Source organism: Balaenoptera musculus, chromosome 11 (genome assembly GCF_009873245.2).
Source record: "Balaenoptera musculus isolate JJ_BM4_2016_0621 chromosome 11, mBalMus1.pri.v3, whole genome shotgun sequence".
In the NCBI taxonomy this organism is placed as follows: Eukaryota; Metazoa; Chordata; class Mammalia; order Artiodactyla; family Balaenopteridae; genus Balaenoptera; species Balaenoptera musculus.
This window is the reverse complement of record NC_045795.1, coordinates 85,144,626-85,216,714: the sequence shown is the minus strand read 5'-3', so window position 1 is coordinate 85,216,714 and position 72,089 is coordinate 85,144,626. Positions and strand designations below refer to the sequence as shown.

At 42.3% G+C, this 72,089-nt stretch overlaps 2 protein-coding genes across 3 annotated transcripts; one reads left to right on the top strand and one right to left on the bottom strand.

Annotated features, from left to right (window-relative positions):
* Window positions 1-44,641: 44,641 nt before the first annotated feature.
* PROK2 (prokineticin 2) lies at window positions 44,642-59,406 on the top strand. 2 transcript variants are annotated; one of them, XM_036869470.1, is made up of 4 exons: window positions 44,642-44,737; window positions 48,205-48,330; window positions 56,310-56,372; window positions 57,881-59,406. In XM_036869470.1, the coding sequence occupies exons 1-4, from the start codon at window positions 44,642-44,644 to the stop codon at window positions 57,983-57,985; spliced, it is 390 nt and encodes a 129-aa protein (XP_036725365.1). In that variant the 3' UTR covers window positions 57,986-59,406. The 2 variants fall into 2 exon arrangements, with proteins under 2 accessions (XP_036725365.1, XP_036725366.1); XM_036869471.1 differs by lacking the exon at window positions 56,310-56,372.
* Window positions 59,407-67,372: 7,966 nt separating this feature from the next.
* GPR27 (G protein-coupled receptor 27) lies at window positions 67,373-70,989 on the bottom strand. Its single transcript, XM_036869009.1, has one exon. It carries the CDS (start codon window positions 70,855-70,857, stop codon window positions 69,718-69,720), a length of 1,140 nt encoding a protein of 379 aa, XP_036724904.1. The 5' UTR covers window positions 70,858-70,989; the 3' UTR covers window positions 67,373-69,717.
* Between the last annotated feature and the right edge of the window lie 1,100 nt (window positions 70,990-72,089).

Sequence of the window (72,089 nt, the reverse complement as noted above, 5' to 3'; positions counted from 1 at the left end):
ACGTCTAGGGAAATTACATAATTTATATAATGGGCCATCACTCTCGCAGGGATCCAATGCTGACTTTGGATGACAGATGGTGTGAAGAGTCTTGGATTGTTTAGACTTGTTTTCTGATGAGATTTACCGTTAAACTGGGATCGGTTGTGTAATAATTGTGTTTAAAACTTACTTGTTCTTCATATGACATCAGTGAATCCTGTCTTGCAATTCGTGAAGAATGCCAGCAGAGACTTGTTTTGTTTATTTAGGGGGGTTAATTTAATTATTTTTATTATAAAAATAACCTCAGAGAAATTAAAACAATACTGAAATATGTAGAGGAAAACACCAAAGTCCCTTGTGCTTTCTGGCCTTTATGCAATGCTGAGAAAGAAGTATCCTAAATCAGTGTTGTAAAAAAATGTGTCCTTGTATATTTCCTTCTAATAGTGTTTTGTTCTATTTTTGTATTTACATCTTTAATCTGAGCGGAAGATAGTTTTGAGTGTGCTGCGAGGTAGGGATTTGACTTTTCCAACGAAGGAGTAACCAGTTTTCAATCAAATATTGACTATTCCATTATAAGCAGACGTGCTTTAGGGGCATATCTCATTGTGTCATACAGATAATTAAAAAGTTTAACCTCAAGGGTGGAGATTGAATCAAATCTGTAATTTTTACTGCTTCATCAAGGACATTCATAAGCCCAACTGACATGTTTGTAACTGAAAGTGCATGAGGGTGGTGAATACAGTGACTTCTCCTGCAGTTCAGCATTGCCGCCTGGTTTTGTATCAGGATATCAGAAGTTACACTCACCATTGTCTGTATCATTGGTGTAAATGTCAGCACAAGAAATATGGGGAAAAGACAAGTAGTGTTTTAGTATTATTATGAAGATAATTTTGAGTTTGCAGACCTTCCTGAAACGGTCTCAGGGACCACTGCAATAGCTTATACGTTCCATGAGAATAACAATTCTGTCCATCTTGCTTGTCATTGCATCCCCTGGACCTAGCACATGGTAACACCTTGATGAATATTTATTAAGTGAGTACTTGTTAACCACCTGTATCAATTAGCTTTTTTTGCAATAATTCTGTGTGGTGGATAAGCACAAAATCTCAGTGACGTTATAACAGTAAGCATTTTCTACTCATACATCTGTGGTTTGGCTAGGGTTCTTCTGATCTCAGCTGGGCTCATCTGGGCAAAGCTGCTTCTCACTGCAGGTCTGTGTGTCAGCTGGCGTGGCCGTGTTCCACCTGTCTCTGACCCTCCTTGGGCTAGTGGGCTAGTCAGGGCCGAGTGCAGAGCATTTGTGTGGCAGAGATGCAAGAGAGGAACCAAAAATACCCAAGACCCCTCAAACCTATTATTTAGACTCATATATTTTTGCCAAAACAAGTCACTTGGCCAAGCCCCAAGTCAAGGGACAAGGAGGTGTTATTGTCCACAGTGAGGTCGTGGCAAAAATGTGGATGCTGAGGGATAGGGATAAAGAACTGAGGCCAGACTCCTCTTGGGGGCACCCGTTCATCCCAGTTTGCTGGGATTTTCCCAGTTTTAGCACCGGAAGTCCCACATCGCAGGAACCCTTCAGTCCCTGGCACACTGGAACACAGCTGTCACCCTAACTATTCCCTGGTACACTTTGAGCTGTAATCAGGTTGAGAATTGTATGGTATGGGAGTTGTTCCCATTAAAAAAATTTTTCTCCTTTCTCAAGCACTATAATTTTAGGTGTAAATAAGTATTCAATAGAAAGCTTTTGGTTATAATTGGGGGGGTTCGTGGTAGCAAAAATAAATCTTTCACAATTATTTTAACCCTCCTGGAAAGAAGATATACTCCATGTGTATGTAATCATCAGGTCACACATTAATATAACGATTTTTCCAGAACACATTTTTAATCTACCTACTAAGAAAATTCAATTTTAAATATATACGTAGTTTATCATTTATATGCGATAAACGATGGTAGCAATCTCTTATATTTTGCAAATATCTTTTAACATTTTCTTCAATTCAGTTCATTTTTATATCCTTAATCATAAAACTATAAAAACAAGATGATATTGTTACTGGCACCATGTAATTATGTAACAACTCATTGGGCAAGAAAGAGCACATTTAAAGGAGTGATGTAAGCAAAGGATATATGGGGGGTATTAACGACCTTGGGTATGGAAACTGAGAGGCTGAAACAAATTTATGGGGTTACATTGCATCTTTAGCAGTTAAAAGGCAAGAGGGAAATAATAAATCAGCTGAATTGTTGCAAGAAAATTGAATATTGTGTAGAGAGGTTAACAGAACTACACAGAAATTGAGAGACGTATATGCCTGTTGCTAGAAATGGTAATGAGAATATCGGAAATGAATAGTCCTGCATCGTCCTTGAAATATCATTACCTGTTGTTCAAAAAGCCCTTTCCCATTTGTATTTTTCCTTAATGAAATACATTTGTTTGCATCCTTGTTCGGGGAAATTGTCTGAAATATGTCAGAAATGTTCTCTAATTCCAGTTGAAAATAACAAGTTTCCAGGAGCTCAAAGAGAGACTTTTAAAAATCACTGGTGCTTAAAAATATGCCCTGTTTAAAATGTAGTATTGGAAACCAATGAATCCACTCTTGCTCTCAAAGGAAGATGAATATTTATTAAAAAGATTAACTATCACTACAAAAGGCATCAACGGAAATGTATCAAGAATGAAATAACAGTTAAATATACATTGTATTTTGAGAGTATTTTCATTCAGTTTCATTCTTAGCACAAGCGATTAAATATTTAATGCAGGAGAATAAAGACTTATAACTCCAGCGCCACCAAGATCTCTGTGTAATGAAGTGAAGTCAGCTGGCAATGTCCCGTTTTGAGGGGCAACTTGAAGACATCCACTGAAAATATGTGGATCGTTATAGTATTTACCATCATCATAGCCCTAGAAAGTTGACATAACTATCCTCATTTTACAGATAAAGAAAAGGGTTCAGTGTGGTTAGTGATTAGTTAATCACACAGCTGGTAAGTGTCAACATGGGCATTGTTACCATAATCTCCTGGTTCCAAACCCAGTGTTTTTGCATCTGTATCTCAGTGGGCTCTAAAGGGGGCCAAAAATATACGTCTCTTATAGGCTTCTTCTAGTGCCCTTCTGTTATATATTGATATATCTCTTGTTTCTGTCTGCTCAGTATTCTTCTGATGAGAAACTCCTCTCTTTTCCGTGTCATTGTGGTAAGGCTGGCAACTGTAGTGCCGCACCCACAGACAGACACACTCCCATTACTCTGTTCTACCTCAAGAAGGATTATACTATCACTGTGTCGGGCCACTCGTAATGCTTGTTATTATTCCAGGTGGCATCATTTCCATGAATTTTCCAAATTGGGATAAGACAAGTTACTTTCTCTCTCTCTCTCTCTCAACAATTCAGCTGTCATTTTCCAACCAGCCCCCACTCCCAACTTCCCAACACTGCCCCTTAAAAAGAGCCTCTTTGCATACAAAGAATCAGTCTAACACACAAAGAGAAACAAAGATGAGAGGAGAATGGAAAAAGAGAAACTCCAGAAGGTTCTGTACAAGCCCCGGATCCAGCCATGCTGTACCTTCAGTTGACATGAGTCAAGAAATCTCTTTGATTAAATTTGTTTGAGTTGGGTTTCTACCATTTTCAACTGAAAGTCTCTTGAATACTGTAACTCCCCCTTCTGTGGTCCCATGGCCCTCAGACTTTGTCTTTATTGTATGATGTGTGTTCATACGTGCGTTGTTCTTCCCCATGAAACTGAGAAGTTTTCCAGGATGGAGACCATGCTTATTTGTTTTGTATTCCCAGCCCCTAGCCTCGTGCCTGAACAAAGTGCTTATTCATGATTAGATTCCAGTCAAACAAATCCACAGGAAGCAGATAAACACCCCAATCTGAATATAGCCAATGACATCTTCAGGCACAGAGGAGTCCTGAAAAAATGTTCAACCCCACTAGTGTCCAAGAAATGCAACTTAAAACCACAGAAATGTCACAGCCATTAAGATGGGTAAAATGTGTAATTCAGACAATGACAGGTATTGGTGAAGATGTGGGGAAATACAATCACAGGCTCTTTGTGTTGAGTGAAATCTGGTGTAACCATTTGGAGAACAATTGGGCAAAACCTAGTAAAATTTAAAGTATGCCTATGGTTCGATTCTATATTCCACTCTCAAGGAACCCTCATGCATGCAAGGAAATGTGTGCAAGGGTCCTCACTGCGGCCTTGTCGGAAAAATGGGAAGTCACGTAATATTCCACCATCAGAGGGATGAGAAGTAAGTTGTAGCTGTTCCTAGAATGGGATTTTCCAGAGCTGTTAAAATGCATGAAATAGATCTCCATCTATCAACCTGGATCCACCTCAGTAACATGATGATGAGGCATGGAAAGCCAAACTGCAAGAGGATTTATGGAAAATGATACCATTTACTCAGATTTTTAAAAACCCCAGAGTTCCTGCCATTCCCTCTAATTTTCTTTTTGTTTAAAATGTTCCGTAATAAAGTTTTAGAAGATACTTTATATTGCTTACTGTCACACAGGATGTAGTAAAAGATTTTTAAAAACCCAAAAAACAAATCAGAGTATCTGCTTCATTGTACCTCTGAGGAAGGAGGGAGAAGAGTGTAAAAGAAACTTCTATTGAATCTGTAATTTTTATTTCTTTGGGAAAAAATTCATCTGAAGCAAATATAGCAAAACATTAAGAGTTATTACATGGAGGAGGTAGGTAGATATTTTCCTGTATGTTAGAAAAAAATGTTTTTAAAGAATGAAGATTAGAAAAATCAAACATTAAAATGCAAAAAAATTATTTTAATTAGTAATCAGTGTTCAATCAATTCAGTGGTTTTTGAGGGATTCTTCACCCCAGCGCCCTTTAGCTGCTCCTGGGGAGGAAATGTCTTTCTGTCTGCAAGCATAATGGTCATGGGAGAGAGAGAGGAAGATATAAAACTCGTCTGACCATTTATGATGAACTGAAACCTTAGTTGTAGTGTAGCAATTGAATACAACAGAAAAGGGCATCTGAATTTCTGCTCTGCAGGTTGTGCGAAAGCCACAAGAGCTTTATTTTTATTTATTTTTTTAACCTTCACCAGTACACCTACAAAATCCCATTCACTAGAGCCAGGATTCCATATATACCAGCTGCCTCCTGGGAGACTGGTCATCAGCTGACCTGTTTGGCCTGAGAATCTGAAAGCAGCAGGTTAGTGGGGTTTTACAAAGAAAGGCCTTTCTGAGGGCAGGATACTACTTACATATTCCGTGTTAGGGAAGGGAATTCGGTATCTATAAGTACCGACCTTGATGGTCAAAACGCTTCCCGCTTTGCGAGCAATGGATTCAGTGACAATCAGGTCTATAACCTGGTGGTCTCCACCTGGGCCAGGCACAGCCAACGTCCCTGACAACGTGCATTTGCTGCCGGAGCCTGGGATCAGGCCCCGCCCCGGAGGAGGGAACAGTCTCCCATCTGTGGAAGGTCAGGATGTCAGGAGCCTCAGCACACAGTCCAGAGTCAGAGCAAGGCAAGCAGAGTGGATGCTCTCGGAATAATTGGGGGCTGATCATGCCCCTCCCCCGTCAGGCAGGGGTAGTGAGGGGTACCACCTTTGGGGTGCTTGTCTGTGCCTCTCACCCACCCATATAGCAGGGCAGGGTACGGAGAAGCCCATGATAGCTCAATAGAAAGACTGTGACCCTTTCAGCCGACAGAGGTTGCTCAGAAGAGTGTTACTAAGTGCTTTGGGGTAGCTTCCTTTCCTTTTCTGCCAAGGGAAGAGAAGAGAAAGGGAATCTTATGTCCACACAGGGAGAAGCAGCCAATCAGTGGAATGGCGTGGCCACAGCGGGCTGGGTGAATTGGCAGCAGAAAATCACCGTGTTGGCTCCTGGGTTGACAATGACAATAGTCCAGCAAGAGGGGCCTTGAGATCCTTGGAGTGACACGATCTGAGGCCTGGCTTTGGAAAATCAGCAAGAGAAGCAAAGAACCCAGCGCAGAGAGTGTGAGGGTGAGGGCCAGAGGGGTGGCAATGCCAACCAGAGTTCATGGAAGGAGATACTCTGAATCCAGCCGGAGTGTGAATGCAGGAGACGACTTGACCCTCCGTCTACACTAATTAACTGGCCACTTTTACTTGAGGCTACTGCCATTGGTCACCAAGAACCCCAACTTCCTGTGTCTGGTTCATCATTAAATTAACAGAAGCAAGGGAGGAGTGGACCTTGATTTGTAATTACCTGGACATCTTGCTGCTTTAATTTTTGTTTCACATAAGAAAAAAAGGAATCCCAGGGTTCCTGCTCCATCTTGGATAACCAGGATGAGGTCTTTCAGGTCCAATTCTTCAGAGCAAAGCCTCCTCCAAGCAAACAAACTTTTAACTCACTAACAATGACTGCCTCCTGAGGTTTAGTATCAACTTCTTGTGTCTTTACCCTGTCCCATCAAAAACCACTTTCCAAGAAAAGATGTTGGGGAGAAGAAAAGGAGAAGAGGGAAGAAAGCTCATCCAGTCACATCTTTACAGCACGCAGACAGAGGCAGCTATACTAGACAGCAAAGTGGTGACTGCCCATGGCTCTCATGAGCAAAGTGTCACTAGAATAGGGACTTTCAAATGTCTGTGATAGCGACCACAGTGAGAAAAACATTCAACACTGAGATCAGTACACATGCACGTGTGCACGTACACACACCTATATTTATGAAACGATAATTACAATTATTACTCTAAATCTGATGTTTTCCATTCTATTCTATTTAATTTTAAAAATGCCAATCTTGATCTCTAACTTTACTTCATAACCCAGTGGATCACAGACCACAGTTTAAAAACCTTTGGTCTAGACCCAAGTCCTTGAACTAGAATGTCATGTGCACTTTTGCAGCCGCTCAGATAAGAGTGAAATAGTCACTGTCTGTCGACAGTTTCCTGCTTCATAAATACAAGTGTGGTTTGAGGAACGAATATGATATAAATATGAATGTATTTCTAAGACCTTTTATTTCCAGGAGAGAGATGTTACACTGCACATTATGAGATATTTTCATAGAATAATTAAAAATAATTATGCTACCAGGTAAAACGTTAAATGTATGGCATATCCCTTCAACATATGAGCAGTTTCCAAAGCCTGCACTCTTGTAAACATGTTACTGGATGCCTTTCACTCCATAGTAAGTGAATTTACTGAATGCGTGATTCCTCTCTCTCTGTCTCATAGACACACACACACACACACACACACACACGCACACCCACATGCACACATCTTGTCTACCCCAGCTCTCAGAACTCAGGCACTACATTGCAATAGTACTTGCTATGATACTTTGTAAATTAAATGCCAACCCCTGTAACAGTGAATTACCTACTGAAAAAGTGGTGATACCTACTGACAAAAATGCTCTAGAGTTGGGGAGCTTTTGACAAGTTTACAAATTTCATATCAGATCGTGCAGACAAAACCCGGTGCCTTTGAAAGGCTGCAGCCTGGCTTGAGGGGGGCTTTCTCTCAAGGGTCCTCCTGATTCCAGAACCACCACATCATTTGCATATGCTGGCTCAGCCCATCCTTATATGGATGTCTGAAGGAAGGAGGACAGACGTTGTGATTCTCAACGTGCAATTGTGGAAACTGGGCCGCAAAGGAGTTAGTCAATCTGGGTGAAACATCCTGTTTTCCATTTCCAGTTGCAGGAAGGAATCTAGCCTCGGTGCTGTGTGTGCAGTGACACTGATTGCATCATGGTTTGGACTGGAAATAAGGTGGGGTCAATCTGGAGGGAAATGGTTGAACAAATATTCGTGCCTATACTATCTATACTATAAAATATTATGCAACTATTTTAAATCTGAACGGTGGCTTAGGTGTAAAGTTACTCACAAAAAAAGTTGAAGAAAAATTTGTTTAATATAATCCCATTTTTTAATTTAAAAAGAAAGGAGTACAGTGTATTGGGGTAAAATTACTTGCAGGTGTTCACAGGAGGCTGGTGAAAAATAAAGACAGATATATACGAAATGGTGAATATTAGTTATTTGAAGAGGGATGGGCTGTAGGGATGGTCAAGGAGATGTAGGGGTGAATAATTGTTTTGTTGTATAATTTCATTTCTTTCAAAGAGCACTACTTTTAGAATTTGAAAAATCTGACAAAGAATATTTAAAACAATGAAAGAAAATTATCTTTCATCTAGTTCTATTTTAGGTAAAGTGACCTTCCCAAGGTCACCTAGGTTGAAAGGGGCAGCCTGAGGACTAGAGCGCATGTTTTTTAATCCAGTGCTGTACCCTCAATGCTCCAGCTATCTCTCGGAAATCAAGTGTGTGTAAAATTTAATCAAGTGTGTGTAAAACTTTATCCCCTTAAAACTAGTGTTGGGGGACTTCCCTGGTGGCACAGTGGTTAAGAATCCGTCTGCCAATGCAGGGGGACATGGGTTCGAGCCCTGGTCTGTGAGGATCCCACACGCTGCGGAGCAGCTAAGCCGTGCGCCGCAGCAACTGAGCCCATATGCCACAACTACTGAATCCCGTGGGCCTAGAGCCCGTGCTCCACAACAAGAGAAGCCACCACGATGAGAAGCCCATGCACTGCAGCGAAGAGTAGCTCCCACTCGCCGCAACTAGAGAAAGCCTGCATGCAGCTATGAAGACCCAACGCAGCCAATAAATAAATAAATTAAATAAATAAATTAAACAAACAAACAAACAAACAAAAACTAGTGTTGGGTGAATACACAGAGTAAAGCACAGAATAATGCCCTATAAGAAAACACGGCCCAAATTGTTGTTGTTACCACACAGTGTTTAATGCAATGTAAGCATGCGAGTCAGGTATCACAGTAGCTCTTGAAGAAATGTAATGCTGACAGTATTTGGCAATAAAATAATAATCACTGTGTGTATCTCTGATGAAATGAGATTTAATCCATTTGAGCTCCTAATTGTCTGCCACACTACATTAAAGATGGATACAAACATTGTCTCCACTGCTCAGAAATATGAAATTCAAAGCAATATGCGCAATGTCTTGGAATCAGCTAGCTTAATGAAGCAGCAAATTAGACCTTTCTATCTCTTTATTTAACATCCAGTTCCATGAATTTATCAGAGTTCATTACAGAGGTGCAAAATTTAAAGAAATGCCGCGAAATTCATTTATGATTAGAACTAATGACTTTGAAAAAGGCTTCTCATATTTTTAGAGAGCCATTATTTATTATTGAATTTATATGGCTTTGGGTAATAAATGTTCAGTGTTCTCACTTCTGTTATTTATAGTTTGGATTTTATAATACAGCCACACACACAAAAATCTCATATAAAGAAATCAACTTTTTCCCCCAAACACAGCAGTGACATTCAGAAGAGCAATGGCAAAGCCTTCTTGTTGACCTATAGGTGGTTTTCATTTCTGCGGGGAGGGATTGCCCCTAGGGTACATTTGGCAATGTCTGGAGACATTTTTGGTTGTCACAACTCGGGGAAGGTGCTACTTGCATCTAGTGGATAGAGACCAGGGATGCTGCTAAACATCCCATAATGTACAGACAGCCCCCACAGCAAAGACTTACCCAGACCCAAATGTCAGTAGTGCCAAGACTGAGAAATCCTAACCTATATCAGTGTGCTTCATTAAATAATGCCCCATTTAATCCAATGTTTTCTTTCTTTCTTTCTTTCTTTCTTTATTTATTTATTTTTGGCCGTGTTGGGTCTTCGTTGCTGCGCGCAGGCTTTCTCTGGTTGCGGCGAGCGGGGGTTACTCTTCGTTGTGGTGCGTGGGCTTCTCATTGCAGTGGCTTCTCTTGTTGCAGAGCATGGGCTCTAGGCGTGTGGGCTTCAGTAGTTGTGGCTCACAGGCTCAGTAGTTGCAGCACGCAGGCTCTAGAGCACAGACTCAGTAGTTGTGGCGCACGGGCTTAGTTGCTCCACGGCATGTGGGATCTTCCCGGACCAGGGCTCGAACCATGTCCCCTGCATTGGCAGGCGGATTCTTAACCACTGCGCCACCAGGGAAGTCCCTAATCCAATGTTTTCTTAAAAGAGATCACTTTCCATCTTGTCCCATAGATTGAGAGCAAGACCAATGGAAAGCATGAATCTGGCTCACATGATTTGTTCCCTGATAGTTATATTAATAATGACTTTAGCATCTGTAATAAAGATGATAGAGTTGAAGGCTAAAGTGGGACCCTTGAATGTAGATTAAGGAAATTAATTTGCACAAGCATTTATATTATTTTCAAGCAGATATCTTTTCCATTTTAAACCAAAAGCATCTGATTATCTAATAGGTTTTCAAGCGGTTAGCAGTTTGGTTCAAAGTGTTTAAAAGAAATCTGCTTGGGATTCCGATTTAGATAAGAAGAGTCTATTTCCAGAGTAAAAAACGATGGCAAACAGCAGGAAGATCTAAGGGTCTGATTCACTGTAACATGCATTTGCCTAGGACATTATTTATGGTCAGGTTCAAGGTAGAAATTCCACACTTTTGATAGAGATAGTTTTGATTTCAATATTGCTGAATTTCTTTTTTAATATTAGACTTACCTCTTGTTTTAATCTGTCTCTCGTATGCATGCATGGGGAAATCTGGTTAATTGAATGTAACTTGGTACTTTTATAATCCCTATGATAACAATCATCAAAGTTTTTATGGGTCTTATTTATTTAAAGGAAAATCTAATCAATTGTGAAGTGACCCAAAGAAGAAGAATGAAACTGAAATTCTTCTCATCCAAAGAAAATGACAATTAAATACCAAAAAACCCAAGAAGATTAGAATCTCAATTTGCTAAACTTCTTGAGAACTAGGGTGTTCTGAAGGAAACGTTTAATATCTAACATATTCACTCTACTTAATGAGATCGAAGAATAAGTGAACATATAATTGAAGCATTCATAATTTAAGGATTGTGTAATGCAGTATTTCTTATGGTGAGAGGACTGGTTTAGTGGTTATGTATTTATTGTCATTTATTTTTAGGAAAACAAATGTTACTAGCATACCAAATGCATGATTTCACTAATATTACTGCTCTCAAAAATAATGAAGTAGTTCTAGGTGTTAGGCCCAACTAGATTTAAAGACAAATATTGAGACTTCCCTGATGGCACAGTGGTTAAGAATCTGCCCGCCAATGCAGGGGACACGGGTTCGAGCCCTGGTCCAGGAAGATCCCACATGCCACGGAACAGCGAAGCCCACGAGCCACAACTACTGAAGTCCGGGCACCTAGAGCGCGTGTTCCACAACAAGAGAAGACACGACAATGAGAAGCCCGCGCATCACAACGAAGAGTAGCCCCAGCTCGCCGCATCTAGAGAAAGCCCGCATGCAGCAACAAAGACCCAATGCAGCCAAAAAATAAATAAATTTATTTTTTAAAAAAAGACAAATATTAAGTAAATAACAGTATAGATGGTACTCAGATGTGGTAAAAATTGTGATGGGTATGCACGTGAATGTAATCCTGGGGCAGTATTTCAAAGTCATCATTCTGAACATTTATTGTATCGCATTTTGGGTGAACAGAGAAATAAGGGTGGAGGCATAATGACCTCAGCATACGTCATTACATTGGCTTTTACAATTAACACTTAATGTTGATTGGGCCCTTGTGATCAAGCCCCGTAACATTTATATAGTGCTTACTACATGCCACGACGTTACTTACTTGTTTGTTTGTTTGTTTTAATTCATTTAATCCACGTAACAATTCCATCAATTCAGTTACAGCTAGTACATGGTAGAACTGAGATTTGCACCCAAGTGCCTGCCTCTAAAATCTGTACTCTTAACATATATGCAATACTGCGTCTCTCGTGACCAAAACAAGTGCCACACGCTGTGTCAAGGGCTTTCACGTATTATCTCATTTAATCCTCACTGTTTTCTTCTGCCGAGCCCCATTATCTTATTGGATACATGAGGCTGGTGGGGAGAGCCGACTCTTTTCTTACTAAGTTGTGCAGATGGATAAATTTCCAATTACCTGAGATTCTTAAGTCAGTGAAAACCAAAGTGGGGAGGATACAAGACAAGCCACTGAGATGTGAGAAGGAAAAAAAAAGGTAGAATTTAGTTAACATTTATTTCTTATATCACTCGTTTAAAGTTCATTCTTTGTGATGGTTATAATGTCTTTATCCATCAATGCAATAGCGTGCAGCGTAATTTATAAATAGGTATACATATATTAGGAATGCTTGAGCAAAAATTTTATACTGATGAGTAAATATTTTTCAGTAATTCCAGATTTTCTCCCTACCTGGGCCATTCCCTTGGCATACACAAGTCCACTTGGAAACTTACACGGTCTCCTTAAAGCCTATATGTATGTATGAGTTCACTTACTCTGCACATTTAAATTCATTTACTCAGCACATTGTCACTAATTGCTGGGGATTATCTCAGGCATGAAAGAATATGTCATTTTAAGCTTTCATCCACAAGACAAAACCAAGCAAAATAGCTAATCAATTCAGAGAAAATATCCCATTGCCTAAAGGAATCCAAGAGGGTAGATGAATGAGCCATTTGGGTATCTGTTGAACAAACATTCATATAGACTTGTGCTAGATGTGGTGGGTGCCACACCCATGTGGCTCTGTTCTCATGTGTCTGATAGTCCAGCCCAGCCATTAAGAGCTCAAATTCCTGGCTCTTTGACCTTGGGCAGGTTACACAGCCTCTCTCTGTTCAGGCATTCTCATTTGTACAATGGATATAATAACAGTACCCACCTCAAAGGATTGTGGTGAAGGAGTAACTAAATTAATATACTTCAAATACTTACCAAAGTGGCATCCACAAGGCACCATATTCTCATTACTGTGTGTGGTGGCTCATTTTATGTGTCAACTTGGCTAAGCCCTGGTGCCCAGATTATTTGGTCCAACATTATTCTAGATGTGAAGGTATTTTTGATGAGATTAACATTTAAATCAATAGACCTTGAGTAAAGCAGATTATTCACAATGTGGATGAGTCTCACCCAATCATTTAAAAGCCTCAGTAGAGAAAGACTGACCTCCCCCAGGGAGGAGGAATTCTGCCAGCAGATTGCCTTTGGTCTCTAACTGCAGCTCTTCCCTGGATCTCCAGCCTGCTGTTCTACCCTACCGATTTTGGATTTGCCAGCTTCCGCCATCATGTAAGCCAATTCCTTAAAATCAATCGCACAATCAACATACATACACGATATATACATACATATACATACAACATATACATACATTCCGTTGGCTCTGTTTCTCTGGAGACCCTGGCTAATACACCATGGGATAATGGTAGCTACCATTTATTAAGCCCTTCCTACATATTATTCAGCACTTCAAATATGATCTCACTTAATTCTTCATAAAAGCCGTATGACCCCCATTTTACAAACGAGAAAACAGCCTAAGAGAGGGAAGTGTCTTGCCCAAGGTCATCCCAGTGAATCTGTGACAGAGGCAGAATTCATTGCCCTTCCCAACTCCTCTCCTCAAGTAAATGCCATCAGAGTTTAATTTAGGATTAAAAGGTTAGGACAGCTGGTTCTGGGTGGAGTGATTTGTCCTCAGCCTGCCCACAAGGCTGGGTGACAGGAATAATTACATGGCTGTTTTACAATACTTTTCAAGCTATTGAGAGATACTAAATGCCCAATAATAAATGCAAAATGATTTTTGCCCGTCACTAATTGTAATTCTTGCCAGAATTGAACTGCGGAACTACTTTAGCGAAGGCATTCACGATACCATAGAAGCCAACTAGACCTCAGAGAACGTGGAGACCATCAAATCCCCGTATTACGAGGGCTGCCTAGCAGAGGGGAGGAATGTTAGCATCTTAAGTGAAATTACACAAGGTTTTAAGAAGACCAACTGTGGTTTTCGAGGGGAAGAAATACCTTTTTTGAGTTAGACGAGGGATTGGGTATTTGATAATGAACTTTCAACACCTCCCCTCCACATCAGTGGAGCACATTATGGATTTAGCAAATCCAATCAGGCCTCTCCAGTAAGTAAGTCTGATTATTGAACGAAGCTTATCAGAGGGTTCACCAAGGGCATTTAAACCAGTGCTAGTACCATCAGGCAAAACCAAATTAGCTAGCATTCACAAACAATTTCCTTTTATGTGCAAAGCTGTTTCTAAAAAGAAACTTCAGAGTTCAAAAGAGCTGTGAGGGAATATTTTTACAATCTGTTCCACTGGGTAACAGATTGAATTTAGCCTCAGCTGGTGATTTTGGTCTCCTTAATTATTGGCAATAACAACACTTTAAATTGATATGGTGCTTTTAGCTTTGCAAAAGATGGTCAGGTTCATTTATCAGCTGATCTACTTTGTTGTCCTGTGCTATAATTTTCAACTGATAGTCCAAGACTGCAGGCTAACACATTATAAAAAAGGCCATGCTAAGAAGTGTTGTTAGTGTCTCTTTTTTTCTAAGCATAATTTAGGTGATGATGACATGATCTAAAGAAAATGTTGGAGGACTTCTCTGGTGATTCAGCATTTAAGACTCCATGCTCCCAATGTAGGGGACCTGGGTTCAATCCCTGGTCAGGGAACTAGATCCCACATGTCACAACTAAAAGATCCCACATGCCACAACTGAGACACAGCATAGCCAAATAAATAAATAAATAGATAGATATTAAAAAAAAAAGAAAATGTTGGTATCTGGTACAACTTATCTAGTCCCCAGTGACATAAAATATGAAAGTAAATGAATATAGTATACTTGATAATGTAATAAAAATTTTTTAAAAATTTCACAGCACTTTCTAAGTATAAAAATGAAAACCAAAGCCAACTAGGAATGACTGAGGTACTTTCTTTGCTGTACATTTCTCTCTGAGTCTAAAGAATTGAGAATTTACTGTACTCTACCGCTTCCCTAAAATACTAGAACAGGATTAAGAGCAAGGGTCTTAAAATTGGCTTTTGAAAGGTTCAGGCTGTGCCTGGGTATAGAAGCATCTTTGGTTTATAAAAAATATTCATATACTCACCATAATAAGAAAGTGATAGTTAGGTCTGCAAACCCTTCAACTATAAAACTTGCTAAATGGTGTTTAAAACCGCAGGAGAGCCTTGGTCTATATATCTTGTATTACTGGTTTGTTTTTTTTTTTAATTTTTTTTATTATTATTATTTTTAAATTTTTTACTTTATTTTATTTATTTATTTATGGCTGTGTTGGGTCTTCATTTCTGTGCGAGGGCTTTGTCTAATTGCGGCAAGTGGGGGCCACTCTTCATCGCGGTGCACGGGCCTCTCACTATCGCGGCCTCTCTTGTTGCAGGAGCACAGGCTCCAGACACACAGGCTCAGTAATTGTGGCTCACGGGCCCAGTTGCTCCGCGGCATGTGGGATCTTCCCAGACCAGGGCTCGAACCCATGTCCCCTGCATTGGCAGGCAGGTTCTCAACCACTGCGCCACCAGGGAAGCCCTTGTATTACTGTTTTGAATTGTATGAGATAAGATTATATGGTATAGTTCTAAATTATGTGACAAAAGAAGGCAAAATTTCTTAAAATATATGAGGCTCTGAACTTATATTTAGATATTTCACTATATAAAAAGACAAGTTTGCAAAATGAAATTAGTAGAGATATGCTTATGCAATTTTTAAAGGTAAATCAAGGAACTAAGGTATGTGATGTGGATTTCCTATCAGGAATAAGACATGAAGATAAATTAGTCCTTGAAAGGAACCTGTATACATAAAATATGTACTGGATTATATCCTTCCATGTTTGAAAAGAAAAAGGCATTATCAAATAACTATAAATGACATATGGCTACGTCAGAATCAATTTTTATAGTACAAAATTTTATACCAAAATTGCAAAAACTTCTGTCTATAATTACTGGTTTTGTGTAGTCCACTTAGCAAGAGAAAGAATCTCTGAGAAAGGGGTATAGATCAAGCAGAAGGTTGGCTACTGAGTTATCTGTGGTCACATAGATAATATTGGATTTGTCAGGAGAGTTTATATTTTCTAAGAACATTTCCATTATGTAGGAGTCATTGACCCTAAGATACTTACTCTTTCATAATAGTAAACATGTCTTCATGAGTAGATTTTATTATTTATTTTAACATATCAGCTTCCCCTCTGTGTGAGTGAATTACAGTTTCCTGCCCCATTGAAGCCAAGCGTGGTCCTGTGGCTTGCCTTAGCCAATAAAATGCTGGTGAAAATGATGGCTGTTACTTCTGAGCAGAATCTCTGAGTCATCATGTACTTTCCCCATTGCTCTTTTCTTTCTGCCATCATAGAAGCTGCATTTTAGAAAGGTCTTCCTGTAGCTTAGGTTACAGAGTGACGAGCCAGAACCAGATGTGATCATCTCTGCCATCTGAAGGGACTGTTTATCCATTAATATTTAATGTAGTTATCCACATGATTTCATTTAGTTATAGCATCTTATTATTTTTTTTCTGTTTTCCCCTCTGCCTTCTGTTCCTCTTTTTCTCTTTCCTGCCTTCTTTCTGGTTATGTTGTGGAAGCTCTTGATTCTCTCATATTCTTACAAAGAGTGTTGATGATTTTGTTTTAGCAGGCAGTGAACTTGGACAGACTCAGACTCTGAACTCTGTGTTGCCTGTGAAGGACAGAAGCTCAGATTTCAATTTTCTTCTCTTAGCTGTCCTCCAAGCTATTTTGAGTGTGCCCCATGCATACGTTGTTCAGAGCTCAGAGACTTGGCCAAAGTTTATGCAGAGAATTTGAGGCTCCTTTGCTCTGGCTCTCTCTTTTCTGGGATTCCCTCCTCACTCTCCAGCGCCAGAACCTTTGGTTCTTCAGGCCAGAAAGACAGCAGATTTTCTAGTGAAGCTACATTTAGGCCACCTGTGCTGTGACTGCAGCCTGTTGTCAGATGAAGCCATAAAAAGGGGAAACTCGTGCTCTGATGGTGCCTCTTCCAAATTTTGACTCCTTTCGAAATCTGCCTGCTTTGCTCACTCTCCACGTAGTTGCTTTTTTATGTATCTTGTTCAGGCTTCAGCCTTGTTATCTGTGGGAAGAGCAGTCAATTAGGAACCTACTCTGCCGTCCTGGAGATAGAATTCTCTAAAGCCTGTTCTGAGATAGGTATATAATGAGAATTAGAATTAAGCTTTTCTGATTGAAAGCTATTGAGATTTGAGGGTATATTTGTTTCTTCAACGTAAGTTACCCTAAACAGACTAATTAGCCAGCTAGGGCAATCTGGAATATTACCAGCCATTTCACACTTGTAAAATCTATTCAAGGACAAATGAATTTCCCCAAATCATTCTGACTTTATGAGTTCTGCTTTTTACTTATCCTGTAAAGATATTTTAAGTGGAACTCTTTCCTTCTTAATTTCCTCTGTAGTCATGAAGAATAACGTCCATAATATTTGAAAGACATTCTGTATCCCACTTCTCTGCACTCCATCCTTATCACTGTAATCACAGGGTTTGGAAACCAGGATTCAGTATCTAACTTGAATGCATATCTACCATATCGAGTCACTCACTGGTAGAATTGGGCCTGGTAAAATTATGAAATATTTCATTTAAAATTATTGTATAATTAATTGATTTCTGCTAAAACATCTAACATAAAGAAAGCTGTAGAAAGCAGAGATACAAGCAAATTAGGCAAAGGAAAGTGCTTTTCTTGGGATTGCCATTTCAATGTTTATCTCCCCTAAAAATGATTCAGTAGAAAGTAGGTCTTTCTTCCTACAATGAAGCCAAACGTGTCTTTGGCATAGATGTTGTATATTATATATGATAGTACCTTCAGTAAAAATGCAAGCTTCTGTTATACAAGCTTCAAAGTTAGACATACTTCTCTCTCTTACTTGATTAAAACCATGAAGAAAAAATATATGTACCCATACATACACACAAACACACACATATATTTATTTATTTTTTTCCCTAAGCTGATTACTTTGCAGTGTAGGATCTAATTGGTAATAAAATTTCTTCATAAAAGTCTATAGGAGAGCTGTAGATTAGAAAAGTCTTTTTGAAATGCGTCACAGTCTCTGAGCATTGTCGATTTCCATTTAAATTACAAGTCTGGGAGGCTGACCACAGGAGATGTCTTATAGTCATCCTTACAACTTGCTTCGTATTTGAACCCTCATCTATAATTATTTCGTAACTAGTCTGAACTCATGTCCCTGCAGCTCAATGTACTATTTCTATTTTATTATTTTTCCTTTACGTATTTTCATCAGATTCTTTCAACCCTTTATTCAACCAATATTTTTTGAATGGCAACTTTGTGCCAAGCTCTGAAAATGCAGGAACGAACAGGACAAAGTTTCAGCTTTCATGGTGCGTCCATTCTGGAGGGGAGACAGATGACAAATAAGCACACAAATTACATCATTTCAAGTTTGCAAAAGATCCTGTAAAGAAACGTAAAGCAGAATAAAACCCACTGGAACTCTCCTTTGCCCTATAATTTCTTTATCTTTGCATCATCACTAATCACAGTGACTTTCTGAATTGTAAGTAACCCCTGCACAAGAGATTGGTGGTTTACCCACAGGTTGCTTCTACACACCCCAAACCCAACCAGCTCCATGGACATGGCTCTCCACAGGTACACCGAAAACCTTGTTTTTAAATCCATTGAACACTTCATGCTCATTTTCTGAGTTGACTGCTCTGCAGCCTGTGACACTGTTCCCCCTTTCCTTAGAAAGCCCTCCTGCCCTGGGGGCGTCTCTGATCATGCTTTCTCAGCTTTCTTGGGAGACTCCTGTTGTCTGGCCATCCAGTCATTATACACTGGCACCACATTTAGATTCTCCCATGGGGCAGGCACTGTGTTTTCCCCTATGAAAGTGCTTGTCACGCAGCATGGTGATTGCTGTTTGACTATCTTTCCCACTAGACAGGAAGTTATTCACTATTGTATCTCCAGCACCGGGCACATAGCTGACACATAAGGGTCCAATAAATATTTGATGAATGATTGAGTAAATGAATATATGTTTTCAAAAGGGGATGATTTTATGAAACAGTGTACACCAGCAATAAAATTGTGCTAGTGTTCAAATATTTCCTAAGAAAGATTTAGTATATATATATATTTTTTAAAACAACTGAAGCATGTTCCATTCTGGTTTTTTTCTCTTCATTGTGAACCTTCATAGCAGTAAATACTATATACTTTAATGGTTAGGTTTTATGGCTAGGCATAATTTTGGCTCCAGAGCCAGACTGCCTGTGTTTAAATCCCAGCTCTCCCATTGACCTGTTTTGGAGTGTTGTGTGTGTGTGTAACTTTGACATGTACCTGGACATCGGTTTCCTCATCTGAAAAATGAGGTTAATAATACTCTCTACCTCATAAGATTGTTAAGAAGAATAAATAAGTAGAATAATTCAAGATATTGGTACAAGGTTTGACACACAGTGGTGAGTAATCGTTGTCACTGTTACCATTATTATTTGAAGAAGGCACTTTTAGTATCACCTCCTAAATAATTTTGTACTCCATTAGGTAGGATGTTTCTGGCTTCAGGGTAGCAAGAAGTCCATCCTAAATGACTTAAACAATAAGGAAATATATTATCTGACATTAGAGGAAAGGGTGGAACCATCAGTAGTTCAAAGATACCGGGACGGATGGCGTGTGATTGGCTCAAATGGCTCAGGATTCACTCTCAGAGCCTAGTCTTGGGTTACATTCCCCTAAGTCAGGGGACACGTAGGATGGTGAATACTTGACCAGAATGTGGCTTCTGTTAGGAAGTAACATAAGAGGGAATAGAGGCTAATTGGACAACCATCTATGTTTACCACATGTACTACTGCTGTCAGAAAATATGGAGATGCCCTATTAATCAAGAGGATTAATTCTAACATGTTGCATTGTGCTTAGAAATTAAGTTTCCAGATGTAAAAAACAACAACAACAAAAAAAACAAGTGAAAGTATATATATATATTCGTAACTATTATTTATTGAGAGATTATTTTGCACCAGACACTATGTTAAGTTCTTTACATTCACGGTTTCTTTCAACCTTCACCAACACCCTCACTCATTTAATCAGCAAATACTGAGCACTAGCTGTAATCGAGGCACTGTCTAGTCACTGGGAATATAGTAATGGTCAAAAAAAGACCAAGACCTGGCCTTCAAATGCCCCACAGTCTATAAACAGGAAAGTGCAACCAAAAAGGATTGAGTGAATTGCCCTGGATCACAGAGCTTGAATGTGGCAGAGCTGGGATTTGAATGTAGGGAGTTCTACGCCAAAGCCAAGAATGGCTTGTGGCAGGAAAATATTTACTTGGCCCCAAGGGGAAATCGTATAAACGTGAGGTAAGAGGTTAACTGAAATTCAGACGCAGCACTTAGCCCGTGCTGGGCTCCCTTCTTCAAGCCTGTGCTTCTGAGGGAGGGCTTTCTATGGCTTCAAGGAGATTTGGTGGAGGAGGTAGGCACCATGACCTGAAGCAGCATCACCACGGACGAGTACCCAGAACGACGAAGGGCAGACAGCAGGCCAGGGGTGGGCCCACCCACACCAGGGCTTATGTACGTGAGCAGACCCCATGAGCCCTGAGGCCCTGAGAGCTCTGCACGGGAAATGAAGGCACCCCGTAGGGGCTCATCCTTCTTCCCTGACCCCCAGCTCTCACGTGTAGTAACTTCAGTCAACCTTCCCTGGAGCTTTGCTCTGTCATAACCGGTGCAGCCAGCCTGCTTACAAAAGAGAGAGTTTTGTGGCATCTTGGTAGGGTGAGACTTCCGGACTTCTGAGTGGGAACTTAAACTAATGGAAGAATGATACACATTTTAAAAACTTGGTCTTTCTCATAGCATATTGATCCATGCCCTCAAATTTAAGTGAGAATTGTGATAACCAACTTTGGTCATTATTTTCAATTTGTTTCACGCCACAGAATCAAACCTCCACAGAGATGAGATGCTAATTGTTACTGACTCATATGAACTTGACTGAATTCAAATGTGTCTTTTCTCTAGGACTGGTGGCTTGATCAAGTTTAATGCTGTATTTTTTTTTAATTAATTAATTACTTTATTTATTTATTTATTTTTGGCTGTGTTGGGTCTTCATTTCTGTGCGAGGGCTCTCTCTAGTTGCGGCAAGCGGGGGCCACTCTTCATCGCGGTGCGCGGGCCTCTCACTATCGCGGCCTCTCTTGTTGGGAGCACAGGCTCCAGACACGCAGGCTCAGTAGTCGTGGCTCACGGGCCCAGTTGCTCCGCAGCACGTGGGATCTTCCCAGACCAGGGCTCGAACCCGTGTCCCCTGCATTGGCAGGCAGATTCTCAACCACTGCGCCACCACGGAAGCCCAATGCTGTATTTTTTAAACCAGTCCTGCAGAGGTTGTCAAGTACCCACTGTATGTCAGGCACTGTTCTAGGTGCCAGGTGAATAAAAGTAACATGGTTTGTTCCCCAGAAGGGGACTCTGAGACCAAAAGCCTTGTGGAAATGACTTCCTAAGGCAGTGTTCCCAGGAGAGAGGGGTGAGGAAGGGAGGGGTGTGTGGGGCTAGAGCAATGAAAGGAAGGAGGCAAGCCAGGTGGTGCCATCAGGCAAAGCCCCGCCTCAACCTGCCCCTGCAGGGTGCTCTGGAGTATAAAGGACACCTCTGAGTTTTTCCTGACTCAAGGTAAGGGAGCTGGGCTTCCATAGTCCTGCGTTAGCAGGTCATTGGCTCCAGGTCACCCCACGGGGAAGGAGACATCCCGGCACTCCTGGCTCCGTGCACAGGTAGAAGAACTCCCTTCCAGGAGCCTGAGAGCAGCTCCACCATTCACAGCAAAGGGAGGAGAGCACAGAAACGGTACAAGTGATGCCAGGGTGGGTGGGCAGAGCCTCAGCAAGGCGGCTACCTTCTCCTTACAAAGTGTATCATCTAGTGGGGGGCTGAGACAGACCGAGAGCAGGAAACCAGATAAAAATTGTTGTCAAACATGATAAGTGCTGCATAGGAAATGAACAGAGTGCTCTATTAGAGACTAACGGATGAGTACCTAGTTGGGCTGGTTACCCGAGGCGGACATTCTCAGCCTGTCGGCACTCTTTACCCTCGGCTCCCCCGCCTCTCCCCGGGCTGTTGGTGGAGCAGACATCCTGCCACCATGCGGGGACATGCATGAGGACCACGGTGCTAAGGGTAACTGAGCGGAAGGGGGGAGGAAGCCCCCGTCTCTGATGGCATCATGGGTCCAGCCCACCAGCCCTGGACAGCCATCTCCACATTCTTTTAAGTGAGGAGAACAAGACCCCCATTGGTGAAGCCAGAGGAAGTTGGATTTTTCTGTTATATGCAGCTGAATTTAGTCCTAAGCAGCTTTCAACCCTTGGCGGAGAGTTGACCTCAGAGAGGTGAAGTGCAATTTCACAGGAAGGAAGAAACAGAGAATAAGTACAAAAGGGGGTCAAAAGTCTTCTCAAACAGGTACAGGGTTCCTATGACACTTGGACACGGCGCCAACAAAATAAGTAAAAAAACTGGGTGTATTATCTTTGCGGAAGTCTTTACCTGCAGTAATGGGTTCATTTAAATCAGGGTTTGTCAACCTCGGCATTATTCACATTTGGGGCTGGATCATTCTTTGCTGCGGGGGCTGTCTTGTGTGTTGTAGGACTTTTTTTTATATGTATATAAATTTATTTATTTATTTTTGGCTGCGTTGGGTCTTCGTTGCTGCGTGCGGGCTTTCTCTAGCTGCAGCGAGCGGGGGCTACTCTTCGTTGCGGTGCGTGGGCTTCTCATGGCGGTGGCTTCTCTTGTTGCGGAGCACGGGCTCTAGGCGCATGGGCTTCAGTAGTTGTGGCACGCGGGCTCAGTAGTTGTGGCTTGCGGGCTCTAGAGCGCAGGCTCAGTAGTTGTGGCGCACGGGCTTAGTTGCTTCAGGGCATGTGGAATCTTCCAGGACCAGGGCTCGAACCCATGTCCCCTGCATTGGCAGGTGCATTCTCAACCACTGTGCCACCAGGGAAGTCCTGTTGTAAGACGTTTACCAGCATCCCTGACCTCTACCAACTAGAGGCCAGGTGCACCCCCTCCCCCCAGTTCTGACAACAAAAATATCTCCAGACATTGCTAATATATCCTGCGGGGCAAAATCGCCCCCGGTTGCAAAGCACTGGTGATGTGACCTTTTTCATTCAAAAAGCCATTTTTAAATCTATAAGTTTTATCTTAATTATCTACCAAGTTTATAATTAATGATAAATTATATCCAAACTACAAGAGAGTGGTGAAGAAAATAATCTTCTTTTGGTCCTGTAGACCGACCTTCTTTTAAGTAAACATTGAAAACAAAATCTGCAATTACATATACACATGCACACACACACACATATACACACATACATATGTACATACATATCAATATATACATACATATACATACATATGTAATCTATACAGATATACACACATATATATACACACATGTATATATACACACGTATATGTATACATATATATGTACAAATCACAGAAGAAACTCGCTCTAAGTGTACTTTAGGTAAGTCATTTCTCACTGTATATCTCAGTTTCCACATCTACAAATGGAGAAACTTATGTAAGATAAGTCATGTAAGATATCTTATGTAGTGAGCTTGTGCAAGATAGCTCAGAAGTATTTTTCTCTTTTAAAATTAGAATTATTCCATGATTCACTGAAAAAATTTCTGAGTTACCCTGGACCTTAACCAGTAATTCAGTTTACAAAAGTGGGATTTGCTTGCAAATTTTAGGTAAATAGGTCTATAGAATGAAGCATACTGTTTTTCTTTCCAAAAGTCTTGTTGAGGAATATAATTATTCTAAGGTAGAAGAATCGTCGTTGATGTGTGTATTTTAAAATTCTGCAAAGTGATTGTGCCATCATTGATTCAAGGTCAGGCTGGACATCGTTATCTTCTGGAAGCATTCATGATCAGGTTCTTTGCATTCTTTTACAACTGGCCACAGTCAAAGGGAATATGTCAAGAAAAGGTCAGAAAATGCTGAGGTGAATCCATTTGCAGAGAAGAAAGAAATGGAGGGGGCTACTTCCATGGCTTCTAAGAGAAACAAAGAGAAAAATGTGAAAAATGAAAACTAGTTTGCAGTGGGCAAACAAAATGAACTAGTCTATAAATATTTCATAATTTTAGCCCCATAAAGTCTCATTGTTTGGTGGTTATCTTTATTATGAGTAATCATGGGTTGCTTTGTGTTTGTTTCTAGCTTTTTCTGCTGATCTCTGTACCATCCGTCTCTGAAATAGCACCCACCAATTTCTTTTTCACTTACCTCATTCTGGTATAGAGAGAATATATGTAGTCATCAAGTAGGAAGTTAGAGACATTCTATCCAATTTAAACGTATAAAGTACATTTTTAGAGTCAAAGAGTATGGTCTATAAAAATGAAAAGCCAAAGATAAAGACTTTGGTAATGTCTTCCTTTAGAAATAGAATACTTTTGGAGATAGCGTCTGTTTTCCCAAGAGGTCGAGAAGGTTCTCATAGGAGCAGTTACGTTGCTTCCTGTGTCTTGGGAAGGTGCGTATAGCTCATCAGTAGCTGAGATGTGTACAAAGTATTCCTCTTGGCTCAGAAGTGGGGCACCCATATCTTGCCTTTACCTGTGCATATCCATCCTCTCTTCCTTTGTTACCATCACCTTTATCTTCCTTAGGAGAACCACCTGTTTCTCACCTTAAGTTCAAGTGGTCTGGTGGGACTACCCTCACACGTGTACCATCATCACCCCACCACCCCCATATCACAAGCCTGTGCAACAATGCAGTCCGTCCCTGTGGCTATAGTGATGGGTTCAGAGCTGAACACCTAACCCAGAATGGTCCACCGAGACTCAATCCTGGGATCTCTGTTGGAATTATTGGAGAGGAAGGTTTAGCCCCTGCTTTCAGTAAATGAGAAACAGAGACGGTGTCAGCCTGGAGCTGCAGGGGCCACCTCGTTCAAGAGAGCCCGACAGAGGAGACCAACTCAACCCAAAACATGATGAAGACCAGCCTGGACCCACCCCTGGTCCTTCCACTTGCTAGAGTACATAAAATCTTTCTCTTTGCTTAAGCCAGCATGAATGGGGTTTCATTAGTACTTGCAACTTAAAGCTTCCTGAGGAATTCAGAAGTCAAGTTCTGTAGAACCTGGAACTGAATAAGGACTGAGAGATGCTTGTGAAATGAAGTGGAAGAAGAGCCCGTGTTTGTTTAGGGATCTGTACATCACTGGCAGAACTACAAAACACAAGCTAGGAAGTGGTTAACAAAAAAATCAGGGTGTGCATTTGGGGAGGGACACACAGGGGCTTCAGAAGCACATGCGGTGTTCAAATGCTGAAGCTGAATGATGGCCACACAGACCCTTGGTTTATTAGTATTTTTTAATGTACATATATATTTTATACTTTTATGTTTAGATTCTATGTTTCCATTTTTCTGAAGTTAAGAAACTTGCACAAAGCCACAGGGCTTACAAGTGGGGTAATATTACTCCTTAGCTCGCAGGGTTAGGAGGATTAAATGAGACAAAGCAAGTAAGGCTTTAGAATCACGCATGACACATGAGAAGCGCTCGAGATGTTAGATGTTGGTCTAATAATAACTGTTTGGGGATGTTGGGAGGATTATAGAAGGTAGTACATACTAAACACTTAGCACAATCTCTGGCATCTAGTAAGTGCTTATTTTAATATTTGCTATTATCACTTTTATCAGAGCTGGTTCATATGTTTTCCTGACAGACACATCTTCCATAGAAGTGGGTCATCCATGGTATTTGTGGGCTGTGTATTTTTCTTCTGCCATCAGGCTCTCGTAGCTTAAGACATTTTGCTCAAAAAGGATATGGGTAGAGATATTGGTACATTTTTTGAATTCTTGTCCAGCCTTATGTTTCAAACATCTTCACAGCAGTGTAGAAAAATTGTAGTTTGTGTCTGTATCATACGAAGCAGTAGTCACGAGCCACGTGTGGCTATTTAAATTTAAGTTAAATTGAAAATTTCATTCCTCATTTGCACCATCCACATTTCAAGTGCTCTGTAAGCATATGTGACTAGTCATACTGTCCTGGACTGCATGGATATGGGATATTTCCATCATTGGGGAAAGCTCTATTGGACCGCCCTGTGCTGTATCGGGAGTGATTAAAACCAGAACTGGAAAAGCCCCAAACCCTCCATTTGCAGAACTGGGAGGGGAGGCATTTTGGGGGGAAGGCTTCCTGGCTGTGTCCCAAAAGAGGTCACAAGTTGACCTCACCTTGATTCAGTGATGATCGTCCAAGGTCTCCCTGAACCTTGCAGACTCAGAGCCTGACCTATCCGCACCTCCAGAGAGGGAGCAGGGCACTTGTGATAACCAGGTCTCCTTGGTGTGGGTCATGAAGTCAGAATGCCAATCTGTTGATGTAGGATGTAAACCCTCACTGCCCAAGGACCAGCGCTCAGGCCCTCTGGCTCCCAGAGTCTCTCCTCCCCTGTTCAAGCAGAGGGCTGCAGGGATCCAGAGTGAGAGCAAGGGCAGTGGCTTGTGTGGTCTGAATGTGCTATTTGCCAAGGTTAAGGGAGACCTGCCTGTCACTGGAGACAGACAGGCACATTCTCAGGCCGGGCACCCTCAGGAATGATGATGGTCAGCATTGCTGAACTGTACTCTGGGGCTGTTCCCTTTCTTTTTTCCTTCCTTCCTTCCTTCCTTCCTCCCTCCCTCCCTTCCTTCCTTCCTTCCTTCCTTCCTTCCTTCCTTCCTTCCTTCCTTCCTTCCTTCCTTCCTTCCTTCCTTCCTCCCTCCCTCCCTCCCTTCCTTTTCTTCTTTCTTTCTTTTTTCTTTTAACACCTTGTTTTGAAGTAATTTTAGAATCACAAGACATTGCAAAAATAATGCAAAGGGTTCCCTACCACCCTTCACCCACTTCCCCCAACAATAGCATCTTAAATAATCAGAGTCCATTGTCGAGACCAGGACACTGAGACTGGCGTGTTACCCTTTGCTTCTGATAATAGCAAATGTTTTATTGGGTCCTTGCAGTGCATCAGGCATATGGTTTATTTCTCATAACCACCTTCTACTGCAAGTATTATTATTATTAGCTTCATTTTATTGATAAGAGGACTGAAGCTCTGAGAACTTCACTATCTTTCCCAAGGCTAGTCAGGTCGGAAGTGGCAGAGCTGGGACTGGACTTCATCAAGTCTGACTGCAGAGCAAACACTCTTTAAATACAAATCAATGTTAAAAAACTTGAACAAGCAGGCCTCAAAGGTCAGACCGGAAAGCCTTTTTACCTTTCACAGCCTACGTCTCTGAGTTGATTCAGTATCTTTAAATCTGCCCTGCCTCAGGAGGGGAAAAGGGGAGCTGTTGACTAGAGCCCCCAAATTTTGACAGCACATTACTAAACCCAAAATTTGCCCCAACTTTTAATAAATGTATAATGATATTTAATAAAAGTAAATAATAGCATTCAAAATATAAAGTGTACTGCAGGGTAGTTGTACATTTCAGGCTCTTTGACTTCACAAGCTCACCAGTTGATATTCCATGACTCATTATAATTGGGACATACATCCAAAAGTTAAAAAAACCCAAAACACTAGAGGCCTAACACTAGAAGAAAACAGAAAAATTCAAAACACATTTAGTAAATAGGTAAATAATAATACAGAAGGATATGCAATGGTAATAGCTGACATTTTCAAAGACTCTTATATATGCCAGGCACTGTGCTAGGCACATAGATATTTAGATATGTCACTTCCTTTTTTTCTTACTCTGTGACATTAGCATCGTTATCATCTTTGTAATATAATAGCTAACAAACAAAGATTGGGGGCGTACTGTATGCCATGCAATCTGCTAAACACTTTACATGGTCTCACTTAATACTTTCAGTTCTTCTTGTTACTACCTACCAGTCATTTCCTACCTATTAGGTAGGTATAAGGATGCTCATAGCTTACATTTATTGAGCTCTTACAGTGATGCAGTTGATGGATCACATGTATTCCTTATTTCATTTAATTCTCATAGCAAGCCTCTGAGGAGGGAGCCATCATTATCCCCATTTTACAGATGAGGAAGCTGAGGCTCAGAGCCATGAAGTAAAAGAGAGCAGGTGAAGGAGCCCTGATTCAGACGTAGACGTGTCTCTCAAGTGGTCGGGGGCTACACTCCACATGCTCTCAGATTTTAGAAGAGAAAGTTAAAGGTTGACTGCCGTCCTTTGGAAGGGAGACCATGCACAGCTTTGACCTTGAAGAGTGAATAAGTAGCAAGACAGGAGAGGGACCACCCTGCAGGAGTGAAGGCGGAAGCAGGGATGCTGATGGACGTTCCTGGCTTGTGTGACTCCAGGAAAGAAACCTGCTTGCTTAGAATTCAAAGGTGAGACTACTGAACAGGAAGGCTGGGTTCAAATCACAGGGAATCTTCCATGCTTTTCAGAGGAGTGTGGACTTAATGAGATGAGCTCTTCGTTTAGGAAACAGTTTAGGGCTTTGAACATGGTAGTGGTGAAACTGGCTCCACAAAGAACCATCTGGTAGCAACATGCAGTGGTTGCTGGTTCTCACTGCACTTTTCTCCCTACAGGCATATAGCAGGGCCTCTGGTGAATAAAATTGCCTCGCTTTCCCTTCACAGTTCCCACTGCCCTCTCTGCGTATAAAAGAAAGGAAATCAGGAAGAATTTCATCTGACAGGATTCTGATCAAAACTTGGCTGTTCCACTAGAAAAAAAAATTGAAATCTACTCTTTTACACAAACAGTGTATCGGAGATCAATGTACAAATCAGACTGGCAATTAATTAATTTTAAAATAACAGCTGGAAGCACTTGGTGCTGGGATAAAATTCGGGGGTTTTCATCAGCTTTGAGGACTGTGAGCCCCTCAGACAAGGCGGGGTTCTGGAGCCCCACCCACTGTACAAGGAAAACGCTTTGAAGCACCCATAACTCATCTGACCACACTCCCTGTCTGCTCCTCCATCTCCACCTGTTATGATGACGGTCTGTTAAACAGCCCAACCCAGGAGAAAACGGGGGGGGAGATTGCGGTAATGAGATCATAAAAGCGCCATTACTATGGATCATTGCTATGGCTTGGAAATACTTTCGTTATGGTGAATTGCATCTGTCAACTCAAAAACATCTTAGAAGTAAACAAGTGAGTTACCAATTTACCACCTAGGATTCTCCAAGTGAGAGTTTATCCCACCAAAAGTAATTTTCCAACAAACACCCTCCCCCCACCAGCCCATGCTATCCTTTTTGCAAATTCATGGACCAAATGTTGATGATACTTATGTATACATTTAGCAAACCCAAACTCTGCCAAACTGGGTGAAGGGCAAATGACACCAGTGGATAGAGAACCAGGGTGAATGCACAATTTGCTGGCCATCTCTCTTACTGTAGGAACGATAGTACCAATGACTGCCATGACTCAACCTACAGGGCAGGAATATCTACAACATAGTCTCCTGTTTTTGGAAAATGTGTTTATAACTGCTTTGTCGATGGGTACCCATACCTCAAAGAGGTGCATGTGTAGTCAAAAAACGAAATAAAACAAAACAAAGCACGCTGAACTAGGAAGCAAGAGAAGCATGCCCTACTCCCAGCTCTGTCTCCTTTTTCCTATGAGATGAAATCTTTTGGATTCTCAGTTTCCTCGTCTATAAAGCAAGTTAGATGAACCAGAGTAACTGAACATTCCTTGTATTTGATTGATGAGCTCATCTAAGACTGTCTACATATTCAAAACACTTATTCTAAAGTTAGTGGATTTTTTGTTAAGGCTGGCATGTGGTCAAGATAGGGGATTTAGAGTTGCCTAAAATTTTATCTCTGATACGTGGGAAAAGGGCTCTATCCCCACATGTTTTGGAAATGCTCTGTTGCACCATGTTGGGCTGGTATCTTCTTGCAGGACTTCTCAGGGCCTTTAATGTGTTGATATGAATTGTGAGTCCTTCAGAAGTCTCCAAAATCATTTGATCATAAAGCTCAGTATTTTTCTAAGAAGGAACACTCACAGGCAAATGCTGTGTTAGAGCCCTCAGCCTCCAACCTTAAGCTCACTCTGCTGACCTTTCTGCCTAAAAATACAAGCAGGATGCCTTTGATAGGCTACCTGTGAGACCAGAGGTACCAGTCTTGTCTTAGAACTCTGACAAATGAAACTGCAGAACAGAAATGTTGATTGCCTCTTTCCTTTTTAAAAAAAAATAATAGCTCTTCTGAATCTGTTTTTTAGGGAACCCTCTGGAAAAATTCCCCCTAAACACAAAGTCCAGAATTGTACCTGTTATCTGCCATTTTGTTTTTAAGTCTTGATCTCTTATTTGAGAGAGAAGAGGTTTTAAGATGAGTTTGAGGAAAATTCATAGCATAGTGATTGCTTCTTCTGGTTATTGGTACCTAAATTTTTTATGGCAATATTTAAGTAAAGCATATAAATGGGAAGGGAAGCTATAATATTGAAGTTTTGGGCATCAAACCAACTTGGGTTGAAACCCAGCTCTACTACTTAGAAGTTACTGTGATTCCGTGTAACATAATTATTGTCTCCAAATCTCACTTCCCTTGTCTGTAAAATGGGGATTGTGATAGCTGCCCCATAGGGTAACTGCAGCTATTATAGAAGATGTATTGAGAATTACTGAGTGCCATCCATATGCAAAGCATAGAGAGAGCTGGCTTTACGTTTAGGAATGAAGACTGTTAAACTGGTTTGTGCCTAAAGCTCCTCTACCTAAGATTGGTTCAAGATGGCAGAGTAGAAGGACGTGTGCTCCCTCTTGCAAGAGCACCGGAATCACAACTAACTGCTGAACAATCATCGACAGGAAGACACTGGAACTCACCAGAAAAGATACTCCACTTCCAAAGACAAAGGAGAAGCCGCAATGAGATGGTAGGAGGGGCGCAATCACAATAAAATCAAATCCTGTAACTGCTAGGTGGGTGACTCACAAACTGGAGAACACTTATATCACAGAAGTCCACCTGCTGGAGTGAAGGTTCTGAGCTCCACATCAGGCTTCCTAACCTGGGGGCTGGCAATGGGAGGAGGAATTCCCAGAGAATCAGACTTTGAAGGCTAGCAGGATTTGACTGCAGGACTTTGACAGGACTAGGGGAAACAGAGACTCCACTCTTGAAGGGCACACACAAAGTAGTGTGTGCATCAGGACCCAGGGGGGAGGAGCAGTGACCCCATAGGAGACTGAACCAGACCTACCTGCTGGTGTTGGAGGGTCTCCTGCAGAGGCAGGGGGTGGCTGTGGCTCACCATGGGGACAAGGACACTGGCAGCAGAAGCTCTGGGAAGTACTCCTTGGCATGAGCCCCCTGGCGTCCACCATTAGCCCCACCAAAGATCCTCTAGGCCCCAGTGCTGGGTTGCCTCAGGCCAAACAACCAACAGGGAGAGAACCCAGCCCCACCCATCAACAGACAAGTGGATTAAAGTTTTACTGAGCTCTTCCCACCAGAGCAACACCCAGCTCTACCCACCACAAGTCCCTCCCATCAGGGAGCTTGCACAAGCCTCTTAGATAGCCTCATCTAACAGAGGACAGACAGCAGAAACAAGAAGAACTACAGTCCTTCAGCCTGTGGAATGAAAACCACATTCACAGAAAGATAGACAAAATGAAAAGGCAGAGGACTATGTACCAGATGAAGGAACAAGATAAAACCCCAGAAAAACAAGGAAATGAAGTGGAGATAGGCAACCTTCCAGAAAAAGAATTCAGAATAAGGATAGTGAAGATGATCCAGGACCTTGGAAAAAGAATGGAGGCAAAGATCGAGAATATGCAAGAAATGTTTCACAAAGACCTAGAAAAATTAAAGAACAAGCACCTAGAAGAATTAAAGAACAAACAAACAGAGATGAACAATCCCATAACTGAAATGAAAATACACTAGAAGGAATCAATAGCAGAATAACTGAGGCAGAAGAACAGATAAATGACCTGGAAGACAGAATGGTGGAAATCACTGCCAGAGAACAGAGTAAAGAAAAAAGAATGAAAAGAAATGAAGACAGCCTAAGAGACTTCTGGGACAACATTAAATGCAACAACATTCACATTATAGGGGTCCTGGAAGGAGAAGAGAGAGAGAAAGGACCCAAAAAATTATTTGAAATGATTATAGTTGAAAACTTCCCTAATATGGGAAAGGAAATAGCCACCCAAGTCCAGGAAGCACAGAGAGTCCCAGGCAGGATAAACCCAAGGAGAAACATGCCGAAACACATAGTAATCAAATTGACAAAAATTAAAGACAAAGAAAAATTATTAAAAGCAACAAGGGAAAAATGACAACACACAAGGGAACTCCCATAAGGTTAATAGCTGATTTCTCAGCAGAAACTCTACAAGCCAGAAGGGAGTGGCACGATATATTTAAAGTGATGAAAGGGCAGAATCTACAACCAAGATTACTCTTGGTTGCAAGGATCTCATTCAGATTTGATGGAGAAATGAAAAGCTTTAAAGACAAGCAAAAGCTAAGAGAATCCAACACCACCAAACCAGCTCTACAACAAATGCTAAAGGAACTTCTCTAAGTGGGAAACACAAGAGAAGAAAAGGACCTACAAAAACAACCCAAAACAATTAAGAAAATGGTCATAGGAACATACATATCGATAATTACCTTAAATGTGAATGGATTAAATGCTCCAACCAAAAGACACAGGCTTGCTGAATGGATACAAAAACAAGACCCATATATATGCTGTCTACAAGAGACCCACTTCAGACCTAGGGACACATACAGACTGAAAGTGAGGAGATGGAAAAAGATATTCCATGCAAATGGAAATCAAAAGAAAGCTGGAGTAGGTATACTCATATCAGATAAAAGAGACTTTAAAATAAAGAACATTACAAGAGACAAGGAAGGACACTACATAATGATCAAAAGATCAATTCAAGAAGAAGATGTAACAATTATAAATATATATGCACCCACCATAGGAGCACCTCAATACATAAGGCAAATGCTAACAGCTATCAAAGAGGAAATCGACAGTAACACAATAATAGTGGGGGACTTTAACATCTCACTTACACCAATGGACAGATCATCCAGACAGAAAATTAATAAGGAAACACAAGCTTGAAATGACACAATAGACCAGATAGATTTAATTGATATTTATAGGACATTCCATCCAAAAACAGCAGATTAAATTTTCTTTTCAAGTGCACACGGAACATTCTCCAGGATAGATCACATCTTGGGTCACAAATCAATTTTGTGACCCTCAGTAAATTTAAGAAAATTGGAATCATATCAAGCATCTTTTCTGACCACAACGTTATGAAATTAGAAATAAATCACAGGGAAAAAAACGTAAAAAACACAAACGAATGGAGGCTAAACAATACGTTACCAAATAACCAAGAGATCACTGAAGAAATCAAAGAGAAAATCAAAAAATACCTAGAGACAAATGACAACAAAAACACGACGATCCAAAACCTATGGGATGCAGCAAAAGCAGTTCTAAGAGGGAAGTTTATAGCTATACAAGCCTACCTCAAGAAACAAGAAAAGTCTCAAGTAAACAATCTAACCTTACACCTAAAGGAACTAGAGAAAGAAGAACAAACAAAACCCAAAGTTAGCACAAGGAAAGAAATCATAAAGATCAGAGCAGAAATAAACAGAAACAAAGAAAACAATAGCAAAGATCAATAAAACTAAAAGCTGGTTCTTTGAGAAGGTAAACAAAATTGATAAACCTTTAGCCAGACTCATCAAGAAAAAGAGGGAGAGGACTCAAATCAATAAAATCAAAAATGAAAAAGGAGAAGTTACAATGGACACCGCAGAAATACAAAGCATCCTAAGAGACGACTACAAGCAACTCTGTGCCAATAAAATGGAGAACCTGGAAGAAATGGACAAATTCTTAGAAAGGTATAACCTTCCAAGACTGAACCAGGAAGGATCAGAAAATATGAACAGACCAGTCACAAGCACTGAAATTGAAACTGTGATTAAAAATGTTCCAACAAACAAAAGTCCAGGACCAGATGGCTTCACAGGTGAATTCTGTCAAACATTTAGAAAGGAGCTAACACCCATCCTTCTCAAACTCCGTCAAAAAATTGCAGAGGAAGGAACACTCCCAAACTCATTCTATGAGGTGACCATCACCCTGATACCAAAACCAGACAAAGATACTACAAAAAAAGAAAATTACAGACCAATATCACTCATGAATATAGATGCAGAAATCCTCAACAAAATACTAGCAAATAGAATCCAACAACACATTAAAAGGATCATACACCATGATCAAGTGGGATTTATCCCAGGGATGCAAGGGTTCTTCAATATACGCAAATCAATCAATGTGATACACCGTATTAACAAACTGAAGAATAAAAACCATATGATCATCTCAATAGATACAGAAAAATCTTTTGACAACATTCAACGCCCATTTATGATAAAAACTCTCCAGAAAGTGGGCATAGAGGGAACCTACCTCAACATAATAAAGGCCATATATGACAAACCCCCAGCAAACATCATTCTTAATGGTGAAAAAATGAAAGCATTTCCTCTAAGATCAGGAACAAGACAAGGGTGTCCGCTCTCGCCACTATTATTCAACATAGTTTTGGAAGTCCTGGCCACGGCAATCAGAGAAGGAAAAGAAATAAAAGGAATACAAATTGGAAAAGAAGAAGTAAAACTGTCACTATTTGCAGATGACATGATACTATACATAGAGAATCCTAAAGATGCAATCAGAAAACTACTAGAGCTAATCAATGAACTTGGCAAAGTTGCAGGATACAAAATTAATGCACAGAAATCTCTGGCATTCTTATACACTAACAACGAAAGATCAGAAAGAGAAATTAAGGAAATAATTCCATTCACCACGGCAAAAAAAGAATAAAATACCCAGGAAGAAACCTACCTAAGGAGGTAAAAGACCTTTACTCAGAAAACTATAAGACACTGATGAAAGAAATCAAAGATGACACAAACAGATGGAGAGATACACCATGTTCTTGGATTAGAAGAATCAGTATTGTGAAAATGACTACCCTACCCAAAGCAATCTACAAATTCAATGCAATCCCTATCAAATTACCAATGGCATTTTTTACAGAACGAGAACAAAAAATCTCAAAATTTGTATGCAGACACAAAAGACCCTGAATAGCCAAATAATCTTGAGGGAAAGTGGAGCTGGAGGAATCAGACTCCCTGACTTCAGACTATCCTACAAAACTACAGTAATGAAGACAATATGGTACTCACAGAAAAACAAATATAGATCAATGGAACAGGTTAGAAAGCCCAGAGATAAACCCACACACCTGTGGTCAACTAATCTATGACAAAGGAGACAAGGATATACAATGGAGAAAAGACAGTCTCTTTAGTAAGTGGTGCTGGGAGAACTGGACAGTTAAATGTAAAAGAATGAAATTAGAATACTCCCTAACACCATACACAAAAATAAACTCAAAATGGATTAAAGAACTAAATGTAAGACCAGACACTATAAAACTCTTAGAGGAAAACATAGGAAGAACACTCTTTGACATAAATCACAGCAAGATCTTTTTTGACCCACCTCCTAGAGAAATGGAAATAAAAACAAAAATAAACAAATGGGACCTAATGAAAGTTAAAAGGTTTTGCCTAGCAAAGGAAACTGTAAAGAAGACAAAAAGACAACCCTCAGAATGGAGAAAATATTTGCAAACGAATCAACAGACAAAGGATTATTCTCCAAAATATATAGACAGCTCATGCAGCTCAATATTAAAAAAACAAACAACCCAATCAAATAATGGCCAGAAGACCTAAACAGACATTTCTCCAAAGAAGATATACAGATTGCCAAGAGGCACATGAAAAGCTGCTCAACATCACTAATTATTAGAGAAATGCAAATCAAAACTACAATGAGGTATCACCTCACACCAGTTAGAACGGACATCATCAGAAAATCTACAAACAACAAATGCTGGAGAGAGTGTGGAGAAAAGGGAACCCTCTTGCACTGTTGGTGGGAATGTAAATTGATACAGCCACTATGGAGAACAGTATAGAGGTTCCTTAAAAAACTAAAAATAGAATTACCATATGATCCAGCAATCCCACTCCTGGGCATATGCCCAGAGAAACCATAATTCAAAAAGACACATGCACCCCAATGTTCGTTGCAGCACTATTTACAATAGCCAGGTTATGGAAGCAGCCTAAATGACCATCAACAGACGAATGGATAAAGAAGATGTGGTACATGTATACAATGGAATATTACTAAGCCATAAAAAGGAATGAAACTGAGTCATTTGTAGACATGTGGATGGACCTAGAGACTGTCCTACAGAGTGAAGTAAGTCAGAAAGAGAAAAACAAATACTGTATATTAACGCATATATGTGGAATCTACAAAAATGGTAGAGATGAACCAGTTTGCAAGCAGAAATAGAGACACAGATGTAGAGAACAAACCTATGGACACCAAGGAGGGAAGTGGGGGTGGATAAATTAGGAGATTGGGATTGACATGTATACACTAATATGTATAAAATAGATAAGTAATAAGAAACTGCTGTATAAAAAATAAATAAAATTCAAAAAAAATTTCCTCTACCCAGATGCCTTATTATTTCATATCCTTTCCCTCAGAAGAAAAATAAATATGATTCACATTTAGGGGAGAAAAACAAATTGCTAAATGAAATTTAGTGTGGGATAACGAATAAATGTTGATCTAGAATAATAAAGAAGTAATGACCTAGCTCTGTCTTTTATCTTTAAAAAAAACCTCTTTACTATATGAGACTTTCTCTTTCACTCTGGAAAGTTACCAAATATGCTACAGATGTGCATAACGATCCCTCCCTTTTGATGAAATACATGATATATAAGCTTTAGCCTTAGGCCCCTCTTCAAGCTAAAAACGAATTTTAAAGACATTCAGCATTATAATGAATAAAACCTAAATCTTTTAGAAGCAAATGATCATCCTGACCCCTCATATTATTTCAAATGTATTCTATACTAATTGTTTTAAGAAAACTCTTTCTCCTGGATTAATATTTCAACTATTTAAAAATAGGTAAACTTTATTGTACATTATCACTTGAATAGACCAAATAATTTTAGTGCCTCCGTAGACAATTGGCTTTCAAATTGAAGCATAGTGATTTATTTTTAAAAATAAAGAGAAATCATCAGCATTGAAATAGATTAAAATAGACGTCTTACTTAGAATTGTAAAAGCAATTCCATTTTTCTTATGTCACATTTAAAGCATGGTTATTATTTTTTAAAGATATTTCAGACTGATATTATGGGTTTATTAACAAGAAAAGCCACCGTGTAATAGTACAATGATAAAGGATGAAGGGTGAAAAAACAAGCAGAATACCTATTTTACTTTTTTTGAATGCATCTCAATGAAAATCATTTACACAAAGAAAAATGGGAACAGCTATTAAATTATCAGGCCCACCTATTATGCTGTGATAATTAGAAGTCATACGAAGATGATACACAGAAAAAGTAAGTTGTCAAGCAAGTTGGAATCACTTTTAAAAGTAGAACTTCATGTACAAGAGTAATGAAAGTGCTCTTCGTTTATATACGTGAGAAAAGGTTTCAGGCTCCCAGTTCAAGATGGCAGACCAAACACACATTTATTGCCCTTCTACCTCAAGTTCTACCGACAAATATATATTGAGCACCTACTACGTAACAGGCAACTGAGATGAAATTACATCTAACAAGGTGAACATGGTAGGGGTCCATCAGGAAGCTAGCACTTGGGGAAAATTCCCAAACTCAGGAAGCAGATGAATTAAACTGAAAAACCAGAGAGATCATCAAAAGTACAGCCCATAACAAGCCCAGGACAATATGGTGGTAATGCATTTGCCCTAAAATAAAAGAAAAAGGAAAAGAAATAAATTTGTCCTGAGGACCCGTGGAGAAACTCCAGACTCCTCTTCTTTATCACCTAAAGCAGGAGTCAGCAGAATCTATAAAGGACCAGATAATAAATGTTTTTAGCTTTGTGGGCCATACAATCTTCCTCTCAAAAGCACTCCACTCTTCCCTTGTAGTCTAAAAGCAGTCACAGACAACACAAAATCGTGGTGTAGCTGTGTTCCAATAAAACATTATTTACGAAAACAGGTAGTAGATCACAGTTTGCCAACCCCTGGCTATATTGTATGAAATGGACAAATAAAAAATAATTTAAAGGGAATATATCTGGCCAGAATTTTATCTCCAGCCCAGCCTCTTCTCTGCACCCCAGGCCTGTCTGGCTGCCCTTCCCCACATCCAGGTAATTTCCTGCACCCCAGCATACCTGTCGTTGATCAGTTATACAAGATGAATCCTGGTGGTGAATCTTGACCTTTCCTTTTCCACTGTTTATCTCGATCAATAGGAGGCTCTGCCTGTTCACTGCTTGAGTGAATCAGTTCACTTCTCTCCCTCTTTCCTGCCAATAACAGTAGCAGAAGCCCCTTGGACCACTACAGTAGCCTCCCATCAGATGCATCTTCTTCCACCCATCCACCCATCCATCCATCCGTCCATCCATCTACCCGCCCACCCACCCATCCATCCAATCTCTTCTCCACATTTTCAGTAATTTGTTCACCAAATGTTTATCGAGTGCCTGCCATGTGCCAGCCACTCTTCCAGGCACTGGACTTAAATTGGTGAACAAAAGATGTTTTTTAAAAATCCCCAATTTTGTGGAGCTTCTATTCCGGTAATGTGTGAGGGGGGCGGAGCAAGACAGTAAATATAATATATAAGTAAATAACAGCGCCAGAAGGTGTTAAGTGCCAGAGGAGAAAGCAAAATGTGAAAAGGAGTAGAGTGAGGGGCATCTGGGGAGCTGGGGCAGTTGCACGTTTATCAGGGTGGTCGGGAGAAGCCTCTGAGGTCAGGGTGGAAGGAGGGAGGGATTCAGTCATGTTCCTATCTATTGTGGGGAAGAGCAGTCCTGACAAAGAGAAGTTTCAGAACAAAGTTCCCAGTGTGGGGGCCTGCCTGTGCATTTTGGAGCCTCCAGGAGGCTGGTATGGCTGGAGTGGAAGGGCTGAGGCAGCTGGAGGGATGATAGGATGTAGAGGGCAAGGGTGAGACCAGGGGGCCAGTAAGGAGGCGATGCTAGTAATCCAGGCTGGAGATGATCATGGCTCCAAACAAGAAGGGTGGCCCTGACAGAGGGAAAAGTGGTCGGATTCCAGATGGATTGGACAGGGGGTGTGGGAGAAAGAGAAGGTCAAGGGTGGCTCCAAGGTCATCCTCAGAAGGTTGGAGTTGCCTTCACCCAAAGAGGTTCGGGGTAGGGGCACGAGGAGTTTGGTACTGGAAAAGGGTCTCCTTTTCAAAAGCTACTTGCGTCATGCCTGGTCCATCCTTAATGTTTTCTCTCTTCTCCAGCCATAGTAAGACTAAGATCCTCAGCGTGCCCTACAAAAGGCTCTGTACTGGGTCCCTGCCACTGCTCTGGCTTCACATTTGTACCAGACTTCCCTTTAGACTCATTCTTTGGGCAACACTGGCCTCTCTTCAGCTCCTTGAACATGGATGCTCTTTCCAGTCTCCAGTACAAGCAATTCCCCTGCCTGGAATAATGCCCAGCCACCCCGCATTCCTGCTGCCCTCATTTAATCTCAGTTAAATCCTGTTCAAGCTTCAGATCTCAGCTTTGACACCATTACCTTAAGGAAACCTCCAGGTCTCCCCATATGCTCTCTCCTAGTGCTCTACATGTTTCCTATAATTACATAATTGTATGATTATTTGATTCATGTCCTTCTTCCCACTAGACTGTAAAATCCCAGGGGGCTGGATTCACATGCTTTGCTCACCACTGTACGTCCAGTGCCTTACACAATATCTGCGTATAGTAAGTACTTAGTAGATGTCTGTTGAATAAATGAATTTCAGTTTACCACCCACCTAAAAGAAAATAGTTTTTACATTTACTTTTTTTTCACAGTCTTTGTACAATTCTAGTATAGGGAATACCAAACTGGGAAAAAAACAAAGGAAATAATACATTATCATTTATAATAATAACTAGTATCCTTCAAAGTTCATTATGCTTATTACCAAGTCCAAAGTTGTACTGCTCGCCGCACAACAGGTCAATAAATCAAGAGACGCGTTGTTAGGGCAAGGAACAGTGACTTTATTCAGAAAGCCAGCAAACCGCGATGATGGTGGACTTGTATCCCAAAGAACCCTCTTGCCTGAGTTAGAATTCAGGCTTCTTTTATACTGAAGGGGAAGGAGTAAAGTCAAACGTTTCCTGGTTCCGGGCAGCCTCCAGAGGGGATGTGTTAATTTCTTCCTCCCTGCGGTCATTCACGGGTGGGCCTGGTCAGGATGTTCCCTGAGAGCTAAACAAAGGTATTTCAGCTTAATGCTCATTACCTGGAAGGCAGCGTTCCCAGAGAAGGGCCATCATGGATAATTTAAGCTTATAGGCAACATCCCTTTAGTGATGAACTTGTAATAGAATACAAAGGTTCTTCCCTATTACGTGCTCATTAAGGAGTCCAAGCCATGCATGACTCCTTTCCTGTAAAATATGGTGCTGCTCCCCAGATTTCTGGTTCTCCTCAGAAACCAGAGTGTATTACAGACTTGCATTGTCTGTCACCTTGAAGACAGACTAAGTCCTTTGACTTCTTCTTGGTCATTAAAACGTGAGCAGAGGGCTTCCCTGGTGGCACAGTGGTTGAGAATCTGCCTGCCAATGCAGGGGACACGGGTTCGAGCCCTGGTCTGGGAAGATCCCACATGCCGCGGAGCAACTGGGCCCGTGAGCCACAACTACTGAGCCTGCGCGTCTGGAGCCTGTGCTCCACAACAAGAGAGGCCGCAACAGTGAAAGGCCCGCGCACCGCGATGAAGAGTGGCCCCCGCTAGCCACAACTAGAGAAAGCCCTCGCACAGAAACGAAGACCCAACACAGCCATAAATAAATAAATAAATAAATAAATTTATAACAACAACAACAAAAAAAAGTGAGCGGAAGTGACAGGTGTCAATTCCAGGCAGAGGCATTTGAGAGCTGGTGTGCAACCCTCCAGCTCCATTCACCTGGATTAGTTTCCTGTGGCTGCCATGAGAAACTACCACCACTGGGGGGCTTAAAAACAACAAAAACTTAATCTCTCACAGTTTTGGAGGCTAAAAGTCCAAAATCAAGGTGTCAACAAGGCCATGCTTCTTCTGCTTCTTTGGCTTCTTCGGAAGGCGCTAGGGAAGAAACTTTCCTTGACTCTTCCACGTTCTGGTGGTTGTTGGCAATCCTTGGGGCTCCTTAGCTTGTAGATGCATCACTCCAGTCTCTGCCTCCATCTTCACTTAGCCTTCTCTTTGTGTGTCTTTGTGTCCAAGTATCCCTCTTCTTTCTCTTATAAGGACACCAGTCATTGGATTTAGGCCCACCCTAATTCGGTAGGACCTCGTCTTAAATTGATTACATCTGCAAAGACCCTACTTCCAAATAGGGTCATATTTACAGGTACTGTGGGGTAAGAACTTGAAAACTGCTTTCGGTGGGGACATAATTTAACCCATTACACCACCCTACACTGGCAATCATGAAGCACGTGTTGAGATGGAGACTTCGTCAGCCTGAGTCCCAGAGTGCCTGTAATGAGAGGTTTGTATCTCCTAGTTCACCTCATTTCAGTCACATGTCCCCTGAGTAGAGTGGCGGGCTGAATCAGCGGCCCCAGGTAAAGCATGTATCCCTCTAGCTTTTTGATGACTGTATTTAATTGATTCATGTAAATTAAATGTGTCCACACTGTATATCTCTTTCTTGTAACCCGTCTCCAGTCTATCCTCCATGGGATATATTCTCAGTGATCATCAGTTCCTGAGGGCCTGCCACATGCCTATGTGCCAGGAGGGGTGTGTGCTAAATTAGACACGAGGATCCTTATCCCAGTGAGTGTATAATCTAGTCTGGTGAGCAAGACAGAAAAAACTATCAGTGTTGGCTGACATTATCAGAGGACACCAAAGGAAGAGACTTAATAAGAGGCAGTGCTTAACAGGGCTCCCAGTATGTTTTAAGGACGGTGCTAAGTACTTTAAGGTATTATAATCTTTAAACCCCGTGGAGGTTGTATACCTTGAGGTTGGTATTTTTTATCCATTTTACAACTAAGAAAACAGAGGCTTAAAAAGATTTAAGCAACTTGTCCGCTGGTCACTGAGAATTCCAATCCAGGTCAGTCTGATTCACAAACCTGGGGTCTGTGGACTTTCCTGTACTGCCCCTTTCAATTCAGCTGAGCCTTGATGGTCTGCTAGAACACGGGAGGCTACACTCCGAACTACACAAAGTTTGCTTCTCCTTCTATAGTTATCCCACGGCTGCATTGATCATGTGGCACAATTAACAGTAAGGAAGAGAACAGAATAGTTAAACTACTCATCAATTTCTATTTCGGTAATGGCCTTCCTAGCTGATATTTATGAACTAATTAAACTCAACCTTTCATCTTTCTAAGATGGAACTAACTTTCAGACTTCAATTTTCTAACTTGGCCATGGATGCAAAGATCTGTCATATCAGAGGCCTTCATTTCTCCTCTAAAGCATTAAAACAATTAAAAGAAACAGCAGGATCAAAAGAATCAATATGAAACCAAACCAACCCTATTGTTAAGTGTTTCCAACCTTGTTTCAAAACAGCCTTATGAGGATTGTTTTCCAAACAGCAGTGTATGAAGCCATCTACTTTTGAAAACTGATTTTCCTATGAATACATATCCGGTTTTCTACGCTTGGAGAAGCAGGGAATACCCAAGCTGGTGTTCAGTAGTAACAAATATGAAATAGACCATTAAAAAAAAAAGTTGTAGGAATGTTAAAATCCATGTTGACTGGTTTTTACGTTTACCCGGCAGCATTCCAATGCTAGCGTTGGCATGGAGACTGGAAAAGGAAACTTTCCACCAATCTGTCACTTGCTACTGTTCCCACTTATTTTACCGTGGATCCAATTTTAACAGTTTTTTAAAACATAAAAAAAGTTTGATGCTTTTTTGCTTTCTCTTTCAAGACATTTCTCAAACATAAAAACACGCATGAAAAAGCTTTTTAAAATCAAAGATCTAGTTTTCCAAATACTCAGCTGTTTTCATTCGGATAATTGCCTGTTTTTTTTGTTTGTTTTGTTTTGTTTTTCCACGTTTAGTCTGAATGCTTTGCCATGGGGGAGCCCCACAGTCTGAAAGTAACTTTGTCCCCACTCTCCTCACTGCATTTATTACAGAGACTGGAAGACGCATCTGCTTTTCAACAGTTTGTGGTCCTTTCGAGACCAGGGAAAGCTGAGGTTTCAGGAAGAAAGTTGGGCTTCCCAAAACTTCGATGGCAGCAAGTTCGGTGTGGTCACACCTAGGTATTCTTGAAATCAGTTTCGTTGAGGAAGAACAGTCTGAGATTCTTGGAGCTAGGCTCGAGGTCACAGGTGGAAGGCAAATCTGTCACTGGTCCTCTCGTAGGTGGCCTAGAACCCAGTAGGCACTCAAGTCATGTTGACACGAATGAACGAATCCCAGTACCGCCGTATCACATCTTATGAAGACTGAAGGGTGATTATCTTGGGCTAGAAAGTAAAAGAGAGAGCTGCCTACCTAGAGCTTAAGGGGCCTCAGGCTGGCATCCGAAGCCTGGCGATCTCATTCCTCTTTGGCATCATTCTGAACTGCTCTGCCTGAAGCTGGCGCGATGTTAAAGAGAGGAAATGCATGCGAGGAAAATCAGAGAGCAGAGGGTCGGGAACAGATGTGAGCAGAAAGGAACAGCATTTGAAATGAAAGAAAGAAATTGGCCTCCCACAGCTGGAAGGACAGACCCCCTCAGTGTCGTCAGGGATGTGGGATAATTTTGCCCTCCCTTTGTTCTCTCCCTCCCCCCCCCCCACGTCTTCCACGTTCCCAGGGTGTTTGTTTGATGTCTTTTTCTGTTCGGTTACTGGACCCTAAGGACGGACCCAGGGGCAGTAGGTGACATACAAAAATGAACGAATTGAGCAGCTCTTATCACCTCCCTTGCGCTCCCCCCGTGTGTCCACAGCGCCTAGCACGTAGTAGGCGCTCCCTAAACATCTGGAGTGCAAATGAGCTGCAAGTTTGCGGCGCTGAGCACGTGGAACTGGGGAAACCAGGACAGCAGAGGAGGGTGTCCCCGACCACAAAAGCCATGCGGGCGCGTGCGGAAGGCAGCGGCGGGCGCTGCCTGCGTGGCGCCCGGGGCGGGGGCGCGGGGGCCCGCGGCAGCACGTGCGCGGGGGGGACGCGGGCCGGGCCGGGTGGGCGCGGGAGGTGCGCCCGCGCCGTGGCCCCCGCGCGTGCGGCTGCCCGGGCGGCGGCGTGAGTCACGGCGGGGCTCGCGTTTATAGCCGCCGGCAGGCTCGCGCGAGACGCCCGCCCGCCCGCCGCTCCGCGCTCCAGCCCGCGCGCCCCCAACGGCCCCCCAACCGCCGCCCAGGCCCGAGGGCGCCATGAGTAGCCCGCGCTGCGCCCCGCTGCTGCTCCTGCTGCTTCTGCCGCCGCTGCTGCCCAAGCCCCCCGCGGGGGACGCCGCCGTCATCACCGGGGTAAGCGGCCCCCGGTGCACCTGTCCGCCCGGGATGCGCGCCCGCCTCGCGCGCGCCCGAGAGGCACCGGGTGGGGGGCGGGGGGGGGGCGACCGCCACGGGGAGGCGGGGGCCACCGTGAGGGTCATCCCGGGCGGGGACTCCTGCTCCAGTCGCCCTTTGGCGCACTTGGAAAAGTGCCCTGCTCCCAAAGCCGCGGACGGCCGGGACATCGGGCGCTCCCTGGAAGAAAAAGTGACCACAGTCTCACCTCACCACCTTCATCACCACCTTCTCCCGCTTGCTTCCCCCTCTCTCCTCGTGTTTGGTCTGTTTTTCTCTTAAGCTGAAAGAAGTTTCCTTTCGCGGTTTTCTCAAGCACTTTCCCCAGACATTCCAGTCCCTATCCTTAAAATTTTAGTGTCCTGAAATGCAGAGGGGCAAGCCCAGTACCCCCAAATCCCGGGAGCCTTAATTCTGTAGTCAAGGAGTTTGCTCCCCGAAGCATCCTCCGCAAAAACGCTTGGAAATAACTTGGTCCGAGGACATATGTGCACTTTGAAAAGCAATGTGGACGCTGCCTTCTGGGTTCCAGGTTTTTTGGTTTGTTTGTGTTTGTTTTTGTTTTCCCAGCGTCCCGAGGTTCTCCCTGTAAAAGTTTTCCACTTCCAGTTACTGATAAAGCACCTCCAGTACTCTGGCTTAATTATGGAATAGGTTGCCATGTAGATGTTGCAGTTTAGAGAGATGTCTTCATCATTTGTAGAAGTAGGAACTAGTTCAGTTCTCTTCTGCGTCCACCAACAATTTTCTTTGTGTGGATCCGAAGGATGAGTTTACAGCACCAGATAAAAATGTCTAGTCTACGTCAACAATGCAAAATCGCTACCATTTCCTGATTGTTAAATGCTTTACTCTTGTTTTTTAAGTCTGAAATTATTTTACACCTCCATTAAATTATTTCAAATATCTAAGTGCACACAATAGGGTTTAAATAAAACTTCTGTGTTTGAAATGATGATATACAGATAATGAAATAACATTTAAATTTAAGGGAAATGTCATTGTCTTGAGAAAATTAAGCTCTATTGTCTCCATGTTAGTTAATAGGCTTATAGCACATTGAAAGTCCTCATACTAGAACAGTATTTGGTTACAGCCAATACATAGTTGGGTTACAGCCAAGAGATGCTTAATTATAAGCATTGTGATATTTATTAGAATGGTTTGTAGAGATTTTTACAAATGTATTTGAATAGCTTTGTCAGTCCCTGTGGTTGAAAAAAAGTTTTCACAGGTCTTTCTAATACATGAGAATTGAAACCTGATGAGTTTTTTTTCCCCCTCTTCCCCTGCTGGCTCATTTTAAATTTCTCCTAATCCTCTGAGTCCCAGATTCCTTTGTGATATAAGTATCTTTTTGTTCCATTCACAAGACAACAACACTATTTGAATAGATCAGCAGTGGGTTAAATATGAAGGGCATTAGGAAACAGCTGTCTAATTAAAAATATATAAACCTATGCAATTCTTTGTATTTCTGAGAACTGAAGCTTTTTGTGTTACACAATGAAATTTTATCACATTGAATGTTTATCTGTTAAGGTTTAGACTGGGCTTATTATATAATTATTTGTGCTGTTTTTCTTGTTTTAAATCAGTGCTACAAAAAAAAAAAAAGAATTTAAAAAATTTCTCTAAAACAGCATGGCAATAAAGAAATGTAGTTATGTTTCCATGACAGGAACCATCTGGAGTCAAATAAAAAACTCAATAACTTATCTAGATATGTCATCTCTAGGATGTTAAACATCCAAGTGATTGATTGAATTTTAAGAGATTTTGGCTGAATTTTGATTGTCTTATTAAAAGAGCTAGTGGGGCTTCAGAATTCCTGCTCTTGACAAGTCCCATCTGTTGAAATAAAATATTGCCTGAAACCTCCACCTTAAATATTTACTTTTTTCGGGGTAGTATATGTAGTTCTTTTTAAATTGATTTATATGGCCACATGAATTTGTTAAAACAGTATTGGAAAAGATCGTGTATTGAACGTCTCATTTATGGAATGTAATGGCTACCTATGTGTGATTTCTGGCATTCAAATAAAAATTGGAAAAGTGGGAATGTTTATATATATTCCTATAAATGTTCAAACACCCCAAGATGAAAACTGTAGTTTAAATCCAGATATTTGTTTTAAATAGCTCGAGAAAAAATTCTTTATGGAGGAAGGAAAACCAATTCTAAAGCAAGATAGTTGATCACTTTTAATGAAAAAATAGTGAATAAGAGTGTGCCCATATATTTCCATTTTGAGAAGTTATAGCTGTCCCCCAAACCAAGAACTCTGAGGAAGTGTTTTAGTTGTTTCCATTAAATCTACATTTAAAATTTGTGTCTAAATTATACACTTTTTAGCTTCTTACGTATATAGTACAGGATGCTTTTACCTTATCACTAGCGAAACATTACTGCACACCATTCAAACCAAGCATCCTATTTATGGTTGGTTCTAGGAAAGAAGAATAGTTCTTCAGATCTATTTTCATGCAAATAAGTTTAGACTTCATTATTTACTTCTATTTAGTCAAGTATGGAAACTCTTCCATAGTTAATTCTTTGATTATATGTATTTACAATTTTTTATATCAGGAACAACGGTCTTGAGTAATCACTGTTGATAATTGCATCTGTCGCTTGCATTTCTAAATCTGATGGATCTTATAGGATAGTTCAGGTAACTTTGTAATGCACACATATGTATATCCTAAGCCAATAATTTCCTTTTTGCAGGTTACTCACCCGGAAAAGAGTAATATAAGGCAAAAAGTCTTGGTCTGTCCATTCTCAACCTGTGAGATTTCTTTCTTTCAAAAGGAAATGGTGCAAATCAAGTCAATGGTGTGAGAAACATCAAATCTCGTGAACCAAAATGCAAATATTTGAAGGAAAATGAGCAGTATTTTAAAAATCTACATCAGTGCCTTTATGGGTCTGGAGCATTTCATGCCAGATTTAGAGACCATTTAAATCCCTTTTTAAAATTGGGCCCAATGTATTCTGCAGTTAATAGTCATAAAATCTTGTGATTCGATTTATGTAGTTCCTAATGGCCATGTATGGTAAAAGACTAATATAGACACGTTCTTCAAATTCAAAGCCGATTCATCCATAAAGCACAAGAAAAAGAGAGCTGATTTTGTTTTTTTAAAACCTTGTGGTTTAAGATTTTCATCATGTGTGAGCCATTATTTAGGCGATTTTTTTTTTTTTTTACCCAAGTGGGAAAATCACTTCTGATCAGATTTTGTTGTAAATATGTTCAAGCAAATGAAGATAACAGTTCTTTTTTTATATGTAAGATTATTAAAATCATAGCGGTTGGATATTAAAAGGGCATTTTTTTTTTTTACTGCAATTTTAGATCCCCTTAGCCTGAGTCATTCCTGTTATCTGTATTTATCTGTGTGCTTATTACATTTCAGGCCTGCGACAAGGACCCCCAGTGTGGTGGAGCCATGTGCTGTGCTGTTAGTATCTGGGTTAAGAGCATACGGATTTGCACACCGATGGGCAAAGTGGGAGACAGCTGCCATCCGCTGACTCGTAAAGTTAGTATATATGTTTGTGTTCTTGGTGGTTCTCTTACATTGCAGTAACTCACCTCTGAGCAAGGCCTGTGTGACATGAAACCCAGGGTAACGTGCTAGAAGTTGGGAATCAGAGAAGTTGAAGTGGAAAACCACTTCCTCACTCCTTTCCCTTTCCATTTGAGAGAATTGTATCCTTTACCATCCTTATTCTATTAATCATTTACATATCATGCTTCTCGTGGCATTAGAAACATTTCATGAAAATAATTTCAAACACTTAAATTTGCTTAAAAAATTTTAGGATATATATATATATATATATATATATATATATATATATATATACTGTGTATGCTTCTTTGCAGAAATCAGAGTATGAAAGCTCTTGAAAAGACTTTTAACGTCAGACCTACCGAAAAGGCAGAAGTAAATAAGTTTGTGTTTTGGTTTTTGCAGAAACTCATCCATGATGCAATCACTCTTGTATCTTAACTTGAAAGTCCTATATTTTGACTCTCTCCACAGGATGCATTGTTCACAACCATGGAGGTTCACGATATTTAACTTGCCAATTTATTATCTAACAGCTCAATATCACAATGCCCTGAACACCACTTTTGAAAAGTTATTGCCAAGAAGTGGCAGGACCAGTGGCAGGGCTAGACAGCGCTTTAGAGGTTGTGTCCCCAGGGGTTGCAGACTCTCCTGACTGCAGGGGTCAGGCAGCTGTACGTGACTTCTGGAAGGGGGTGGGTGGCAGGCAGGAGAGAGCAGAGAAGTTTGTGGAGCCTGGAGAATCCTTGCCCTTCAGATTCAAAACGTTTGAAATACAGTATGAGTACAGTCAGATCCCCCAGGGATGCCAGCTTGCAGGTGCCTTGCTCTTCTAGTGGTACATCTTCATTTACTCAGCAGTTACGTGGGGTGCAGGGGCAGGGATGTGTGCTGAAGGACAAGTCCCAGGCCTGGTGGCTTGTTGGCGGCGAGTTCAGTCCCCTGCAGTGTTCTCTCTACACGTGGTATCCTCTCGTCTTAAAATAGGTTGAACGTTTTCAAAGCAAGCTGGATTCCACCTTCTGCTTTTTTTTTTTTTTTCCCACACGTGGCTTAGGGTTTAAAACTGTAGTAGTGCCAAACATCTTTCCCGTCCTCCAGAGTTACAGATAACAGCTAATATTTTGACTCTCTTGGAATGAAATAAGGAAGGACGTATATTGGCTTGGGTTTCGCTCTGTGCGCTGTAGTGGGGACCCTGGTTGATTGGACCCACCTGAAGATGGCATTGGGCTCTCCTGTGGTTTCCTTGAGAAACACTTCCTGTTGTGTTTAGACCTTTCCTCCCCGTGAGCCGGTCTTGTCGTTTGTAAGCATGATACGTACCTTTTATTCTTGGCCATTTTGAGACAGGAAATGTTTTAAACCTTAGTTGTCTGGCTCCGTGCCAGACCCCACCCCTCCCCACCCCGGGTGGGCGGCAGGGGGGTGGGGAGGGGTGGTGAAGCCGGCCCAGCCGCCTTTGACCTTGATCTCAGTTTTTATCATCAGCCTTATCCAATGAGAGTCATCTTTTGTCCATTGGAGTCGCTGTCGCTGAAAAGTTGACTCTTAACTCACCCTCCTTTAAGACTTACGTTGTCTTCGTACAGGATTAGTATAACCTCACGTGCCCCGGGTACTAGAATCTCGGGGCCAGTTTGCTAGAGCGAGTGAAGAGTGACACATTCTGGGGAACTATTTTTGTATGAATCGCAGTACTAGTTGCCACTCGTTGGATGCAGTCTTGTACCAGACGCTGGATACTAAGTGTTGTGGATGTGCTTCTCATGTAATACTCCCAAGAAGCCTGTGAAGTAAGATTTAGTTTTGTCCTATTTTCCGTGCAACAACATTCAGCCTCAGAGGGTCTCAGTAAGTGGCTGAGGTCCCAAGGTGATAGGTCAGAGGGCAGGCTCTGGATTTCACTTCTGTCTGATGCTCCATTGTCTGTGTCGTCTTAACCACTATATTCTCCTACTTCCGTGAAAGCTGTCGTCATGTTTAATTTGAACATGTTTTTCAGCGCAATTAACCCAAACTGGTTTGTGTGGGGAAGATGCTCACGGAGATGAGGGATGATGGTCCAGAGTTGGCACCTGTCTCGTCCTGTAGTTCCAATGAGTTTTCCAAATCTGAGATATTTTGACAAGAGAACCAGATTCTGCCTCCCCGGTTCCTCTAGTTTCTAGTTGAGGTTTAGTGCAACGTCAGTTCTGAAAGGAAACAAAGTCATTCTCCTGCCGTAAACCCAGGTACATCTCTGTGCTGTGTTTTTATCACACTTAATAACAAAGTCTATAATAACAGAGTAGAGTTTTCCTAATAGAATTAAGTGATAAAAGAAGTGAAGTACTGAAAAAATAAGATTTTAATGTCAGATCTGAACTTACCCCCTATTCAGATGCCCACTTGAAATGTGTTTCTAGACCTCAATGTTACAGCTTTTCATACTGGTTATTTTTCTGTCTTGAAAACACATTTTCATAGGTCATTTCGATGACTGAGTTCTAGTCCCAGAGTTGTTACTTGTCTTGGGCGAAATTAATTTATCCCGATGAAAATCTAGTTCTTCCAGAGTATCTTTCAATTATATTCTATTCAAAACAACTCAAGAAAAAAAAAAGTTTTTAATAAACATGTCCTGGTGAAACTCCACTCTGAAGTTTTACAGCTCATTAGTAGATGGTAAAAATGCAGACAGAAAATTCTTTTTAATGCGATGTGTTTATTACTTTTACCTCCCTGTTTTCTTTTTGTTTGGTTAAAAAAAAAAGTGGATTAACTCTGACTGTGGTCCCAGGTATTGGTGCTTTAAAAACACAGGCTACGAATAGGTGAGGACTATACCTGCTCAAATTTTAAACTTTCCATTCTGGTTTGGTCTTGACATTAGCCACAGATGTTTGTTTATTTTGATAAAGTGAACAGTATTTGATGAATAAAACTGAGACCTGTAAGTAGAAACTGGTGGCCCCTGAGTTTATTTTACTGTTTTGTTTCAGATGTATCAATTAACTTGTAGAGTTTACAGTCACTGCTAGGCTACAATTTTGTAATTGTAAAGTTTTTAACTTCACATTTGATAATTCAAAAATAGAATAAAATATGTCTACTTAAAAAGAATAAGATGCACATCAGATGAATGGATAAAGAAGATGTGGCACATATATACAATGGAATATTACTCAGCCATAAAACGAAATGAAATTGAGTTATTTGTAGTGAGGTGGATGGACCTAGAGACTGTCATACAGAGTGAAGTAAATCAGAAAGAGAAAAATAAATACTGTATGCTAACACATATATATGGAACCTAAAGAAAAAAAAAAGTTTCTGAAGAACCTAGGGGCAGGACAGGAATAAAGACGCAGATGTAGAGAATGGGCTTGAAGACGGGGTGGGAGAAGGGTAAGCTGGGACAAAGTGAGAGAGTGGCATGAACATATATACACTACCAAATGTAAAATAGCTAGTGGGAAGCAGCCGCATAGCACAGGGAGATCAGCTCTGTGCTTTGTGACCACCTAGAGGGGTGGGATAGGCAGGATGGGAGGGAGGGAGACGCAAGAGGGAAGAGATATGGGAACATAAGTATATGTATAACTGATTCACTTTGTTATAAAGCAGAAAGTAACACACCATTGTAAAGCAATTATACTCCAATAAAGATGTTAAAAAAAAAAAAGAATAGGATGCATGTTTTCTAAACACATTTTTAGGCAAATAATAGTTTTAACATGTATTGATTTTTAACAATTAGTTTTTTAACAATTAAGAATGCATTACTAAATCATATGTCTACTGGGAATACTTTGCTGTTTAAGAAACATTCATTTCTATTAATACCCACACTTTTAGAGTTTATAAAGATTAGCCATGTCCATCGCATTCTGATTACCCATTGGCTTTGGAAGTTTAGAATTATGTGACTAGTACTTTTATTCTTATTGCTTATTATTTTATCAAAAAATTTTAAATTTAAACAACTATGTTTCCTTCAAAAAATTAATCTTGTTTTTAAATTTCATTCCATTTTTTATGTTAACATTTTTAGCCCTCATTTTGGTTTTCTATTTTTATTTTTGAGCTGCACTTTAAAACTTGACTAATACATTTTCCTTTCCTGAAGCAAAAAATTTCTGATTAAAACCTGGGTCTTGTTCATGTTAAAAAAAAAAAGGAAGAATTAAAAAGTTATTAGCTGTTTCTATTTCAGAACCAACTTATGGTGAAACATTATAGACCTAATTTCCAAATAGAGTATAACATTTTTTAAAATACTGACTGAAATATAACTAATATAAGTGCAAAATTTAGCGAAAGATGGGTGGAAGAATACAAAGTATGCTCATTTGCTGTCACAGATGTCAAGAGCCACTGTCTGCATTTGCTCTCTCAGGACAGCTTCATGGCCATGATTACAGGTTCAGATTGGCAGAGAGACTCACAAGACATGAATATGCTTTAGGTTAATACGGGGTTTCTCAACCTGGGCTCTTTTGACATTTTAGGCTGGATGACTCTTTGTTGTAGGAGCCGCCGTGTGCATTGTAGGATGTTTATTAGCAGCATCTCTGACCTCTACCCCCTAGATGACAGTAGCACCCCGTCCCAGTTGTGCCCGCCAAAAGTGCCGCCAGACGTTGCCACATGTTCCCTGGGCGGGGAGGACGGGGGTGTGGGAGGGGGCTGGAATCACCCCGGTTGAGCACCCCCGTCTAATACTTCATTCACTGCGCCTTACAGGACACAGCGTAGGAGGTACAGCATCTTCGCCTCCTTGGGAACTCATCAGCTCCCCGAGCACACAGCTTCTTTTGCCCACTCGTCCACACAGGTGCTGTGGCTGCCATACATGATTGCCAGGGTGTGTGTGTGTGTGTGTGTGTGTGTGTGTGAGTGTGTGTGTGTGTGTGTGTGTGTGTGTCGGGGGGTCCCCTTGACTCATAGAAACTACCACTCATTTCCTGCAAATCTTTTATGAGCCCCCTAGTCCCAGAGGCTCAAGGCTCCCCCAACTCAAGTGCAGTTTCACCCAACCAATGAGGCTGACCCACCATTCCCTGCTTTTCTTTACTTCCTCTGGGGACACACTGCAGTGGAAGGCCCAGGTCCGTGTCAGGTCGACCTCCATCAACCCAGGCCCCAGGTCACCCCTCTCCTCACAGGATGGGAGCAGATAAAGTACTGCATGATTTCGGGTTATGTGAGTATATACCTACTCCAAAAAAATTAGAAGAAACAATTTAGAACTTTACCAAATTAAGATACAGTGGCACTCTTCATAGCTATTAAAACCAGAAGCTGTGGGACTTGTCATTTTAATTTTATGCACTGTTATACCATTTGAATTTTTTGGAGCTATGTACTTCTATTGAAAAAGTTGTAACAAGCCTGGTTTTATTAAGATTAAAATTATAAGAGGGCCAGTGCTTTTTATGTGGCGTGACTAGGCTTTTCTGCACGTATCCCATTATGTTTCCTTCTTTAACACAATTGACTCTGTTTTGAGAGACAGCACGAATAATACTTCTGTTTTGTATCAGGACTGTTTTCTCTTTAAAAGTGCTGCGAATGTATTGGGAATCATGCCTTCTCAAGAGTGCTGAAGGTTCTGCCTCGGTAACTTCTAGAATTTGCTGGTTGGAAACCTAGACTATTAGAAACATTGGCTTGAGTGTATAGTTGATTCTAAAGTAAACCATCATGTTGGTACTGAGTGATGAGCTCCTTGGCTCTATTTGTACATCTGAAGATGGATCTTCCATGAACACTTGCTCATGCATGTGTGACTGTCAGACACCTATTAGGTTTGTCATACAGTGAATGTAGAACTAGCAGTGAATGGACCCGTCAAGAAACGGGCAGGTTATCTATGGGGTGTATCGTGTCAGAAATCGTGGTCTGTGTGGCTAAGAGCTCATAGATGGAGGAGAAAACTGCTACAGGCTGGTCCAGTGAAGAAAGGCTCAGAGGAAGGAGGGAGAAACACAGACTGGATCTTGAAAAAGCATAAAAATAAGAAAAGGGCATTCAGGTATAAAGGGACCTGCAGGACAGTCTAATCATTATGTTAATAAGTTCAGTTGGAGGAGATCTAGGTTGACGCTTCCACAATCTTGGTGCTCTCAGTAAGAAAAAGAATAACACAAAGATATTTCTGAAGGTTTCACAAAAACACACGACCTAGTGAGCACGTTGCCAGGGCCCCTCCTAGACCCTGGAGGGACCCTATGTAAGCGAGAGCCTTTGGCTTCCGAGTTTGGTGGCATTGATCAGTGCCAGGCAGGGGGGGCTCAGGGCAAAGGGGGAGCTCCAGGACCTGAGAATGTCACCCCTTTACCTGCAGGGAGGTCACAGCCTATGGTGGGCGCAGGAGACAGGACACACTCGAGAAAATATTTCTTAAATGCCTATGTGCCAGGCAGAGTGCTGTGTCCTCATAAACAAGAGTCCCTTTCTTCCCAGAGCCTGGAGTCTGGGCCTGGTGGTATTTGGAAGAAGATGGAGCTGGGTTTGACTGTGACACGTTCCTTTTCTAGCTGGGTGACCTCAGTCAGGTGCGTTACTTCACCTCAAGAGGAGGCCACTTGGCTTGTGTCAAAACGAGGCAGCGTTATTTCTTTTTTCTGCTGCTTTTGCTGAGGACGACCCACGTGACAGACCAAAGAGTGACCATGGTGTCGAGATGCACAGAGCACCGCACTGAAACCATGAGGGCACTTCTTAGTACCTGAAACTATCTTACTGGGTATCTGTCATTAAAGTTTAAGTTCCATGAAGGGCAGAGGCCTTTCCTGTTTGGTTCGTCACTGTATCTGCAGCACCTAAAATAGGGTCTGATATGCTGGTGACACTCGGTAAATGCCTGTTGAATGAATGAATAACAGACACATGCTCGGTGTTCTCCATGTATACAGTTTGACACCCTTATTACGGTTGGAGCTCACTTGTTCCAGGCTCCTTGGATATCGCTGTCTGTGTTCATTTTTCTCAACCTCAGCACCGTTGACATTTTTTTGACATTTTTTCAGACCAGATAATTCTTTGCTGTGGATACTGTCCCCTGAGTTGTGGGATGTTTAGCAACATCCTTGGCCTGTACCCACTGGCTGCCGGTAGTGCTGCCTCCTCCCCTCATTTGTGACACACAAAAATGTCTCTGGACCTTAGCAGATGTCCCCTGGGGGGCTGGGGGCAGAATCACCCCAAATTGAGAACCATTGGTTCGTGTAGTAGTCTGGGGCTCGGTGAAAGGAATCTCTTAGATCTCAGGGTCAAGAAAGGATCATAAAGGTCATGAGTTATAACGTCTCATACCATCCACTTGTAATTGTCCATGCCATTCCTGCTGCCTCCACCTCCTGTGACATAGTCTCGGTGGCAACAAATGAGCCAGCTATCCGTGGGCCTTTTTTTTTAAAATAAATTTATTTATTTATTTATTTATTTATGTTTGGCTGTGTTGGGTCTTCGTTTCTGTGCGAGGGCTTTCTCCAGTTGCGGTGAGTGGGGGCCACTCTTCATCGCGGTGTGTGGGCCTCTCACTGTCGCAGCCTCTCTTGTTGCGGAGCACAGGCTCCAGACGCGCAGGCTGAGTAGTTGTGGCTCACGGGCTTAGTTGCTCCGCAGCATGTGGGATCTTCCCAGACCAGGGCTCGAACCCGTGTCCCCTGCATTGGCAGGCAGATTCTCAACCACTGCGCCACCAGGGAAGCCCTCCGTGGGCCTTTTGACACACACAGTGACAGAACCATTCTAGCATGCGTCTGCATGGAGCCGATGGCCAAGGTGCCCCCGAGTAGACACTGTCATTAGAGCCTTGAAAATAATGCTCTTGCAGAAAGACAAAGGAACTGGAATGGCTCTGCCTGTTCACCACATACCTCCCCTGCCGTCCTACTGCTTCCCTTTCTTCCCTTTGTATTTATTGATCTCAACCATCTCCCTGGCCCTTCCAGAACCATTTTGGAAATGGAAGGCAGGAAAGAAGAAAGAGGAAGAGAAGAAAAAGGAAAAAGGAGGTAAGAAGGACACGAGCATGGGAGCACCCAAAGATAATGCCCAGAGTAATTAGCCTTGACCGTTGTTGGACACCCATAGAATTGGGTCCATCCAATCAGTTCAACCTAAAAATAAGGTTAGAATGGTTCTGCCACTGTCTGCAGACAGCCTTTTGTTTGATGTATAAAGAAACGATTTAGAAGGCATCTGGAAGATGCATCTCAGATTTTCTCCTAAGGACAGATCACTGGTGTGGGGCGGCCTCTTTTGGTGGAAAGAATAGGAAATATGGCTAGAATGATACCGAAGGAAGCATTTGAGTTGGGAGGCAGGAAGGATGCATTTCCATGCCTTGCGGAAACTGTAGAAGGATCCCGGAGGCATGAGTCTGTAAGAGCTGGCCTCTCTCATATTACCCTGGATCGGGTAATTTGCCATCCCATTTCATTGAATATCGATTGCCTCCAGGCCTAGGGTTAAACTTTCTCCCTGTCACTTGCAAAGCATGCAGGTTCTCAAGAGGGCACCACTCCTACAGGGGGAAGAATGGTTTTTGCTCTTTGCCTCTAGAAAGCATACGTGTTTTGAGGGTCCTCCACTTGCCGCGGCACAGAGAACCACCACACCAGTTGCTGGTTGACCCTCCTCAACCCAGCTTCACCCAAGACATGAGCAGGACTCTTAGAAATAGCCATTGAACGGCTCTTGGAATGAAGCTGACCTTTCACTGCTGGTTCTCCCTAAGCCCAGGTTTGCTTTATTGCATTTCTGCAAATCGAGCTTGCCTCATTCCCTAATTTTCCTCTTAGTACTCCCCTTGCCCCACCCAGAATTTTGACTTCATCTCACATCTTTTTTTTGGAGGGGGGAGGAATGGTTTCTGGGGTTTTTTTATAGATTTTTTTTTTTCTTTTTGGCCGCGCTGCGCGGCTTGCAGAATCTCAGTTCCTTGAGCAGGGATTGAACCCATGCCACAGCAGTGAAAGCACCGAATCCATCCTAACCACTAGACCACCAGGGAACTCCCTCACATATTTGCACAAATGTATGAATTTATATATTTCTCATTATCAGTGAATTTTTATTTGCTCACTGTATACATGTGGTCGTGCCCATAACGTTATGTTCTCCTCAAGGAGCTTCAGTCACAGGACGCTCTAAAAAGAATTAAAATGAGAACAAGTAGAAGGCAGTGTAGCTTGCTGGTTAAAAGCTTGGTCCCTCAGGTCCACCTGCCAGCCAGGCTTCAAGTTCTGGATATGTGACCTTTGGCAAGCTCCTAATCTCTCTGTGCCTCAGTCTCTCGTCTGTAAAATGGGTAAATTAAAGTATTTGCCATCTTCACAGAGTGGTCGTAAGGATGGAAAAGGATAATACATAAAAAAAATGCTGAGCCTGTCGTTTGATGAATAGTTAATACTCAATAAACACTAGCTGTTATTATTCAAAGAGATTTCTCAACCAAGTTTTTTTTGTTTTTGTTTTTTTAACATTTCCTGCTCTGACTCAGTTTTCTTTTTTATTTTAGGTTCCATTTTTTGGACGGAGAATGCATCACACGTGTCCATGCATGCCCGGCTTAGCCTGTTCACGGACTTCGTTTAACCGATATACTTGTTTAGTCCGAAAGTAACCACTTTAGAGGAGAAACTTTAAATGTGAACAGCCACACGATGTCCGTAAAGTCTGTTTACCTGTGATTGTACCAAACAAATAATATGCCAGAAAGAAATGCTATTGCTTCCTCAACTTTCCAAGTAACATTTTCCTCTTTGATTTTTAAGTGATGTGTTACTTTTCTTTTTTTTTTAATCGAAAGCGGACTTATGTTTTGAATAGAAATGTGAAGTGCAAGGCATTATGGAACCAGTTTCACTTCCCTGTTTGTGTTTTGGTTTGGCTTTTTTTTAATGCCAGTAACTTGTCCATTTTCACAAAAGTGCGGAGAATAGGAATTTGATATTTTGTTACAGAAACTTTTTTTTTCTTAAAACACCCCCTGCCCCACTGCGTGTGCACGCATGCACGCACGCACACACACACACACACACACACCCACCTTGGTCTCTTTCCCTCACTCCTCAGTGAGTTTTAAGACTCTCATTTTATTGTTTGGCATTTCCCTCTGACCCTCTAGCATTTTAAAGTGGGGATCCACATCCTTGAGCTTGCTGGCAGAATCACTGATGAGAATCAAGCTTTTTGCCTGATACTTAAACAGTGAAAAGAATGTGTAGTTGAACTAGACCCCAAACTTCTCTTATATGGAGTGGAGGCAGGGGTGCTTCTGAACTTTAACTGAACCTGCTTATGCAAGTGGGTTTCAGGTCTGTGGTTTGACTAGTATGAGGACAGAAAGAATGGGAAGTCAAAGTAATTTAGTCCAGATTTCTAGATTTGGGATTTTTTTAAAAGACTTTTCCAGTACAATATTACATTTATTTCTTTTCCTTTTTATAAAGTTTTTTTTTTTTTTTTAACGAAAGTCTCCTAGTTAGAGATGTTCTAGAAAATGTCACTTGAAGAGGAAGTATTGATTTTAATCTGGCGTAACACTAGTTATCATTTTTAAATCGGTATTAAGTTGTCATTTAAACTTTATTTGTAACCCAAAGGTCTGTTGTAATGGATTGCCTGACATCCCGTCATTTGTACCTGTATCAATATTGCTGTGTAAAAATTCTGTATCAGAATAATGACGGTAGTATATATCATTTGATTTATTTTTAATATCATATCCTTATTTTTGTCACAGCTGTCAGTTTTTATTACAAGCGGATTTCTATATAGCCCACGTTCTAAAATGGGTAAAGACTCCAAAGTTGGTAATACAGCACTAACAGTGTGTAAGTTTTCATTTTATGGACAGAAAAGTTCTGTTTGCATGAGTTTTAAGGTAGTATGAAAATAATGTGTTAAATCATTGAGGTTTTGGAGCATGAAGGAAAATCATGACATGCAAAACTGACTGTTATCAGGAATGGACTCACGGGATTTCACTGTCTTGATTCAGCAGATAGTAACAGGGTGTTGATCACGGGTGGTTAGGCAGGGTGCTAGGTGCTGGCCGTACAGCGATGCCAATGTATCCTGGCCTTGAAAAACCCACCAAGTGTTGTAAATGGATTCAACGTTGCAAATAAACAACTTCTGGAATGTGTTTAACTGACTAAAGTGGCCGTGCTAACCCACTAAGAGCTGCAAAAACAAATTGTCCATTTTGTAGTTATTTATTCAGCCAGGGCTTACAAATGCACATTATGTGTAACTTTACCTCTGGAGTAACGTGTCCCATAAGTGTATGGGATTTTGCTGTACTAAGTACCATACTTGGTCATAGAAGGATTATTTTTGGTTCAGTTTAGTTTGGGTTCAAGAAACAGTCCTTGGTCAGTTTGTTGGAAAAGAAAAATAGACTTCAAGTGGAATTATGGGTAATTTTGCTCAATGCTCTTTTTATATAATGTTCAACATGTCCTTTTTCATAAGTGGTGAAAACTTGATGGGGTCCATCATCCGTTTCCCCCCAGGATAAAAGACATACAACTTTTATAAAATTTTGCTTTTACATATACCAACTTAGTATTTTAAATCACTACCTAAAAACTTAGACTACATGTACACAGCCAAGAGAACAAATGTGGAGCTTGTGTAGAAAACTTAGAACTGTACCTACTGACTCACTACGATCCAAAGAAAAACAGAACTTTGTCATTTGTCACCTCTCTCCTTCGTTATTATTTTTATTGAGGAGTGTACCCTTCTATTTGGTTATTATTTTTTAACTTGTTACCAGAGTTAGCACCTATCAAACCATTGTTTCAAAACCCTTGTGATCATGCTTCATGGCAAGTCTTTAAAATAATTCTGTGCAAAGCACACAGTCTTGGGCCACAAAGATGGTGGTGCCGTTTCTTCCAGTCTCTAGGGCAATCTCTCACTGAAGCTGGAACTTCGTAGGCCGGAATTTCTAAAAGTAAGGTAAAGTGAGAATTTATGCAAGAAAACTTAAGTCAACTATCTAGTCTGATATAAATATTGTGAATGGATTCCATCCTTTCTAAGGTAGAAATAGACCTTATGCCAGAAGCTACTGACCAAACTCAAATGGACCTTTGGATTTCTTGGCAAACATTGATTTTCATGAAAACTGTCATGTCTGACTTGAGCCTTTTTTTAAGAGCAGCATTTTTTTTAACTGTAGAAAAGTGTGTGCCAAAACTGTGCCCTTACAAACCCGGTTATCTAACTGAAGACCTTCATCCGTCCCAGCATATCCCTGTAGTCTTTTGTTGGAGCTTTACCAAACCAGACCAGTGATAGATGAGACACATAGACAGACTTTACTCATCATTGGTTCTCTCATCAGAAATCTCACCCCACTCTTCTCTCACTTCATTTTTCAGAAGATTATAAAGTCAGGGACCATTTTAATGGTTTTCACAAGTGGCGTTTTCTCACGTGACTGGGAACAGGCCTGTCCCCTAGAGACAGTACTGAGGCTGGCATGAGTGTGTGTGGTTCATTCTCCAAAGCAAACAAGCAAAACAGTAACTTCTTCTTATGGAAATTTTTAAACATCCACAAAACTAAACAAAATTGTATGAGGAAGCCTCTATCTCCATCATACAGCATCTTATCAATAATTATCATCTCAATGCCAGTCTTGTTCCTCCTCTACCCACCTCCCACCCCATCCTCAAACCTTCACCTCTCCTATCTTGTCTTGAATCAAATCAGTTTGGTCCCTTCTCCATAGGGTCCACTGTGAGATGGACAGGCACAGCCTTGTGTGTTGGTAGTAACATCAATCCTTCTTCTTTTGTGATGGCTCTCTGCTTAGATGTTGCCAAGGCCCTTTCACTGATCAGTCTGTCCTCCTAAACATTTCCTCTTAAGACATATTTTTGAAATCCCAAGTTGGAGTTCAAAATGGAGGAGCGAAATATTTTCAGACCCAGGATGTGCGTATATGAATGAATATTTACTCTTGTATAAAATTTTAAAAGAAAATACTTGCTGCTCAAAGTAAGAAACTTTCACAATAATATTGCTAACTATGTATTGTGATTGGGTTCTGGGAGTTAAATGTAGTCTGCTATCGTTAGTCCGTTGGACAACTGATGTTAAATATTCTCTGTTAATTCTCCTGGATTCGGTTAAGGAGGGGGAAAATCCCTGAATGGAAGGTATGGCTGGTAGACTCCAATTGTCTTCCACAATTCATTCATTCATTCTCAAATTCTCTCTCTCTCCCCGCCCCTCCCCCGTCCCTCTCTCTTTTCTCTCTTTCCTCCCTCCCCCCTCCTCCCTCTTTTCTCCCTTCATTCTCTCCCTCCCCTTGCCCCTCCCCCAAGAGGTTTTACCTGGGTACCCGGTCACTCATCCAGACATCTAGAGACTGCATTTACCAGCAACCCTTAGCCAGATGTGACTTAGCAGTGGAGCGTGGGCAGAAGTGATATGCCTCACTGCCTTAAAAGTAAATTGCACTCCCCTTCCTCTCCAGCAGGGAGATGCAGCAATGAATCTGGCTCCTTTGGACCCAGAGAGCGAAGGTAGGGCTAATCCACCAGTGGGTCACTGAACGACTTCCTGAAGCAGTCACCCAGCAGCCCAGAGAAGCAGTTCAGCCACTCCGATTCGAGGGCTCTGTTAAAACACTTCCGCTTCTCCCCTAATCAATACGAATGGAATCATTCTTTTCAAAAGTGCATCATTTGGTTAATACTTCTTTCTGTGATCTTAAAAACTTTGTCTTGGTGTTCTTGCACAGTGGTTGCCCTGCAGAAGGTGGACTCAACCCCCAATCCCCCAAATTGGTTTGGATGTTGGGACAGATGCTGCCACACACACTGGGAAGACGTGACAACATGGATGACTCACGTCGTGGGATTTTCTGGTGAGAACAGAGCAGGTGCGCGTCAGCCCAAAGTGGCAACAGCGAGGCAGTTTGGTTGGTTTTAGTTTTTAGTATGGTCAGGAGGCAGGGCTGGGTGAGAATTCCTACCTGCTGGGGCTGTGGGGAGGAACAGAGAGGAGAGTGTGAGGCTGGAGCGTGGTCAGTGCTCAAACATCCAGAATGGAGTTTTCATCTTTATTGCAGTCCTGAAAAAATATCATAATGAGAAACTGATAACCAAATGGAAGAAGAATCTTCAAATCAGAAATGGTTAAATTCACATTCTTTGGTTACAAGAGCGTTCCTGTTCCATACACTAGGAAAACGTGTAAATGTTTTTTTAATTTATTTATTTTGGCTGCGTTGGGTCTTTGTTGCGGAGCGCGGGCTTTCTCTAGTTGTGGCGAGCAGGGGCTACTCTTCGTTGCGGTGCGCGGTGCAGTGGCTTCTCTTGTTGCGGAGCACGGGCTCCAGGCACGTGGGCTTCAGTAGTTGTGGTGCACGGGCTCAGTAGTTGTGGCGCGCGGGCTCAAGAGCGCAGGCTCAGTAGTTGTGGCGTACGGGCTTAATTGCTCCGCGGCATGCGGGATCTTCCCGGACCAGGGATCAAACCCGTGTCCCCTGCCTTGGCAGGCGGATTCCCAACCATTGCACCACGAGGGAAGTCGCTAAATGTATTTCTTGCTTCTACTGTTTCAAACTCAAATATGTCATCTACCCACGAATTAAGAAATTTGGGAGACAGGGAGAGTCACTGAGGCTCATTACAACCGCACGTATTCTTATGATGTTTAAATGAATTTTAATCTCACCAAGAGGTGCTAGAAAAAAAAGAATAAACTTCAAAAGACAGACTTTCAGTGAACGAAGGTGTTTTTCCAACTAGCAAAAAGTAAAGTAACATGCCGTTAGCAGAAGACTAATCACGCCCTTGTATAATTGTGTTCCTTTTAATAGAGGCAGGTATTAAATATATATCTAAAGGTGTTTAATTATAATATCTTTATAAAACTTATACAGTAACTTACAAATTAAAAAAAAAATCTTTTGTCAGACCACATGTCACCCTACTCATAAAGGATTAGAACAATTATGCAAATCAAATTCTAGAAATAGCTTTGGTATCCCATAATTCCTCAAGATAGATATGCAAATGAACTGGATCGTGCCTGTGGGTTTAAAGAATTACACACTATACAGTTAAACTCTTTAGTATGTCACTCTCCAGAATGAATACCTGTGACAGGGGTTCTTTCCTATCTGTTCTGCCTTTTTTCTTCTACTAAGCACATTGCAATGCAAATTGGTCAGGACTCAGGGACTATAGGGGGAAAATATAACGGGGTGGGGGGGTAAAAGGAAAAAAATAAATACGTTAAATGAAAAAGGCGAGGACAAGTTTCATCCCCTCATGCATTTTAAATTTTATGATCTCTAGAGAATATTTTAATAAGGCATGTATTAAGTCAGCGTTGCAACTTTAATAAGTTTTCAAAGCCTTTCAAAATTACAGCACATCTAGGTATCTTCAAGAAAGTGAAACCATTTATTGCACCCTCCAGGTTCCAACACAGATTCTAACCGAAAAACTGTGTGTGCTTCTCAGATATCACATCCTGGCAGAAAGCAAGATTTCCATCCCAGAAAGCTATGCAGACTGGCATAACTCAGGTAATAAAAATATCTCGAGTGATGTTTTCAAATATACACTTTCCTACCAGTTTACATCTTCTCTACCGTAGAATAGGCTGGCCAGTTAAAACTTCATTTGTAAATGACTAAATTATTCCTCCTAGAAGCCAAGTGGTAAAATAGCTTTAATTTACCTGTCTCCTTAATGTTACTGAGAAATAAGACAGTTGCATTTATGCCTTGACATTGCAGCTTAAAACATTTGTGCATGTTTTCTCTGTGTAATTTGAAGTGACTTTGAGTCTTCAGGCTTTCAGATATAAATTTCAAGCTATTTATTTATCTTAAATGCCTGCAACCAGTATATAGGGTGAATCGAATACTTACTAAGACTTCTCTTCTCCTTTTCCCTTGAACAAAAGCACAAAATACCTTTTTCTGTAGCGTTAAGCCTGCTACTCCTCCTTTCTTTGAAAAGCGAGGAGAGTGGTCTCCTGGAGAGCTACCTGTCTGATTTCTGTTCGGTTCTGACATTTCTAATCTGATTTGCTGGCTCTCCCTGCAAAAAGATTTTAGGTAACAAACTTTCTCCATTAAAACGACCATATCCCTTACTGGCACTTGAGCATTCGCATAGAGTTGGAACAGAAAACTTTGAAGAGAGAATTATGTGGTTTTATTTCCCTTAGAAACACTTATTTTGAAAATGGACCCCAGAGTGAGGAGAATGTGGGAATCAGAAAGATGGGGAAGATGGAAACTGGACAATTTTTTGTTCCGTCTTCTGGTTTTTCCTGCTTCCCTCAGCAGGGCAACCAGAGATAGTCTGCCTAAGGGCCCTTTCTGGGCAATCGGCTGTGAGGTCTGTTCTCCTCATTATCCCGAGCTCTTTTTCTCGATCTCTCTTCTGGCGTATCTCATGTTCTGCCTTGATTTATGGTTTGGGGCACATTTGCCAGGTTTCTCCAATTACCTTGCTAACTCATCAGCAGGAGAACTGGACCTTTCTTATCCTCTGTGTTCCCCTGCACTTCCCAACATAGAAACTGGCTTCTTATTCACTTAAATACCTATGGATTAGATGGATTCATTCAAGTGGTTTTCCAGATTCCTATAACTAAATTTATCATACTAAAAGCTTAAAAATACACTGATCATGATAACAGTTTTTATAAAGTGCAATTAAATAGAACCAGCCTTGTAATAGTTATTTTTTAAAATCTTCTAGATTTATTTCAATCTAAGAAATCAAGTCAAATTTATTTTACTATTTTTTTCCAGAGCCAGGTTAATCTAACAGTTAACAGCAGGCTGAATGGTCTGATAACTGGAAATGTGAATTGAATTAAATAAGCCTAATTTTTAAAAATTTGTGACTACAGTTCCAGGATATCAGGCATATCTGTCAAGGGAGTGGAGAGGATGGACTTGTTTTAAGTATTGTTGCAGTTAATTGTTGCTTCAAATAACAGGCTTTCTGAAAATATTAGTGGCTGAAGCAATAGCAGTTTTTATTTCAAGACCAGAAATCTAAAATCTAGAGATATGAGGTTGCATATTTGGGTAAGTAGATCAACAGTGTTAAAACAGATGTCTGCTCTTTTCATCTTTCTGGTCTGCTATTTTCACCATGTTGACAGTATCTCTTCTCATGGTTGCAAGATGGCTGCTGTGGCTCCAAGCATTACAACCTCATCAAAAATATCCCAAAAGGAAGGAAAAGGGAGGGCAAGAGGGCTCTGTTCTTAGGCTGAGGTAGATCCCAAAAGTCTTGTCCAAGTTGGAGAAAAAGCATAAAGAACCCCGTGGACTCAGATCAAGTTTGCTTTTAATTTTGTTTACTCCAGAAACAGCTAATAAACAATGCAAAAGATAACGATATGGGTCTAGAATATGGATGGGTGGAGACAGTTTCCCATTACCTCCTTTGCCCCTCACAGAGGGGGTCTTGAAGTCCAGTGGTCTTGGAGGGTCACACAGAGTGGCACGTCTACCAGGTGAATGGAGAACAGTGTTTTGAGTCCACTGCATTCTACAACCTCAGCCATCTCAATTCACGGACAACGTGAAATGCCAGTAAGCCGGCTACTCAGCCCACCGTGGCACTCAGATCTAATGACTGTGTTTGGAGACTTGGAAAATTTTCAGGACCTGCACGGGGACAATCTCCCCTTCTCTGTAGAGGTTAGTTCACCCTTTATGTCTAAGAGTTCAGCCTGTATGTTTGAAAGCTTAACAGCAGTTGAGTTGGGAAAAGAGGAAGTAAGGACTTTGGACACAAGAAACAACGCAGCAAAGGCATGTTGGTGTGACCCAGTATGGTCTGTTCAGGGCACTGCGAGTGACTTGGAGTGGCTGGAGCACAGAGCCTGAGTAGGGAGAGGGAGGATGTGAGACCAGCGGGGGAGCCAGGAGCCCAGGTGTGCACCATGAGAGCCCAGCAGAGGGGTGACTGGGCCAAGAAGGCCTTCCAGAAGTCTTGGATCTGAGTCCAGCACAAACCTGATGTTCAGCCAAGACCCAGGGGTATGGCTGTACAGGCTAGTTATGCCCGTGCCATCCAGTTATTACATATTGTGAATATTGCCTCTGCTCTAGAGGAGCTGGTGAGGGATTCCCCAGGCAGAGGAGGGGGACGGGCTTTCCAGGGAGAGCTTATACAAAGGTAACCAGAGAAGGGAGAGATGGAAATACAAGGGGAAGATGAGGCCAGGGTAGTGGAGGGGCCGGACCATAAAAGGCCTTCTGTGGCAAACCAGAAATTTGCACTTGTATGGGTCATGGAAAGACAGTGAAGGGTAGAACCAATCCTGCCCACCCAATGATCCATCCTGACTCAGCCCCAGGACCTGGGACCCTGTTAACCTCTTAGGGGCAGGGCATTTGTAAACGTAGATGGCTGATGGTGAGCCCAAAGCCTTGGCAGAAATGATTGTGTTGTATTTTCTTTCTTTCAAAAAGAGGAAGAAAAAAAGGAAGAAAGAGAAAGGGAAGGAAGAAAATAAAGAGAAGGAGGGAAGGAGGGAGAGAAGGAATAAGAGAGGGAGGAAGGGAAGAAAGAAGAGGAAAAAGGGAAGAAAGGAAAAAGAAAAGAGGAAAGGTAGAAACCAATATGGCAAGACTGACAAGATCTGGCAAGGCTGAATGGTGCATATGGAGGTTATTCTTCATCATTATGGTTATTGATTTGTTATTCGCTTCCCCACTTTGAGATATTTCAATTTGTAAAAAATGAACATGGTCAGGTGGAAATCTAAAAGTAGACATGTCTTTCTGCAAAGCGATTTAACATATGGTGTCAAAAGACCTAAAAATGCTCATTTTTCACCCAATAATTCCATGCCAGGACATGCAGAGATTTATAGACAAGCAATCTATTTTCTTTTGCTTCAAGTATAGACATAACCCATTTATTTCACCTGGGGAGGAGCGGCGGGGGAGTTGTGCTAAATTAACTTTTCAATGACAGAAAATGAGCTATTTTAATGGAAGTCTTCCCCAAATACATTGTTCCTGTCCTGGTACAAGGAGTAGAGTATTCTGAAATACAAGTAACCTTCTCTTGATGATTCTTTATTAATATAATTAACAATCAAAGTACAGGCTAATAAATTCAGTGATGAAAGTAGCTGTTGAGGTGCAAGGGGAGTTTTGCTCCTGCACAGTATTCCTCTGGACAGCTAGTTCCTCTGCATCTCTTGGTTCTTCTTTTTCCTTTACAGTTGGCCGTCATTTCTCATTACTTGTCACTTGAATTCTCATTAGAAATCTCCCATCCAGTCAGAACAAAGCAAAACAAAAAACAGGAGTTAGCCCTGACAGCCTAGTTCCTATGCCATGGCAGGTGCTAAAAATTCTGCTGATCACATAGGCTTAGTGACTTCTGTTTTTTGAACTTCGATCACTTGTGGCCGGTGGGGGGATGTTGGATGAGGAGAGATTTACTTCCTGGGCCTGTCTTTAGATAAGATAAGATTTCTGATGGGTGGCCCTTGGATAATTAACGTCTACCCGGTCCTATGATCTGGGAAGAAACAGGCTGATAGTTACTCGTATTTTCCAAATAGGAGACTGTCTGCATAGACAGATTGACATTTACGGACAAAATAAAATAATGCTGACCATTCACCTGTGATAAATTGGCCACACCCTCTTATTATGACTTATCCATCTTGGACTGAATATTTAATAGTTTATATTATGCGCAACTCAAACTTCAATATATTTACTGTACCCACTTTAATTATTATTTTATCAAAATGGTTACTTTGCTTACATTCATGTTTTATGTGTTCATAAAAAAGTTTTGAAGCAGTATATATATATATATACTGCTTCTTCCCTTGAAGAGAAGATCTGCAGATTTTTTATCTTGCATTTTAAGTTAACAAGCCTCCAAATGTCTTAGAAATTATGGTCAGCTAAACAGCATGCACTAAAAGGATAATAAAAACATGAGTACCTTACTTAGACGCATATTACCACCTGTCACAGCCTCAAACAACAGGAACAAAAACCCACTCCAGAATGAAAATACTGGTATATTTATATAATGCAAAGAGAAATACAGATATAAATCCTCAAAACGGAAGATATGTTAATAAAAATGTAGCATTATAAGCGAAAAAATACAGTACTTGCAGAATTTAGTCTTTCAACTTAAGGTTACAATGCGTCTAACAAAGAAATAGTATTTAAAATTATAGTTCCTCATTATTAATTTAAAATAACCATCAGGAGAACAGCACAGCTTAACCTAGCAAACATTTTAAGGAAATGCTTTGTCTCATAGAAGTAGAGTATCATTATATTCCATCCATTTATACCATGAACAAAAGAAAAACAATTTTCAAAGTGGCAATTAGTTTCATAAGACAGAATAAAACTGGGCTCTTCAAAGCACAAACTGTTCCCCTAAAATTATTTTAATTTTTATTGGCAAAAAATACCTAAACAGTTTTGATTTAGTACTCTGCTTGTCTCCGAGCCCTCCCAATCCGTGAACCACCACAATACGAAAACATGCGATACTGTATCTTCTCCACACCATTACTAACCAAAACACTTTTTACTCTTTTGAAAGGTACAGTTTTACAGAAATGTTTCCACTCAAGATTGGTATGATACAAAGAGCAGTTGTTGCTGACGGGCATTTCCTAGTAGTATGAAGCAAGGTAGGAAACAAATCTTGTGTTACTTGTTACTGACTAAAAATGACTGCCTTGCTACTCGTTCCCATTTCTGCTCTTTAAATTCAATATCAATACTGAACAAAATTCTCAGCGCCTTCAAAGAACCAGAGCAGCCCAACTGACCCCACCGATGGCAATTCAGAGGGAACTTGAGACAACTTTCCCTCTTTCTCCTGCTGCCAACAGAAGACCCTCAAGAAATCGAACTTGTGAAGTCCCCCTGGGTTCCTCTACCTCACTGCAAAATGTAATGCCACTTGAGGTTGTCAAAAATAGCTTCTGTAGAAAACTGGCCATGGTCTTTAGGAAAGGTTGCATAAAGAAAATGTTTAGCCTTTATTGAAAAAAAAAAAAAAAAAAGTAACTCATGGAATAAAAGACATCAGTGCCAGTACCAAGACTCCAGGGCCTACTGTCAGGATGAAAATATATTTAGGAGGACAATCGCAAGGAGCGGGGGTGGGGCTGGGACTTCAAAACCCTCCCCAAAAGGGGTCTGTACAATCCTAGTGATGATGCACTTCGAGAGCCGTTTTGAAGGCAGCTCAGAAAATTAAACGGGGCAGAAGGGGGAGAAAAGACGTCACTGTCCAAGCCAAAGGGGAGGCCGGGTTGGGGTGCAGGTGGCGGGAGAGCCACTTACAAACCGATGCCTTTCAAGTCGCAGGGGAGGGTGGCCTGGGTGGCCTGGGGGCTCTGGCAGCAGGGGAACTGGGCCCGGAAGCAGTCCCTGAGCTCTCTGTTGAAGAGGAAGCACACGACGGGGTTGATGCCGGCCTGCGCGAAGGTCAGCCACACGGAGGCCGTCAGGTAGGCCTGGGGGACAGCGCCGGGCCGCACCAGGACCCGCAGGTAACTGGCCACGACGTAGGGCCCCCAGAGGAGCAGGAAGAGCAGCGTGATGGCATAGAACATCTTGCACAGCCTCTTCTCTGTCTTGAACTCCTCGAGCACGAGGAGGCGGCGCGCGCCGCGGCCGGGCCCGGCCGGCCGGATGCCCACGAGCGCGGGCGGCGTGGGCCCGCGGCCGAAGCCCGCCGTCCAGTTGGCGGCCGCCTGGCCGGTGGCGCCGGGGCCGTGGAAGGTCCAGTCGTGGCTGACGGCGGGCACGAGGCGCGCGGGCCGCATCTTGCGGCGATCGTGGATGAAGAAGAGCAGGCGGAGGTAGACGAGGTGCGTGGCGCCCACCACCACGGCCAGCAGCAGCAGGAAGCCCAGCGCGCCGGGGGCGCCGTCGGGCCGCTGCTCCAGGGCGCACGGCGCGTCCTCGTCGTCGCCGCCGCCGCCGCCGCCGCCGTCCAGCACGGGCGGGAAGGCCGCGGCCAGCGCCAGCGCCCAGGCGGCGCACACCAGCATGGCGGCGCACGGCCAGCCGGCCAGGCGCTCGGCGTAGAAGCGGTGGTGCGCTATGGCCAGGTAGCGGGTGACGCCCACGCCGAGCAGCAGGAAGGCGGCGTGGAAGCAGAAGAGCGCGGCCAGGAAGGCGAGCAGCTTGCAGCCCAGCGCGCCCGGCGGCGCCCCCGCGGCGGCCGCTGCCCGCCGCGCCGCCAGCATGACGGCCGGGAGGCAGGCGAGCGCGCGCAGCCCGTCGGCCAGGCACAGGTCGAGCAGCAGGTAGTAAGGGGCGCGGTGCAGGCTGCGCTCCCGCACGATCAGCAGCGCGAACAGCACGTTGCCCGCGAGGCTCACGCACAGCAGCAGGCTGAGCGTGGCCAGCTTGAGGCCCAGGGCGGCCGCCTCACCGCCGCCGCCGCCGCCCGGCTCGCTCGCGTTCGCCATCGCGGCCTCCCCGGGCCGGGCGCCGCGCTCCGCTCCGGGGCCGCCCCCGGCCGCGCCGCTCCGCAGGCCTGCCGGCCGGCTGGAACCCCACCAAGCGCGCGGGTCCCCGGCGAGCTCCCGGGCCGGCGGAGCTCAGCCCGCGCCCGGCTGACCCCTCCTCGGCTCCCCGAGCTGCCGCCGCGTCGCCGCCATCTCAGGAATGGTGCGCGCAGGAGGCGACGGCCACTCCCTGCGCCTCGGGCGCCGCGGGCTTCACTGCGGACCGGGCCGCGCCGCCGCCCGCAGCCCCTGCATCCTCCTCCTCCTCCTCTTCCTCCGCCGCCGCCGCGCCTCTGGGCTCTGCCCCACGCCGGGCCAGCCGCCGCCGCTGCCGCCGCCGCTGCCGCTGCTGCTGCCGCCGCCGCCGCCGCCGCCGCGGAGCCCCCTCCCCTCCGCCGGAGCGCGCCGCGTGGCCGCCGCCGCCAGCCCCGCCGAGGCATCCCGCGCCGCCCGGGCCGGGCTGGGCTGGGGGCGCCGCCGCCGCATCTGCGGGGCCGGGAGGCGGCCGGGAGGGAGGCAGGGCCCAGGACGCGAGGTGGCGGCAGGTCGCGTTTGGCCCCAGGTAACGGGGGTCCGGCGGCGGTGCCCGGCGCCCGCCCTGGGGTCACTGAGGTGGCCGTGCGCGGGGGGAGGTTGCCTGGGATGGCAGGGTCGGGAGGCCTAGGGGCGTGGGGGCGGGGTGTGGGACCGGAGGATCTGGGATGAGCCCTCTGCCCGCAAGCTCATAGTAATTCACAGTCATCGTCGTGATCACAGCCTCGTAACCTCTAGTATTCAGGTCAGCACTGATGTGGGTGGCAGTGTTCTGGGGAGCTTTACGCCCTCAGCGTTCACAGTAATGACAAAGTTGGTTCTATGCTTAAACCCGCTTTATATCTGAGGAAGCAGAGGCTTGGAGGTCAGGGGAGTTGAGAGCCGGTAAGTGGTAGAGCTGAGATTCAAATTTCACTCGGTCTGATTTCCACGGCTGGACTCACAGCGACCCTGAAGCATACCCTGCTCTCTGCCCCCATTCGTGGTCCCAGTGAAGGCATCTGTCAGGGAGAAGAAATTCAGCATTTTCCCTTGATTTCGAAGGTGAATCCCATGTCACCTTCCTCCCAGGCTGTCAATCTTCTGGGTAAGCCCAAAAGGGCAGCCCCTGTTCTGAACTTCAGACGCACCAAGTTCTCTCTAGGCTTTGCGTGTGCTGT

What these genes read in the sequence shown, in the direction of transcription:
- PROK2 (XM_036869470.1), top strand. Translation starts at nt 44,642, where the DNA reads ATGAGTAGCCCGCGCTGCGCCCCGCTGCTGCTCCTGCTGCTTCTGCCG. An exon ending in GCCATCCGCTGACTCGTAAA is followed by an intron (nt 48,331 to 56,309) that starts GTTAGTATATAT and finishes TGGCCCTTCCAG; the next exon opens with AACCATTTTGGAAATGGAAG. An exon ending in GAAGAAAAAGGAAAAAGGAG is followed by an intron (nt 56,373 to 57,880) that starts GTAAGAAGGACA and finishes TTTTTATTTTAG; the next exon opens with GTTCCATTTTTTGGACGGAG.
- GPR27 (XM_036869009.1), bottom strand. Translation starts at nt 70,857, where the DNA reads ATGGCGAACGCGAGCGAGCCGGGCGGCGGCGGCGGCGGTGAGGCGGCC.